Source organism: Urocitellus parryii, chromosome 10 (genome assembly GCF_045843805.1).
Source record: "Urocitellus parryii isolate mUroPar1 chromosome 10, mUroPar1.hap1, whole genome shotgun sequence".
NCBI lineage: Eukaryota > Metazoa > Chordata > Mammalia > Rodentia > Sciuridae > Urocitellus > Urocitellus parryii.
Genome location: NC_135540.1, coordinates 90,972,090 through 91,044,178, shown reverse-complemented (window position 1 = coordinate 91,044,178; position 72,089 = coordinate 90,972,090). Strand labels below are relative to the sequence as shown.

Sequence of the window (72,089 nt, the reverse complement as noted above, 5' to 3'; positions counted from 1 at the left end):
TAGAATTCAGTCCTCCGAAGGAGTGTATAGTCTTATTAGTGTCTAGTCCAAAAACAAATGTTTTCCATTGTTTACTAAGTAGTGCCTCATGCTTTAACCAGCGTTTAAGATCTCTACTTTTTCTGCTTTAAACTTTCTTCCCAACTTTGTCTTTCCCTAATCTTATAACACTTCAATCAAAATGTCCATGGATATTTTCAAGGATTTCTCCTTTACCTGAAGTGTGTTCTTCCCCATTAAATTCCCCATAGGCAAGTTCCATCTATATGTCATCTGCACAAAGACTTTGCTGCTTCTCTCAACTGAAACATTCTGTCAGGAGAAACTGTCTTTGTGGCATTTTATGTGTCAGCTCTCATCCCTAAAGAGAATGTTATTTTTTAGCAACATTGATATGAGTTTCACCTTGATAATCTCAATATTCGGCATAGGACTTCATTCTTATTAGGTTCTCAGAATATACTAAATGAACAGATGACTGAACTTGTAATAATGCTTTTATTAATATTATCAAAATTAAATTCAAAATTTTTTCCTCTAAGTTTAGAGTTTCTAATACTCTTGATAAAATAGAATTTCCACTTTGGCTAAATCTACCTACAAAATCAGGCTCTTTTTTCCTTGAAGCAAAGCAAAGCAAGCATTATATCAAATCATTTCTAAATTGTTAGTAATAGATTCTTTTAATATTTTATTTTTTAGGTGCAACAATGAAAGCTTTTCTTCTGATTGTGAATGTTGTGGCACTAACCCTGCCTCTCTTGGTGAGTTAATTTCATTTAACCAAGAATATTTTATTTAAGGGTTAAATTCTAAATACACTTATGCCCCATAGAATAAAATACCTCCATGCTAGATATTTTAATATTTATTTCTATTATAAAAGTAATGTTCTAGATACCCATTTAGTTACCATAGTTTAAAAATCCCACTTAATCATGTATAAAAAAGGCTTTCAAATTTTTATGCTATAAAAATATATATTCTGGGGAAAATAATACTGAAAATATTTTAAAATTATAAAATGCTCTAAAGACAATTTATAAAGAACAAATACAGAAATAGAGTCATAAATCTTCAATTGTTCTAATTAAATTCCTACTTCTCCCAGACTCCATTCTCCTTAGGTGCTAAATCCTTAAATACCAGAGGTTTGGCTAAGGTCTCTTTACTGAGACCTTGACACTCTGTCTCTAGCATTCAAATCATTATCTTATCTTGAGTTATACTCCACTCATGATGTCAAATAGCAGGCTCCTTCCCAAGGACCCAGGACCATAAACAGTTCTAAGGTTGGCCAATACCATTTTGAACTGCATGATATGTTTAACAGTAGGCAAAAAAAATGGTTCTGCTTCTCTTTTGATATTTTAAAATTGTTTTTATTGTTGCTTTGGCTATTGCTCTGTTTTATTTTCATGTTCATTCAGGAATTTCAAACACTATATTTGCCACCAGCAAGAACAAGGAAGGAAGCATAGCTAATAATATAGCTGCTCAGTTAAGATTGTAAAAATTTTGGAGTTCTTCCTTCATTTATTACTAAATTTAGGCTTGCTTTAAGTTAAGCTCTTTTAAATAAATTTGTTATGCAAATTCTTTTTTTTTAATACTAAAGAATGAACCCAGAGGCACTTAAATACTGAGCAGATTCTCAGCTCTTTTTATGTTTTTATTGTTTATTTTATTTTTTGGCACCAGGGATTGAACTCAGGGGCCCACAGCCTCTGAGTCACATCCTCATCCCTATTTTGTGTGTTTTTTGTTTTGTTTTGTTTTTTATTTTTGTTTTTTCCTAAGAGACAGGGTCTCACTGAGTTGCTTAGCCCATTGCTATTGCTGAGGCTGGCTTGCAACCCTCCTGTCTCAGCCTCCCAAACCTCTGGGATTACAGGCATGCACCACTGCACCTGGCTTTATTTTTTCATTTCTAGACAGGGCCTTACTAAGTTGCTTAAGGCCTGGCTTAGTTGCTGAGTTTGGCCTTGACCTTACAATCCTCCAGTCTCAGCTTCCCAAATTGCAGGTGTGCACCACCATGACTAGCTGTTATATAAACTCTTTTAGTTGTGTGTGGGGAGTGTTCCAGGGATTGAACTCATGGGCACTTGATCACTGAGTCACATCCCCAACCCTCTTTTATATTTTATTTAGAGATAGGATTTCACTGAGTTAGCACCTCACTTTTGCTGAGGCTGGCTCTGAACTCTCAATCCTCCTGCCTCAGCCTCCAGCGCCACTGAGATTACAGGCATGTGCCATGGCTTGGCTCTGTTATGCAAATTCTTGGAGTCAAAACTACTCTTAAAATTTTTGAATTAATGTGACTTTCACATTTTTTATTATTCCTTTAAATTATGTTTTATAGCTACTTGCATATTAAGAATTTAGGTAATAGGAGTATTCCCTAAATTTCTCCTTTGAAAAATAGGAGTTAAAGTTCCAATCATAAAATGAGCCACAATTAACTGCTCTTTGCAGCTTCTCAAGCTATTAGAGCCTACTTTGTGCAAACTGCCCTTTGCATTTCAGAAAGGCTTCAAGCCCTTGGCGCATGCATAAATAATTCAAAAGGAAAATTAAACTTTGTAGATTTTTCCATTAAATACATTTGTTAATTTATTTAAGTTGAGTTATACTCCACTTAATTTAGCACATTTATGTGCTAAATTAACCCTTCCTCAAAAATAAAAATACTGACATCATACACATTGTGTCTTCAATAAAAAATATTTTTAAACTAAAACAGAGAATAAGAACAAATAATAATTTTAAAAACTGCCGTGCTTTTTTATTCAATTTCTCATTATTTATTTTTCTGTAACTCCTCAGGCTGCAGACGTACAAGACCAGGAAAAACCAGCAGTAAGTTTATCTTAATTATTTCTGTTAGACACATGAACTCCAAAATATATTATTCTTCAAAGTTCGATATTAAAATGCTGTCTAAAAACTAAATAAGCATTTGATCTCCACAAATAATCTAATGATTTTAAAAAAAAAAAAAAAAACGCTATCACTGCACTTCAGTAAAAGATAATATAAATCCACCTCAGACTTGTTCATCTGAAACTCTTGCTCTTGGTTCCATTACATAGCCCAAGTCATGTATTTTTGTCTTTCTTGCGTATGCAGCCACAAGAGAAAACACTCTCAACATTTCACATTGAGAGGACATAGAAACAAAGTAAAACTTAATATCTCTCCTGTCTACATTTTAAGACTTGGGGAAAGATCCCTCTGTTACCTGCCCTTGAATACTTATATACTTGTATTTGTTTTCCTTTTGTTTCCCAAATATATTTGAATTAATATATTCTAATTTGTTTCCTTTTATGAGAAATGTTTGCTTTGCTGTATTGTTTTTCTATTCATATAGAAATACAAATTTTTATGTATGCATATAATTTAATGTTCAATTAAAAATTGAAAATTCCCTAGCTCATCTTTTGTGGAGAAAATTAAACTTAAAGAAAAAAAGAATCCAAAGTTTAAATCCAGAAATCCTCCCACATTTTACTATTTTGCTATAATTAGTTTAGAGAAAATAAAGCTTACCATCTCTCAGGCTAAGCTCTAGATAAATAAAATTTGAGCAATTACAAATATGTGGTACAAATATGTACATTAGTGTATATGTGTGTTATCTGTGTTTGTGCATGATATGTCAAAGTTCCCTGTGAGAATTTTCAAGGTGTTGTACTCATAATATCCAGTATTTACTGAGTAATTTCCATATGTATCAAGTCTGGGGCAATGTGGTTTGTATTGAGAATTATCTCATCTACTTTGTTTGAAACAAGTATTACTTTTAAATTATTGAAAATAAGATTTTAAAATATATAAAATATTGAATTAAAAGGAAGGTGTATATATCCATATCATGTAAAATAATATGATGTTGAGTTCCATACTTCAAATGTTGTATCAGTATCAAATGATATTATTTCAAAAAATGCTGATTTAAGATAGCTCTACATTCTTCTATAATCATACTTTTCTACATATTTTATTCTTTTTTCAGTGCAACAAAAAAATTGAAACGTTGTTTGATGAGAAGATAGTCTCATATGTCCCAATTCATTATGTGTTGAATAGGAATCCTCATTTTGAACCTAATTACTATCAACGTACACCAGTTGCATCAATTAATAATCCATATATGATTCATCCATACTCTACAAAAGCATTTGTACATATGTCACATGCCCAGATTCCCCAATGGCATCTCATGTCAACTATCCCCCATCCTACCATGGTACAACCTCACCCATATCTACACCCATCATTTATGGCAATTCCCCCAAAGAAAATTCAGGATAAAACCACTATCACTGCCAATGATGTTAAAAATACCGTTGAGCCTACACCAGTTCCTACTGATGAACCAGCAGTGAGCACCACAGTCATTCCTGAAGCTTTCTCAGAGTTTGTCAACACCCCTGAAACTACCACAGTGCCAGTGACTTCACCAGTTGTATAAAATAAACAAAACAGAAGATAATATAGGTAAGTGAACAAAATATAAAATGAACAATCCAAACAAGAAGCATGGAACTATCAATACAATTGTAAAATCTAAAATCGTGGGAATGGATAAATTAAGTATGTTATGGGAGCAGGCAAAATAGGATAATTGTAATTTTATTTGGAGGACCTATATCACTATAGCACATCAATTAATAGATTCTGTTCCAACAAATATAATCACACTTTATAAAATTAAGAATTTGGGAATTTTATTCGCAAATGCTTTTTCTGCCAACTGGAATACTCTTAGAATGTATTAGTTTTATTTCATCACTATTCACAGACAGCTATGACAGTGAGTAAAATACTATATATACTCTGATTTTTTATCTCAAAACTGAATTTCTCAGATCAGGTTATTTAGAATATAAGTTTTAATTTTTTTAATTCCATAACAATGCTCTTGTACACTAATTTTGAGTATGAATAGAGTGAAAGGAAATTATATATTTCCCATGCACTCCTTTATTTCAGATATCATTCCAGGAAGGTTCCATGAAATTAGGAATCACAAATTTCTTCTAAGATAAAATAGGGAATAATTACAATTCTTAGCTTCAAAAACACATAACTACTAAAAGAATACTTTCATGATATCAAATGTAATATAAAAAGTTACTGCTTATTATTTGGATTGATGAATAAAAATAGAGTCTAAAATAGTTGACAACTTTTAGGAAGTTATATTAATGAAATAGAAAATTTTATACAAAGAATGAAATAATTTGGAAATGAAGGTACAAAATTTTAGAGATTTGCAACAAAGTTTTTCAGTCCATTAAACTCTCTACATGTTTTATACCACACAATGGTCTGTGGTCTGTTGGGACTAGCATAAGCCAGAAAAGGCTACTTCTTCAAAAACAACATGAAAATAACTTAATATTTAGTTAATATTTTATTCATCGAACATTATTATTACATAATTAATGTTTTTAATGGAATAATCTTTATTCAATAGTACGTTTCTTCAAAACTCGGGAATCTAGATTCCTGAATTAAAACCACTGTCTACCACTTATAAAGAATCATGTAAAGGACAGTTGTCTATGTAGATAAAGTAAGTAAAGTCCTATTGCCAATTTTAAATATTTAAATTGAAACACTTAATTTGATAAACACTGATACAGTCACAAAAGAAAAATAATGGAAGTTAAATAAAAGTTTACATATGAGAACTGTTAACATACTGTGAACTAATTTTAAATCATCCTTTTTGTAGGTCTTGCTGAAACCAAATGAATACTTCAAACTCTTCTTTAGCCATTTGTCTTCCTTCATTCAAGATAAAATGTGATTTAGATCCTTTTTCTTCTCCCCTTACTTTTTACATTCATGCCATGTTTAATTTTTTTCAATTCTTGCACAATAAAGTCAATTGAATGCAATTGCATGTTTTTACTTTAGAGGAGTTGTGGAGATGCTTCCGGGATCTTTGAAACCTTGACATTCCAAGGCAAATTCAGTATGCATTTGAGTACAGTTTACCCATGGACAGAGATCACAGTTTCATCAAGTTCTTAACGTGGTCCATGATCTAATACTGATTTAGAACTGTTCCTCTAGAATGGCACTGAACATTTAAACTAACTGGTACCAGAAAAGAACTAAGCCATGGTATTCCAATCTAGAGAGGACCACAAAGTGACTTTTAGGAACCTTACATTTAAGTGCCCAAATATAAGTCTAGAGCATTCATTCTAAGAGCAAATTTTGCACAAAGGCAAATTACAGATGAACACAACTATGAATACATCACAAAATTCCAGGAGTTGATGAAGATTGTAAACATTCAGGATTAGTTTCCTCTAGACTGGAGGTCACAGTTTCACATGTGTCCAAACACAGTTCTTGTCCAAATACACACACACTACCACTACCACCATACAAGGAAGCTTCTCTATTAGAGGTTCTTCTGTCTGGAGGGAAAAAAAGATGAGTATTCAAAGTCTAAAGATATGACAGGATTTTTCCCTTAAACAAATGCTGCAAGGAAAATTAGCAGGTCTATATTTAACACATCATTCCAGAAAAAATATATATCACTCAGCTCTTACAAAGTGCTTATACGTCACCCATCTAATCTGTTACTATAACCTTGAACAGATGTGCTATGATTAGAAGTAATTTATGGTCTTTTTGATTTTATTTTTTAATTTGTTTGATATATATATATATATAACACTAGAATGTATTTTGGCATATTGTACACATATGGAGTTCAGCTTATTCTAATTCTTGTGGTTGTGCACAATACCCTGATAATGTATTCAAATAGAAGGATAGGAAAGTTATGTCTGATTAATTCTACTGTCCTTGCTATTCCCCTCCCTGCTCCCTTCCCTTCATTTCCCTTTGTCTTCTACCTGCTCTCTCACTCAAATGCTAAAATTTGAGAGAGATGCATGGTCAGGAATATGGCATGACTCAGGCTCATTTGCTATGACCCCTAAAAATATTATCAATTTCTTAAAAAGCAAAGTAACATAAGAAAGTGGTAAAATATCTTATTAATTTTAAAAGTGTCACCTACTATATATCAGGTATTACAAAAATTATCTATCATAGAGAAATGAACAACAAAAATACTTAATAATAAGGAATGAATCAATCAGTGGTTATACATATTATATGCTAGTCAATCTTCTATTTGTTTATATGCATTTATTCATTTAAAATGTACTCATGGATTACATGTTGTTGTTATGAAGGAAAGAGAAATGGAGTAATTTTCACCAAGTACTATTGAAATCTGAACTTATATAATCCTGCTTTGAAGCCTGTGTTTCTTAAAAACAAACAGTCCAGTGGAACAGAATAAAAAAACCCAGAAATAAGCCCAGGCATATACAGTCAACTAATTTTCAACAAGAACACCAAAGGAAAAGCAGTGAAAAAAACCAGCTTCTTCAGAAATGGTGCTGGGAAAACTGGATATCCATATGCGAAAGAATGAAATTTAACCTGTATCTTATACTGTACACAAAAATCAATCCAGAATGAATAAAATACCTAAACATAAGACCTGAAACCACAAAATTCCTAGAATACATCAGGGAAAACTCCTTGACATTGACTTTGGTATCGTCTTTCTGGGTATCACACTAAAAACTCTGGCTGCAAAAGCAAAAATTAATAAATGGAATTTCTGCCACAGCAAAGAAAATAATCAACATAATAAAGAGGAAGTCAGCAGATTGGGAGAAAATATTTGACACATATCTGACAAGTGGTTAATATCCAAAATATATAAAGAACAAAACTCAATAGCAGAAAAACAACCTGATTTTTAAAAAATAGGCAAAGGGCATAAAAGATATTTCTCCACTGAAGACATAAAAGTAGTGGACAAGTATTTGAAAAGATGATTAATATCACTAACCATCAGGGCATTGAAAATCAAAACCATAATTGGATATCACCTTGCACACATTAGAACAGCTATTGTCAAAAAGACAAGTGATAAAAAGTACTAGCAAGGATATGGCAAAATGAAAACCCTGCACACTCTTGGTTGATGCAATCAAGGTGGAAAAAAAAGTATGGAGATTCCTAAAACATATAAAATATAGCTGGGTACAGTTGGCACACACCTGTAATCCCAGAATCTCAAGGAGGCTGAAACTGCAAGATCATAAGTAGAGGCCAGCCTCAACAATTTAGGGAGACCTTCAGCAACTTAGGAGACCCTCTCAAAATAGAAAGGTAGAAAGGGCTAGGGATGTAGTTCAGTAGTAAAGCAGTCCTAGATTCAATCCTTGGCACCAGAAAAGAGAGGAGAAGAAGAAGGAAGAAGAAGAAGAAGGAAGAAGAAGAAGAAGAAGAAGAAGGAAGAAGGAAGAAGGAAGAAGAAGAAGAAGGAAGAAGGAGGAGGAGGAGGAGGAGGAGGAGGAAGGAAGGAGGAGGAGGAGAAGGAAGAAGGAAGGAGGAGGAGGAGGAGAAGGAGGAGGAGGAGGAGGAGGAGAGGAGGAGGAGGAGGAGGAGGAGGAGGAGGAGGAGGAGGAGGAGGAGGAGGAGGAGAGGAGAAAAGAAAAGACAAGGGAGAGAGTGGGAGGGAAGAAAGAAGTAAAAATAGAACTCTCATACTCCCCGAAAAGCCCTCTGGTGGGCATATGCCCAAAGGAATGAAAGGAACACTGTAAAGATAGCTGTAGCAGTATTATTCACAATAGTCACAACATGCAAACAACCTAAGTGTCCATCAAGGGATGAACAAATAAAGAGACTATGGGGGCGGGGGGAGAAAGCTGCTATTTTTACATATAAACAAAATACACTGATGAGTTGCTTATTTTGGACATGAGTAAATTACTTGAAACACAAGTGTCCAAACAAGTGGAGGTAATTTGTGATGCATGAGAAATTAAATCTCTAGGATAAAAAATAAATCTGATAGAAGATTCATATGTAGTCATTCACTCATCAGTTACTTGCCCAGGGTTCACTATGTGAAGTCAGCATGTTTGCTCCCCACTTTCAGGACCTCAAAGTCCAGGAAATTTTTAACAACCACTTGATTACTCAGTCCTGAAAATACACATATTGGAATATCCTAAGTTACTACAGAATTCAGCATTAAGTTATATAGCAAGTATTTATGTAAAACTTTAAGATGTATAAAATGCTTTCACTTGTCAACTTCTTCATCTTCATCAATTACCTCTTAAAGTAATTTACTATTGATCTTCATCTTGTATATGTGGAAACAAGAATGGTAAATATATATATATATATATATATATATATATATATATATATGGCATTCCAAGTATCTACAGTCTGCTTCTACCCCATCTTTGAGGTTATATTTACTGATACTTCTTCCCCTTACTCTATACTCCAGTAGTAACTGAGTTTGCCAAGTACAGTGGGCAGAGAAAATTTTTGGAGTCATAAAATCTGTGTGATTTTTGAACCTAGGCTATTTATTATTATCTATCAACAATGTGACTTTTGGCAAAATTAGCTAACATCATCCCTTAACCTCTCTGATCCCATCTGTAACAGTAAGATAACAATGTGTACCAACGTTTGTGGAGAAGACTCAATGAAATAATGTATGCATAAGCCATATTTTGGTGCATTTCACTGTTATCCTATTTTGCCTAATATAATATATTGACATTCATATTTTCTCCTTGTTTTAAATGCTACAGCACAGTTCTGTCTTATCTATAAGTCTCACATAGCACTAATCAATCTCTTACATATGAAAATTGCTTAAAAGTGTGTTGAATTTTAACTAAAATGGCAGCTTAACAATTCATTATCTGAATTTTGTTAACAACGTACTGAAGAACAACAGGTAAGGTAACCAATGAAATGTCCATGTGTAATTTATTTATTTTTATTTGTTTATTTGTTCTTTTTAGTTATACATGAGAGTAGAATGTATTTTGCCATACCATACATATATGGAGTATAACTTCTCACTCTGTGGTTGTACATGAAGTATAGTTACACTGGTTGTGTATTCATATATGAACATAGGAAAGTTACATCTGATTCATTCTACTATCCTTCCCCCTCACGTGTATATTTAAATGCCTTTTTTGTGTGCTCATTGATCAAAATACAGCATAATAGATGGCTTCTAAACTCTCCTTTATACCATGTAACCATAATTCTGGCCATGGTTTTCTCGGATCTAGTGGCTATATATTGCAAGTGGATCCACTAGCTAACAAGAATGGATACTTCCATTTTCTCTTCCAGTGAAACTGCTTAATTGCTCTCTGCAGCTGTGCTCCCTTTAATGTAACAAACTTATTTATTCATAGTCAGCAAAAAATAATAAAACAAGCATCTATGTTGAGTAAAACTTTCTATAACACAAATGCTTCTCTCTGCCCAAGATAGTTTCTGGTTATAAGGTGGGTGTCACCTTCAATGCCTGTCTCCAGAAAGAATTGGCTATATTATTCCTTTAATACCCTAAAAGTATGGATTGCTATTTTAACTAAAAGTTCCTTTTTTAAAAATCACTTTTTTATTTATTCTTATAATTAAAAAACTCTAAGTTATTAACCCTAATAATCACTCTGAATTATGCTCATATTATAAGGCACTTATAAAGGGTGCAGAAAACTCTTATCAGTAAATAATTCCATAATAGTGTTGCTGAATGAGAAGTCTCAATGTATACTAACATAATTATGAATAACATATTCATCCATCACTACATTACTAGTACTGATTCCCATACATATATATGTATATAATAATGTATTTTTGCTAGGGTCCATGAATCAAAATGAAGGTCCCCATCTTAACTATGGTCACCTCACTACCTTATTATTGATAAGTTTTTAGTGCATTTAAACCTGGAATTGTCTTTGCATTTAGAAAAAAGTAAAGGCATCAATCACATCAACTATATGGCAGAAAACCATGTTATAGTAAAACATCTCTGTTTTTGCCCCAGGATAATGCATGCTTTGTTGCTTTAAAAAAATTATTATGCAACAGGCAGACACCTGCTGGAGCTCAGGTTCCAGCACAGGACTGCCTCTTCTGACAAGCAGACCACCCTAGGGGCTCAGGCCCGGCCCAGATCCACCCACACAAACATACCCAGGACCCAGGCCCAGGTACATCCGAGTTCACCCCACCAACACCTGGGTGACTTTAATATGCCTCTTTCACCACTGGATAAATCTTCCAAACAAAAGTTTAGCAAATAAACTCTAGAACTCAATAATATAATCAATATCTTAGACTTAACTGACATATACAGAAATATTTCATCCTTAAACAAGCAAATATATTTTCTTCTAAGCAGCACATGGATCCTTCTCTAAGATAGACCATATATTATGCCACAAAGCAACTCTTAGCAAATATAAAAAAGTAGAGATACTACCCTGCATTCTTTCAGATCATAATGGAATGAAATTAGAAATCAATGATAAAAGAAGAAATAAAAGCTACTCGAACACCTGGAGACTAAATACTACGTTAGTGAATAAACAATTGGTTGCAGAAGACATCAAGGAGGAGAATAGAAAATTTTTAGAGGTGAATGAGAACACAGATACAACATATCGAAATCTCTGGGACACTATGAAGGCAGTTCTAAGAGGAAAGTTCATTGCATAGAGTTCATTCCTTAAAAGAAGAAAAAAGGTCAACAAATAAATGACTTAACATTACATCTCAAAGCCCTAGAAAAAGAAGAATAAATCCACACTAAAAGCAGTAGAAGACAGGAAATAATTAAAATCAGAGCTGAAATCAATGAAATTAAAACAAAAGAAACAACTGAAAAAATTGACAAAAAAAAGTTGGCTCTTTGAAAAAACAAATAAAATTGACAGACCCTTAGCCACACTAAAAAAGAGAAGGAGGGAGAAAACTCAAATTACTAACATACTTGATGAAAAAGAAAATATCACAACAGACACCACAGGAATACAGAAGATCATTAGAAATTATTTTGAAAACTTGTACTCCAATAAAATAGAAAATATCGAAGGCATCAACAAATTTCTAGAGTCATATGATTTGCCCAAATTGAATCAGGATGATATACAAAATTTAAACAGACCAATTTCAAGCAACGAAATAGAAGATGCCATCAGAAGCCTTCCAACCAAGAAAAGCCCAGGACTGGATGGATACACAGCCAAGTTCTACAAGATCTTTAAAGAAGAACTAATACCAATACTCTTCAATTTATTTCAGGAAATAGAAAAAGAAGCAGCACTTCCAAACTCATTCTATGAGACCAATATCACTCTGATTCCAAAACCAGGCAAAAACACATCAAAAAAAGAAAACTTCAGACCAATATCTCTAATGAACATAGATGCAAAAATTCTCAATAAAATTATAGCAAATCGAATACAAAAACATATCAAAAAGATCATGCACCATGATCAAGTGGGATTCATTCCAGGGATGTCAGGGCGGCTCAACATATGGAAATCAATAAATTTAATCCATAACATCAATAGACTTAAAGATAAAAGTCATAAGATCATCTCAATAGATGCAGAAAAGCATTTGACAAAATACAGCACCCCTTTATGTTCAAAACACTAGAAAAACTTGGGATAACAGGAACATATCTCAACATCATAAAGGCTATCTATGCTAAGCCCCAGGCCAACATCATTCTAAATGGAGAAAAATTGAAAGTACTCCCTCTAAAAACTGGAACAAGACAGGGATGCCCTCTTTCACCAATTTGGTTTAACATACTTCTTGAAACACCGGCCAGAGCAATTAGACAGACTAAAGAAATTAAAGGGATATGGATAAAGTAAACAAGAAGTCAAATTAGCACTATTTGTCGATGATATGATTCTATACCTAGAAGACCCAAAACATTCCACCAGAAAACTTCTAGAACTAGTAAATGAATTCAGCAAAGTAGCAGGATACAAAATCAACACCCATAAATCTGTATATCAGTGACAAATCATCTGAAAGGGAAATGAGGAAAACTACCCCATTTACAATAGCATCAAAAAATAAAATAAAATACTTGGGAATCAACTTAATGAAAGAGATGAAAATTCTGTACAATGAAACTACAGAATGCTAAAGAAAGAAATTAAAGAAGACCTTAGAAGATGGAAAGAGCTACTTTGCTCTTGGATAGGCAGAATTAATATTGTCAAAATGACCATACTACCAAAAAGCACTATACAGACTTAATGCAAATCCAATCAAAATCTCAATGATATTCCTCATAGAAATAGAAAAAGTAGTCATGAAATGCAACTGGAAAAATAAGAGATCCATAATAGCTAAAGTGATCCTTAGCAAGAAGAGTGAAGCAGGTGGCATCACTATACCAGACCTTAAACTATACTATAGAGCAATAGTAACAAAAATAGCATGGTATTGACACCAAAATAGACTTGTAGACCAATGGTATAGAATAGAGGACACAAAGACAAACCTACATAATTACAATTATCCTATATTAGAGAAAGGCGCCAAAAACATACAATGGAGAAAAGATACCTCCTTCAACAAATGATGCTGGGAAAACTGGAAATTCATATAGAACAAAATGAAATTAAACCCCTATCTCTCACCATGCACAAAACTCAATTCTGAGTGGATCAAGGACCTAGGAATTAAACCAAAGACACTGTGTCTATTAGAAGAAAAACTAGCCCAAATCTCCATTATATCAGATTGGGCCCCAACTTCCTTAATAAGACACACCTATTGTGCAAGAATTAATATCAAGAATCAATAAATGGGATGGATTCAAATTAAAAAGTTTCTTCTCAGAAAAAGAAACAATCAATGAGATACAGAGCCTACTAATTGGGAACAAATTCTTATCACAGACATGTCAGATCTAACACTAATCTCTAGAATATGAAGAACTCAAAAACCTTAACACCCCAATCAATAAATGGGTGAAGAAACTGAACAGACAATTCTCAGAAGAAGATAGGCAGTCAATCAACAAATATGTAAAAAAAAATGTTTTTAATATAGTGTAATTTTTTAAGTACTTTAATTTTTTATTTGTTGTTTCAAGTTACATGACAGTAGAATGTATCTTCACATATCAAACATACATGAAGTATAACTACCCATTCTTGTGGTTGTGTATCATATGGAGTTACACTAGTTGTGTATTTATGAACATCAGAAAGTTATTTTCAAATCTTTCTACTGTTTTAAGTACTTTTATATAATCCCAAAGTAATGACAAAATAGACATAGAAGATAAAAAAGGAAATAGGCAGGAGTCAAAATATCTCCATATAAATCTATGAAACACATATTAAAGCAGTTTCCTTAATAGTAGACAAAACTATAAGACATCAACGAAATATAGTATAATTTAATTATGGTTGGATATAAAAGCAATAAGGAAAGAAAATACTAACCTGACCATACACAGAGGCCTCAAAATATAAGAACCTCTTTTATGTTGAGAGATTCCATCAGATGTTTGACCTAAAAAATAATAATCAACAGAAGATCATATGTTTGAGGCCAGACTGGGCTACTTAGTGAGACCTGTCTCAAATAAGGGTTGAGGATATAGCTCAGTGGTAAAGAATTTCCCTAGCAAAACACCAGGCCCTGGGTTCAAATCCCAGTTCCATGCTTGTTTGAAAAAAAAAAAAAAGATTTTTCAAACACTCTGGTATTAAGTGCAGAGATAAAGTGTTTACGATCTTGGAAGTCGAAGGAATAAGCTGTGGTTTTCAGATTCATTGAGAATACTTAGCTGGCTCTTCATTTGATGAGGAAACCAAGAACATGTTTTAGTCCTCCTACTTTTATTTTCTTAGGAGAGAGAACAAATGGACAACTATGTGATCATTTAGTATTTAAATTTAAATATTCCCTACAGGAGAAATACAGTGACATTTGATATGCATTTGTTCTTTATATTATTTCTCTTAATAACACACACACTTTTACAGAATACAATCAGAAGTGGCAATTGTGACAACTATATAAGCATGTTATATACCCAGACAGACACAAATATGCAAGTAAACCTTTTTGGACACATTTGAAATGTAAAAACAAACTGAAGTATTGCATTAGGAAAAGTCAATAGTTTACAGGAGACTTACACTACTAACTGACATCTCCATTTCCTGAGATGTTCTATTCTATGGCAAAGGCATTTATGTCTCTTTAGCTCTGTTTTTGGCCTCTAACACTTTTTGTTACATTTATATTTGCTGTGTTTATCATTTAGTGTTTTGGATTTCTTTCAAGAAATATGTGGTATAAATTATTTTGCATATAAAAATAGTTAAGAATTGTTCTAGGGATTATCACAAATAATTTACAAGGAAAATGTCTGCTAATTCAATTTACGCATTCAAGATACAGATGTACTCAAATATTATCAGTAGCTCCATAAAGTAACCTCATTCAGTTGTGTGTACACCTTTATTTCAAAATGGAATAAAATGGGGATTTGGATAGAGCTCAGTGGTACAGTATTCACCTAGCATGTGCAAGGCCTGGGGTCTGATCCCCAGCTCTGGGTGGGGGAAAAAGAAAAGAAAGAAAAAAAAAATAGAAAAACCTTGAAAAAAACCTGAAACCAATGTTTATGCCAGAACTTCTATGAGGAGATGGGATCCATGAAGAAAGCATTAAACCTAAGATATATTTTTATTCCATCCTCTAAATTTCTCTATTTGCTTTAAGTTAGTGTACACACTACAGTTGTCCCTCACAGCACTGCTTTCAGGACCACCTGCAGATACCAAAATCAGCAGATGCTTAAGTCCCTTATATAAAATGGTGTAATATTTGTATATAACCTACAAACATTCTCCTATATACATTAAATTATCTCTAGATTACTTATAATACCTAATATAATGGCAATGCTATATAAGTAGTTGTTATACTCTATAGCAGAAAATGACAAGAAAAGACAGTCTGAACATATTTAGCACAGCTGCAATTTTTTTCTAATATTTTCTACTCATGAGAGGTGAAAAATTCATGGATATGGAGGAAAAACTGTATACTTTAAATGACATATGTGCATAATTTATAAATAAATGGAGTTTATTTTTAACCAGGAATGGTGAATAGCTTGTTTAGAGCAAGATTTTACCCTATTTAGCTATACTCACCTTAGAATTCAAATAGGTAGATTCACTATTTGTTCACTATGATAGGTTAAAAAAATGCTAGATTTCAAATCCTTATTTTAAATACTAAATTACGTATTTTGCGTCCTTCCCACCAGAGTCATGAGAAAATCATTAGAGGGCTCCCTCTTTAGAGGATTTTAAACATAAACAACATAGCTGACTGATTCTAAAGCTCTCTCTAGTCATCCTCAAAGATTTCAGATTTGGGGTGTTTGAAATCCATCTTATGCTTAGGAACAGTTTAGCTACTTCAGCACAAATTACCCCACAAAGAAGCAAAAGAAATAGAAAAATCACAGTAACATTATAAACTAATATATTTTAATCATAGATAAGAATAAAGATAGCAATGAAAAATGTGGAATAAAAGTATACAGAAAATATACTACTAAAGGAAGGAAGAAAATAAGGAATAATATATTCATTTCAAATTATTTACAATGAGAAATTAAAAATAATCTACTAATTGAACAATGAAAAAGAACCTGTCCTGTGACAGGTACAATCCTGGTACCATTATGAATTATTAAAATGTTTATAAAGAGTTAATATCTAATAGAATTGAATGTATATGTAACATTTGGGATGTGAAAAATTGGACAATATTGCATAATCAAAGCAATTAAAATTTAAATATAATTAGTTGGCCTACTAAGTCTAAGGAAATTATCAAAGTTATGTGATAAGTGAATTTTTTATAATTTCAATTTTTTGTTTTGTAATTTGCTAGCATGACCATGAGTTACTTTGAGAAATAGAAGAACCAACATGTAAAATATGTAATATTTGGTAAAATATGTTAAAAATAACTAGAAGAGGTCTGTCAAGTCAGTAAACAAGAGATCCTTTCCTCTACTGAAGTTGAAGACAATGCGTAATGAAAAATAAGCTAGAGAATATTTCTTATATTCAGAGAATAAACCTCATGATATTTTCAGTGACTGGAAGAGCCACTCTGAGTTACTGACTTTCCAATAACCACAAATATCTTTGAGTTAAAAAAAAAAAGTAAACTTGGGAGTATGAATAATGCCAACATATGATTTTCTAAAACACTACATGACTTCACATAAATATATTGCTTTCTCTAAAGATTCTAAAATCATCATTCTGGTACTTGAATAAACTGTGGTACTTTGTGTAAATTAAATGCCACCTGAAATCCTTATGCACTGAATTAGAAAATTATTCCATTGAGATGATGCTTTCAGCATGATAATGCTACCCTTGAATATTATCTAATTTTTGTTACTCTGGATCTTGAACACATTCTTCAAGCCATTATAATAAAATTGCATTTCTAATAATCATCATAAAAGCACTTAACGAGTATTCACTACTTAGCTATGTTCCAGGCAATGTGCTAAGCACTTCAGATTGATTTTATCCTTTAATACTTAAAACAAGCCTATGAAAATGAAGAAAGTGAAATCAAGGAAGAGAAACCACAGAGAGAAATGAAATCCCAACACTCTTACTTCCAAGCCTGAGCAATGAATGACACCACTTTATTTCTAAATGTGTCTTTCTACATTAAAATTGCGCCAGGGAATGTGGCTCTCCTTAGTCAGCGGGTGGCCTTGTGGAAAACAGGTGGCAGGTTTCCAGGCTGCAGGGGCTTGGCCGCTGGGTCCTGGGTGGAAGTCCTTCCCGCAGCTACTGTGCCGCCCAGTTCCCCCGAGGGGCTCAGACTGTGCCGCTGCAGTCTCTTTTCTGCCTGGAACATTGTTAATAGAAATGGTCGTCAGTCCTTGATATCTACACATCACACTTCACTTGTGTAGTACTGAGAAAACACGTGAAGAAATTTGCAATCGCGATCACGAATTCTTTGAAACCAAAATGGCAGTCTCAATTTCAATATCATGTCTGCAGTTAATGTTGCAATAATGGTTTGAAAAAAGGCCTTGCAGAGAACGTCAGGGACCGACCATGAAAGGGAAACAAATTATAGCACCGCTGCAATTAACCAAGAAATAATTTGCCATTGAAATTCTCCATTGATCAGTGTCACACCAAATAATTTATTGTAATTTTCTATTGGTGTATACAGAAATACTTTTGGATTTTTTGTTTGTTTTTGGTACCAGGAAATGAACCTAGGGGCTCTTAACCACTGAGCCACATTCCCCAGCCCTTTTTATTTATTTATTTATTTATTTATTTATTTATTTATTTATTTATTTATTTATTTATTTTAATTTTGAGACAGTGCCTTGCTAAGTTGCTTAGGTGGACTCATTTTTAAAAGATACTTTATAGATGAATCACTTGAAGAAATGCCATAAAGGACTTCAAGTATATGTCAATTTACACTACATAACAAAATCTACCTTAATCTTCGACTTCATTTGTCAATATACTTTTATATTTATTTGTGGGAAGGTACATTATTTCAAGGTTCCCCTGTTCTCCGAACCTTAATAATAGAACATATGAATAGAAACTGATGTTACTTCTGAAACTATTACTTTCATCAACAATAGTAATAACTCTGTAGTACTTACTGTACCTCCACTGAGGTAACTACTTCACATATATTAAGTCCTTACAGCATTCCTGTGCAATATGAATCATTGGTATTCCCAATTCACAGAGAAAATCAAGCCTGGAAAAGGTAAATGGTTTGTTTGAGATCACACCACTGATAGGCTGGGGGAGGGGTGGGGGGGCGCTTGGGGAGGACAGGGACTAAATGACTAAATGCAGGTATGTATGGCTATGTAGTCTGTGGGTCTGACCCCTAACCAGCACTAATGTTCAACCTCAGCATCCAACTAAAAACACATTCTAATATCAATTTAGGTTTTAAATAGCCTTTTCATTTTATAAAAATAAAATCAGTAAATAAGAATTGTTTTTAATATAGTGACACTGCATCAGAGACTATCTTCCTGGGGGAAAAGGCAAATAACTAGTTCAAGTTTCCATGATTCTTTTATATAGCTCACAGAATGCTTTCAGAATAAAAATAGTAATTAATATTGAATAAATAATGAAAGATTTAACACATTCTGCATTTGAAAAATCTGTTATCATTCGAAAGTCACAAGTTCTTCAATAAATGAGAAATTATTGAAAGTATTAAAACATTTTATTTAGGTGGGTAGGAAGAAGGTAGTGAGGATTAAAAATGCATATAAAACACATTATAAGTTGGTTTTCTTTTTCAGGAATGGAAATAAATGAATTTTATTTTATTTTTTGTTTTATAATTATAAATTGTATTGGTATTTCCTAATTTATAAACTTATAAAATAGTATCATATGCACTTAAATATTATAATTTTACCTAAACATCTTACAATTCTAAAAGGAGACAAATGAATTATAAATACTGAACTCTCTAAAGGAAATTAGATAAGTACTATAAAATCATAAGGAAATATTTTATAAATTAATTAGGAATTATTTTTATCTTTCTTTCAGGTCTTGTTCAAACTCAATCAAGCATTTTGTTATTTGATAAATATTTCTCAGTAGCCCCTTATCATCAATTTGAATATGATATATTTTTAGAACCATGAAACTTTTACCCACATTTTGTCAATGTATTTTTCAAGTTTCTGAAAAGTAATTATCAACCTTCAGTATAACTTTCTGAAAGCAAATTAATCTTTGAAAGAAGTAAATTTAAATAACTGGGTTAAACTAAAATTATCTTTTTTGTGTCATTTATATTTTATTTTTTAAATATTCTTAGAAAAGTGATTCAAGTTTATTTTGAAATTTTAAAAAATAAAACAAAAAGAGAAAAGCAAAAACAAAATTGTTCTTCTACCCAGAGTGGGGGAAATACTGTTATAGATCATTCTTTCTATTTAGAGCAACAATTTCCATGTCATTAGACAGCATTGTGCAGGAAGGCTTCATGTTATTATTGCAGTCAAATATAATATATATATATATATATATGTGTGTGTGTGTGTGTGTGTACATATATATATGTAATATATATATATATATATATATATATATATATATATAATTATATATATATATAATTATATATATATATATATATATATATATATATATATATAATTTTTTATAGGGGGCAGGCAGATTTCCCACCCACTCACCCTTTTTTTTTTCTTTATTATAAACAGTTCTATGATACACATTGCCAAGACACACAATTCTTTCCATGGGATAAATCCCTAGATGTGAAATAAATGGAGGCAGTACACATTCCATGCACAGATATTTGTCTATAGAGATCTTACAGTGCATTTTATATCCCAACTGTTAATTTGAGAAAGCCATAAAGGGCCAATAGCAAATGTTAATCTTGGGATGATTGGGCCTGAAACCATCAAACACTTGCTATGAGGCCTTAGTCTGGCAAAGATCAGTTAAAAGGCCATTAAAATTAAGCTAGGAGAGAGAGATGATGGCTTGGAAGAGGGAGTTGAAAAAGGTAGAATCCTGTATATTTTTTAAAGGATATCAGGAAGGACTAGATATGAAGGGTAAGAGAAAAAGAAGATCACAATAATTACAGCTTTGGGACTGAAAAAAACTCAGAGAATGGAGAAGCCTATAGTATTGATTATAGAGTAAGGAAAAATAGGAGTTCCATTTTGAACTATGGAATTTGTGATGTTTATTTGGTGATTTAAATGGCAATAGCAAGCAAAGAGATATGATAGTCTAGACTATAAGGGACAGTTCAAGAACAGTGAGGTTATACATTAAAGAGTTCATTGCATGGAAATGACATTTAAAACTATGAAATCCAGATGCAATCACAACATAATGATTGTTGATAGAGAACAGGTCAAACACCAAGTCCTAGGACATCCTGACATTAAGAAGCTTCAAAATAAAATCTTAAGTTATCATTTAATTATATTTATTTGGGAAATTAAGTTTGTTCTCTTTAAGAGAGAATCTCTTTGTGTTAACACTGGGAAAAATATTTTTAAAATAAGTAAACATAATTTTAACAGAAGATAATTTCTTTCACAAACATTGATATTAAGAGGGGGAAGCATTCTAAATTCAGAGACTAGATAACTCAAATAAAAAACTTTTTCTCAGAAAGTTGTTCAATAACAATAAAAAAGAAAAGAAAGTTGTTAAAAAAAAAAACTCACTGTTTCTAATGTGTAATGACAAGAATTATTTCACCATAAACTGCCCTTGGGTATGTCCCCATATCTAACTATCAAAACGATAATTTTAAACTTCATGAAGGGAATATAGTGATTATTGTTCTGAAGCAAACGGAAAACTTATTTTGGAAAGAAAGCAAATCACATTATGAATTAAATCAGTGTAGCGGTCTTGAGTGTATGAGGCCTTTATGATTTAAAAATGATGACCTCAAATCTCATGAAAAGCTAGCATTATGTATTGTTCTGCAACTGCCACATTGACTATATGACATTGATTATCCAACAGGCATCAAATTCATAATCCACTTTGAAAAAAAGGTGGAGTAGAAGAATATTGAAAGAAGAAATTTCTCAGTTGAAATATGTTGGACTTACTAAAAGGGGTCTACCAGAAAAAAAGGATCATTCTTTTTCATCTGAATTCTTATTAATAAAGTTATTATTATTAATCAATGTATCTTCAGTATTGAGTATAGAACCTGAAAACCAATAATTTTTAAATATTCTTTAATAAATAAAAGGACTTTACTACAATAAATGGTATAAATAAGAAATTTAACATTATAATCAATATTTTTCATTGATTATTTCATTGTTATAATCAATATTTTTCATTTAAATCAGTATTTTTCACTTAAGGTAAGCAGTTATTATTTCAATATAGGTTCTAATTTGTTGATCAGATTTGAAAACTACAATGTAGTTTATGTACAAACATTCTAATTTAAAACTAACAATATCCTATATTTCTGGACTGAAAAAAATGTTTTCCTTTTTTCACAGATGAGATTAAATGATCTCTCTAAAGTCAAATAGCTACTAAGTGGCAGATAGGATTTAAACACAGATGTATTCTAAGGATAACTCTGTTTACCATATAAGAACTGCTTTACCATAATTACTATCATGAATTTTCAAATACAGTAATAAATGTTTACACCTACATTTCCTTAGTCACAGTGTCTACTATCTGTCTTGGCTTGTAACAGTATACATCTATATGTCAAAATGATAATTGACTTAAATAAAAAATAATAATAACCAGGCAAAATAAGCTTCATATAATTGTAAATATTCTCAGAAGGCTCTGAAGTAATGGTAAATAAAGTAATTCTCATATTCAACTTCAAACAAAGGACAATAAAATGTTCCTGTATTTTTGGTTAAATAAAACTATTTTTAAGGGCTGGGGATGTGGCTCAAGCAATAGGGTGATCGCCTGGCATGCGTGCAGCCCGGGTTTGATCCTCAGCACCACATACAAACAAAGATGTTGTGTCCGCCGAAAAACTAAAAAATAAATATTTTTTTAAAAATTCTCTCTCTCTCTTTAAAAAAAAAAAACTATTTTTAAGAATGTTTCAATGTATTTTAAGCAAATGAAAGAATTTTTATCTGAAGTTTTTCCTTGAATATTTTCATACATTGATTTGTTCAATACTACAAAAAGATCAAGGGAGTAAATTATGCAAGTACCAAAACACTGCTGTAAAATTTCTGTTTCGAAACTTACAGGAGTTACCAGGACAAGATGAAATTTTGAACATCTATTGAGTGGATCCTGATTGTTGTCACTTGTTTTGGGTAAAGATTCCAAACACTGGAAACTTAGAATCCCCCAATATTAAGGAATATATGATATAATAGATTTTGAAGTGAAAAAAAAAATGGTACTGGGATTTAACAAACTGGACTGAGGTAGAAACTTCTTATTAAAGTAATAATTACTTCTTTCTGCATCATAAGAACATGAATATCTTCTGTTTCTGTGAGTAGAAGATCAAAAGGATTGAACATAAGAATCAAGGTTAAATATTTAGAAATTTCAAAGGAATAGCAGGACAGAAACCCGAAGAAGACTTGAAATATTCTCTCACCAGGTTTGGAGGTCTAAGATTAAATTTGTGAAAGCAGTTAACACAGCTGTGCTTCCTTCCCCTCATTCAAGCATCAAACACCTGTGTGGGTAATGTCTTCCCAGGACTGTTAAGAAGGTTTACATCTCAAACTTGTTTACTTGTATTTCATTTGGTTCTGTCTTTAAAACAGAGAGAAATAATCAATTTTTCCACTCAAACATAAAGTACACAGTAGTTTCACAAGCAGGAATAGCCAAACTCACATTATATAACCAGATTATTATTTGCTTTTCTGAGATTGAGACCATTAAGCTTAAGTATTTTGTTTTGTTTTTTAATATCTCCTGAAAGACTTATCAAATAATTTTATTATGATTCTTCATAATAAATTAGCATCATATAATTAGCATTATATAATTTTTGTAAGATGGCATAGTTTTCACAATTTCTATATGCTCTATTATTCTTCAACAATATGTGCAAATTCACATAGACACTCTCCGTTCTTCAAGTTTGGGCACTTCTTCTTTCTTTTATAGACAATTGTTTCCACAACATTGTAGCCTCATACAAGGTTTTGACTCAATTGAAAAGCAGTAATTATATGTTTTGTTATAATTAAGAGTCTTGAATTGACTTCTAAACAAATTACTTCTTAATATATTATCATTTGACCATAATATTAACTTTGAGGTTCATATACTTACATGGCCTTATGATAATAATCTCTTTTCCACTCTATTTGGTCTGTCATATGCATATGATGTAAATATCTTATAATCAATTTGCAACGTAGAGACTAAAAATAAACTGCAAACTTCCTTGGTCACAGTAGTAAAATTTCACCAATTCAAATTGGCTTTGCTAAGCAATTCAAATTGATTTCTCTAAAATAGATTTCAAAACATACTGAATTGCTTAAGAAGGTTTACATCTCAAATTCTATAAGGTTGTTAATAGATTGGCCCAGATTCCTTTCATAATCCATCAGCCTGATCACTACTTATTTACAAAAGACAACATTATTTTTTAACACAACATTTTCACTTTAATTCTGATCCTTAAAACTTCATTACTCTCAATATTAACCATAATAATAAAAGTAATGCTATTTTACATAAATACCAATGAAAATATCACATGACGATAACAGCTTTTGCAGCAAACCCATCAACTCCTACTTGGCGAATTTCTGCCTCATAAACAATCAGGACCTACAAATCACATTCTCATAAGTCAAAAATCTCTGACAAGGCCAACAGGCCTTGAGAACATTACAACTGATACCCAATCAGTACAATCACTACTATCCCTGGAGTTACTACTAAATTTAGTCACTATCAATAGTTTTATATCCAAAAGCGAACTCTCTGTCATTTACCACAACTAGTTCAACAGCTACTGTAACTCGGGGATCTTGTGCAACAACCAAGGCAAAAGAAAACTATACTTCTCAATGACTGCCACCATAGCATTCATAACATCAGCCACTAACTCTACATCAGCTATTATATGCACAAAATCTGCCTCCACTTCAAGTGCCCCAGCATCTGTGACAGCTTTGCAATCATCTTCAGAACAGCTGCTTCCATCACTGCAACTTCCATAAACACAGGGGATAACTCTATAGCCCTCTAACCTCTGCCTCCACCACTGCATCTGATTTTCCAGAGAGGACTTTGAGGCTGAGGCAAACACAGCAGATGACAGGTTCTTATTGAGCTGCTTAGCAGCTTGATTTTTGCTGAGGCTAGCTTTGAACTCACAACCTCCTGCTTCAGCCTTTCAAACCACTGGGATTACGGGCATGCACCACCATGCCTGGCAAATTCCCATCTATTTTTGAATTGCTACTAGCTATTTGGAAATAATTTAAGATTACAGTTTCAATTTATATACCCATTTTTATTCTCCCTTCAAAATATGTATATTTATTTTTCTTTAAAATTTTCTATAACCTAATAATGTTATACTGCCTTGCTTTTTGAAACACTTTATTTTGGGACAAATGGGCAAGCTGATCTCTAACTGTTTAATATGAAATAAAGATTTAAAATAGCTGAAGTAGTACTTCCAAGGTCATGTCAAAATACTCAAGAATTTGACAGGAATATTTACAAGTATATAATATCTTATATAATCTTGTTGGTATAGGCAAATTATTAATAATCCCTTTCCTTCATTTGTCACAGGATAATGACTACATAATTCATAAAAAAGCTTGGTCTATGTTCCTAAAACTTTCTAAATTATCATTGAATTCACATTGGAGAAGACATAAATAATTTTAATATTTACATTAAACTTATAAGTTTATATGATTAAAAAGTCCACATTAAGAAATTTCCTTACAAACTTGTTCATTATAAACTCAAATTTCAAGATTATGCAGATAAAAATCCTTAACCACAACAACCTTTCTAATATATCAATCAAAATGAAAACTATAATTAAAACTCCTAAAATAACATTGAATTTATAAAGGAAAAGATACTATTGGTGTGAAAAGAGAAAGGAGGAAATTCTTGAGTCAAATCAGTGTAACAGTCATAAATATATATAATTTTGTTAACTTTAAAGTGATTACCTCAGATCTCAGAAAGAATAACATTGCATTTTGTTGTTGCACAGTCCTTATTTTGATACTGATTATCAAGCACACACCAGTGATTCAAGCACAGCCAAACCCTGTCTTCTCATCTTCACAAAGTTCTTAAAAGCAAAGGTTGATGGAAAAGGTTGTCCAAGAAAAATACTTGAGTGGAAACCTACTTCTATAGCAACCAGGGATTATGAATCAAAGTCGTTTGTTTCTTTTTGTGTTATTCCTCTCCAGTACATCCTTAGCTCCTCAAGGCAGGAACTGCGCTTGTTATTATCTCTTACTGAATTCACAATGACTACCACAGAGTTATTATTCAATAAATACCTACTGAATAGATAAACAAATATATATCATTTGAAGTTCAATACTGATGAAATTTAAGGTTATATTAAATATACCCATGAAAATGAGTTACTAGAAAAATCTAATGAACAATAGGCTAAATTTTAAGCGTTTTTGCATAGAGCTTTAGAGTTTACAAAGCGTTTCCATGAATATTTTAATTCTGACATCAACTCTTGTTGTTTTATGTGAGTTAATTTAATTATGCTTATATTTTCCTTGACAGAAGAATTGTATAACATTGGTTCATATGTTTTTCCAATTCACACACTTTTCTCATCCTGCCCTCTATACTTAATTATTCATCCAACAGTAACATAATACCTTATGCTTATAGAGCACACAATATGATCCTGGTAAATAGTCCCAGAATGAGTCTCATTTTACAAGTGAGAAAACAGCAGGTACTAAGTTCACATAATAATAAAACAACAGACCTAAGCTTTCTGTTCCTAGTTCAGTGCATTTTTTACTAGTCTAAAATTGTCTTAACAAAAATTTTGCATTTTGTTTTGAAGTCATTGGTGATATCTCATGGCTGTACTTGTTCAGACCAGTGCATTTGCCCTTTGTTCTGGTGTAGTTTAACATAGAAAAATATGTGAAAATGGTATATAAGTAAGTAAAAAATTAATTAAAAATATTATGTTGAATGAAAATTATCTACATTTTTCATATGTATAGTGACAGCAATTGAAAAAGGATTCAGAATATAGTAAGTATATAAATTAATATATGCTCTTCAAAATTTGGGGGATTCTAAGTCCAAAGAGTTGCAAGGGGATGGTGAAAGTTCAGTAGAATAAGTATATTTCACACATTTCCATACATTCAAATTTGAATTTAAAAGCTTAAATATCTTTGACCCAATGGAGGAAATTATTTACATCCTCCAATTATTTCAATGTTGATCTATTTGATTATTAAACTTTAGAATATTGAGGCAAACTATAAAAATGTAGTTGACCAAATCCTAAAATATTTGAAGTACTTGAAAATATATAAATTTTTCTATAATTACCAATAAGAAACCAAGTTTCTATAACTATTAATAAGAAAACCTAATTTTCTCAAAATCTGTGATAAACCTAACCAAAACCCATAGTATTAATTTATAAATTTTTTAACAATGAAATTTAATCCTTATCCCTTCCAAGTAAAAGACTTTGCAATGTTTCTAGAAGAGAAAAATCTCAAAGGGTAAATTCTTCAGGATTAAACTTAATCCATATACACAATTGTTTTTTTTTCCCCTACCATAACCAATAGGAGAAGAGTAGGAGGGGACAAGAAGGCATAATTGCTTTATTAGATGCAAGAATCTTTCAATTACTTCTCCTTACATTTGTGGGAATCAAGTCTTAGAATTACTGATGGGTCATTAAGAATTACTGATGGGTCACTAAGAAGCAAATCCTGACCAAGATCCAAAGGAGACTCTCAACTCAAGGTAATTGTATGAATAGTGCCAATTTCTCTAGGGCACATTTACTATTTTTTTGTCTTCTTTTCTCTATTAATGTTTGCTTTCTTAGTCAAGAAGAGGTTAGAGGATATTATGAATTCAATTTGGGACAGGTCAGTTAAAAGTGCAATGGCACAACCAAAGATGCCCACAAAAGAGCTGATATACAAATCTTGGTCAAAAAATTCAGATGCCATTTCCAACTGACTGCAGGAATAGTACCATAGAGTGAAGGAAAGAGAACTAATATTAAAACATTAAAGAAAAAGAGAAAAGAAGGAAATTAAGAAAGAATTTTAAAGAAGTACAAAGCCAGGATAAGAAGAGGGAACAGCTCCTTATTAAACACTAGAGAGAATTTCATCCTGTAAGATAAGCATTATCTCTAACAATAAACATGTCATCAGCTAATTTGATTGGAGTTGTTACAATATGTAGGTGGGATAAAAAGCCTTAATTCAGTTGTTGCTGTAGAACGTTAAAGTTAAAAAGACTGAGGAAGAAAAGAGTATTACAAACACAAACACACACACACACACATACTCCATGATGTAAGATAGAAAGATGTGACTAAAAAACAAAACAAAACAAAAAAACAGTGAGTGAAGGGCTACAAAGGGCCTTATAAGCCACTTGATGATATTCTATTTATTTATTTATTTATTTAGGTTTAAAATAACAATCAATGGAAAACCAATGAAAGGTTTTAACCAGGAGTCTAGAATAATAGATTCATATTTTATAAGAGCCATAATGACTGTAGTGTTGATTGAAAGCAAGCTTATGAGTCAGTTAAGAAACCATTTTGGTATTCATGAGAACAAAAACTACAATAATTGATCAGCGACACTGTATTCTTCGTCCTATAATCTCTGTCTCCCCAAACAGTACCCAGCACATAACTGTTAACTGTTAACTGAGGAGTTAAGAAATGGCCCAGAGGAGATATGATCCTAACTTGGATTGGAGGATGCTAGTGGAGACAATAGAAGTGAACTCATTCACAAGGTCTAGGAGGTAAAGTACCCAGAGAGTTCAGTGATTGGCGAAGATCTGGGGAGTCATCACCACTGACTCAATTCTGAATTACACCACCAGTCCACTATCATGCCATCCACTGAAATCGGGACGCTAGAAAATTTTCTGTTTCATGTGAAAAGCTCATGTAAATTGATTTAGTTCAGACTCAGATTGAAATATTGTGTTTCAGAGATTTTCTAATGATGATTCTAAATGTTGATCTTTTGCACCAAGGCCAGAGAAACTTAGGGTCCTGCAATCATTCTCACATGCTGCTATAGACTTTCTGAAACTCATTATGCTAAGCTTCCCTAGGGTCATTCCTAAGATAGATACAGACTTCTTTTATTTTCCATTTCCTTTCTCAAAATTCTAGGACCAGAAAACCTTTGTTGTACATACCCATCTCAATAATTTGGCACCATAGAAACACTGCCTACTTTCCACCCATAGAACTGTCTAGTATTAGAGGGAGCAACACTGTATTGTTCAAAATTGTAGTAGCACAGATCAGAAAGACTTAATTATTTAATAACTTTAATCGTGATGTGTCCATCATCTAACAATGAGTTATCAATAAGCAAAATATACAATGATCTCTTATAAAATAATTATAGAAGAACATGCATAGAATCCTATGACTAAAATATGTGAACTAGAAGGAAGAAGAGAGTCAAATAACATCACAGAATTTCAAGATTTCATAGAAGCTGTTCTTATAACATAATAATACATGGGATATCATTTCCCACATCAGACTTCCAGAAGCTGAGTTCCATTAAGTTGACCTCTGAAGTCAAATAGCACACCATACACCTTTTTAGAACTCTCTTTATGCTACAACTGATGCAGTTTTCCTTAATGAATGCAGTTTGGGGAGAGGAGGACAAGAAGGATGTGTGTATATGTCTGAGTATTTATGTGTGCAGTAAGTGGATGATGGATAATTATGAAGCTTCCTTGGTATAATTCCTAATCAAAGATAAAATTCTTAGGTGAGAATTTAAACAAAAATACTAATCTCAGAAAAATAAATGGAAAAAACTTATTTTTTAAAAGTTTTTTAAAAATGGTAACTTTAAAATTAGTGTATATTTTAATTTCACATCCACATTTTGAGTTTAACCTAAGAAACATGTTTTTAATTATGCTCTTAAAATTGCCACCAAATTTTTATTTTGTATCCCTTGGACATTTCTTAAAATAATTCTCTCATTGTCAAGCATTTGGTAAATCATATCTCTTGTTTTTCATAGGTTCTAAAAGGACAGGATGAAGGCTTCAATGCTAAGTGAACTCCTTCTGACTTTTGCCATTTGTTTTCAGGTAAAATTTTAGAAATATTTGAAAACCAAAGAACAACATAAAATTAAAGGCTTACCTAACACTGAGATGGGGCTTAAAATGAGATCAAGGCATTGCGTATTTAAAAACAGGTCATACTTGCATAAATAAAAAGAAACAGGAACAATTATCATTTTCTTCCAACACACATAGAAACATATCTATTTAAAAATCACCTGGAATTTGAAGAAAAGAAGCAAGGGAAAGGGAGAGATAGACAGAAAATAAAGAAAGAGAGAGAGGTAAAAAATCCAAAGAGGGCATCACTATTAGTTAAGAAAGCTAAGGTCTGAGAAAATCTTCAAATAAATTTGGGGGAATAGAACTAAATTTACATTGAAATATTAGAACTTCTTAATGCCCAAGTCCACCCATCACCTCTATTTGAAGGAAGTTTCACTCTGAATGTGCAAGGCAGAGATGAGTTTACTCATTTCTTAAATTTGTTTTTCACTCAACCTCTAGGTTTAATATTCATATTCTTATGATCAAAAGTTGTAATATATTCTTCCACTGAAGACAAGAAAACAATGACAGGGAAGATGGTCTTTTCTATTAATACCTAAACAATCACATTTTTTGACCCATTTGACACATGATTTGTGCAACTAGATTTGATTTACTATTCTGAGTAAACCCTGTGTCTCCAGAATATTATAGCTTTTACATCTCTTGCAGTTAAAAAAAGAAAAACTTCCTTTTCTTTTTATTAAATACTGACTTCCCTAGCTCCTTATATTTCTTTTTGATCAGTGGACATACTAAACAATGTGTTTAGAACTATAATTACTCTTGGGCTGGAGATGTGGCTCAAGCGGTAGCATGCTCGCCTGGCATGCGTGCGGCCTGGATTCGATCCTCAGCACCACATACAAACAAAGATGTTGTATCCACCGAAAACTAAAAAATAAATAATAAAATTCTCTCTCTCTCTTAAAAAAAAAAAAAGGAATTATAATTACTCTTGAAATGTCTGTCAGTGTCATTTAATCTACCACTCTTTATTCCAAAATACGTTCTGCCTTATGTCATCACTATAATTTCCTGGTAGATGTTTGCCCATGGCAATTGATACCCTAGAGAAAAATTTATAGGCAATAAAACTGAAAGCTGGGGCTGGGGATGTGGCTCAAGTGGTAGTGAGCTCGCCTGGCATGCATGTGGCCTGGGTTCGATCCTCAGCACCACATACCAACAAAGATGTTGTGTCCGCCGAGAACTAAAAAATAAATATTAAAAATTCTCTCTCTCTCTCTCTCTCTCTCTCTCTCTCTCTCTCTCTCTCTCTCTCTCTCTCCTCTCTACTCTCTCCTCTCTCTCTCTTTAAAAAAAGAAACTGAAAGCTTTTATAAGCAATAAAAACCATCCATCGAAATTGATTTTTTTTTAATTTTCTGAATTCAGCATCAAATCTCCCTCTTTTGTATAGTTTCTAAATCAGAGTTTAGCTATAATACTTTCATTGAAATTTGAGTGATGTTTTACTGTGTGGTTCTTGTTAATTTATAAAGAACATGATAGTAATTTTTTACTCTACAGTCTAAGTATAAAATAGGTTTTCATATATTTAATGGAAATATTATACCAAACCAATTAATTTGATTTCCCCAAATTTCATTTTTGTACTTAAATAAAAGTTTTTTTTTAGTAAATATTCAAGTAATTACAAGGTTCTTTGTCTAAACATATTTTGCCCCATTATTTTAATTTTTAAAACTTCATCATATATTGACAATAACATGTATCTTTATGGGGTAAAAAGTGATGTTATTATTTATTAATACAACTTGAAATAATAAGTCAAGCTAATTAACATATCACCTCAAATATAATTTTTTTGTAGTGCAAGCATTTGAAATTTTTACTCTTAGCAATTTTGAAATGCTAATGTTCTATTATTAACTATATTCATCATGCTGTTCAATAGATCTTAATAAAAAAAATAGTTCTTAATAAAACCCCACTTATAATTTTATCTGAGATTTTGTATGTTGGCCATTGTCTCTTGATTTCACTCAGCCCCTCACTCCTTATAACCATCAGTGTACTTTCTGATTCTATTAGTTTGATTAATTTGATTCCACAAAAAAGTGAGAATATACAGTATTTGTCTTTCTGTGCCTGGATTGTTTTACTTAGAACAATAGTCTTCAATTCCATCAACATTGTCACAGAGGACAGAACCTTCTTCTTTTTTAAAGCTCAAAACTATTCCACTGGGTACATACACCACATTGCCTTCATCCATTCATCTGTCAATGGGCTCTTAGGTTGATTCCTTAACTTGGCTATTAAAAATAGAAATCAGACATTTCTTCTATTCACCAATTTCAAGTCTTTGGGGTAAATGTCCAGAAATGGTACTTCTGGGTCATGTGATAATTCTATTTTTATTCTTATTTTTTGAGGAACCTCAAATAGTTTTCCATAATGACTGTTCTATTTACATTCCCACCACAGTGCACAAGATCTCCTCTGCATCCTCACCAACACTATCTTTCATCTTTTTGATAATGACCATTCTGATAAATTCGAAGTTTATTACAATATGATTTTAATTTGAATTTCCTTAAAGATTAGCAATGTTAAACATTTTATTGCCCACCTGTATATCTTCTCAAGAAATGTCTATCCAGGTCACTTGTCCATTTTTTAATTGGGCTGTTTTCTTGTTATTGAGTTGTTTTAGACCCTTATGTATTTGAAGATTACCCCCTTCTTGGATGTATGGCTTAGAAATATCTTATCTCCATCTACTGATCATCTTTTCAATCTGCTAATTGTTTCACGGACTACACAGAAACTTTTTAGTGTGATATAATACCATTTATTTAATCTTTATTTTTATTGTCTGCACTTTGAGGTCAAGTTTAAAATCATTGCCCAGACCAATGTGACATATCTGATCACCTACATTTTCTTACGGTAGTTTTACAGTTTCAGGGCTTACATTTCATTCTTCAATCCATTTTGAATTACATTTTGTATATGAAATAAGAGTGTCATTCCATTCCTCTGTGTGTGGACATACAGTGTCCTCCACATCATTTATTAATGAGACTCCTTTTGCCATTGTGTATTCTTGGAAACTTTAGCAAACATTAATTGAGCATATGCATGGGTTTATTTCTGGGATTTATATCCTGTTGCTTGGTCTCTGGCTCTACTTTTATGCCAGTATCATGATGCTGTCATTGTATTACTTTGTAGTATAATTTCAAATAAAGTTATCTGATGCCACCAAGTTTACTCTTTTTTGTTTATGATTACTTTGTCTATTTGAGCTTTTTTTGTGGATCCACATGAATTTTAAGATTGGTTATCTATTTCTATGAAAAATAACATTGGTATTTTTATAAGGATTTCATTAAGTTTGTAGATTGCTTCAGGCAGTACAGAAATTTTAACAATATGAATTCTTCCGTTGGACAAACATGGAATATTGTTTCATTTTTCTCTGTCTTCTTCAGTTTCTTTTACCAGTGTTTACGGTTTTCAGGCCTGTCACCTCCTTGATTAAATTTATACCTAAGTATTTTTGTAGCTATATATAAATGAGACCACTCTCTTGATTTCTTTTCAAATAGCCAATTGTTAGCATATTGAAATGCTTCTGATTTTTTTATTTTTTATTTTTATCCTGTAACTTTTATGTATTCATTATCAGTTTCTAAGATATTTTTGAGGATCCTTAAGGATTTTCTAAATATAAGGTCATGTCATCAGCAAACAGCAACACTTACTTTTTCTTTCTTTTCTGGCAAGGACTTCCTACCCTATGGTTAATAAAAGTGGTGAGTGTGCATCTTTGTCTTGTTGCAAGTATGAGAAGAAAGGCTTTTAATTTTTCCCCATTAAATACAATCATAAATACAGATTTTATCATGTTAAGATACATTTCTTCTATATCAAATTTATTAGTTTGCATATGTTGAATCATCTTTGCATACCAAGGATAAATTCCACATGATCTTGGTGAATTCTTTTTTAATATTTTGTGTAGTTCAGATTGATAGTTGGGGATTTTTTATTTATGTTCATTAGAAATACTGGACCATAATTTTATTGTCTTGTAATATTCTTGTCTGACTTTGATATCAAGTATATCCTAGCCTCCTAAACAATGTTTGGAAGTATTTCCTCTTTGATTTTTTTGGAAGAGCTTGAGAAGTTTGAATACTTGTCCTATAAAGATTTGGTAGAATCCAGAAGTGAAGTCATCAGATTCTGTGATTATCTATTATTTTTTTTCTAGAAAATAAAAATATAATAATTTTACAATTTATTTAATGGCAACTGGTAGTCACAAAATTTCCCTACTTTGGTTGTAGGGAAATTTATATTTTGTATATGAAATAAGAGTGTCATTCATTCCTGTGTCTGTGGACATACAGTGTCCTCCACATCATTTATTAATGAGACTCCTTTTGCCATTGTGTATTCTTGGAAAATTTAGCAAAAATTAGTTGAGCATATGCATGGGTTTATTATGCATTCCTTAGACAAGTCTGCAAATTAGCACTGATAACTTACAAGTTATTGTACCAGCTGTAATGTTATTTTTCTTAAAGTTGATCAAATATAAGCTGACTTGGTTTATTGCCAGCATTTATAAAACCACACATAGGAAAAGAACTAGGTCTTGGGACAAATGCATGGTCTCAATATGGTGTACATTTAGCCTGTTCTGATTATCACAAAATCAGAACAGGAAAAATATTCATAGCCCATGCTTTTCTTTGATAGGAGATGTTTTGTTACTAATTCAAATTTTCCTGACTCATTACTGGTCTGTTCAGATTTTCAATTTCTTCATGATGTAGTGTTGGTGATTGTGTGTATCTAGGAATTTATCCATTTCTTCTAGGTTATAAAATCTGTTGTTCATACTGGTCTATGATCTTACAGCTGTATTCCTGTGGTTTCAGTTGCAATATTTCTTATTTCTCATTTTATTTAGTTGAGTGTCTGTTCTTTTCTTCTTAGACAAGTTAAAGTTTTAGCTATTTTGTTTGTCATTCCAAATAACCAACTCTTTGTTGATTTTTATATTGTTTTCTAGTCTCTATTTATTTCTGTTCAGAAAGAAAATTTTTTATTTTCTTCCTCCTGCTAACTTTGGGCTTAATTTATTGTTTTTCTAAGTCCTTGAGGATTAAATTTTTGTTTAAGATCTTCCTTTTTATGTAGGCATTTATTACTATAAACTTTTCTCTTATAACTGATTTTGCTGCATCCCACAAGTTTTGATCATTTAATCCACTGTGTATTCATTTTTTGTCTCAAGATATTATTTTAATTTTCTTTTTAACTCTTTAATTGACCCATTGGTTGTTCAGGGGCATGTTATTTAATTTGCATGTATTTGTGAATTTTCCAAATTGTTCTGATTATGGATTTCTAGTTTTATATCATTGTGGTCAGAAAAGATATTTGATATGATTTTGATTTTCTTAAATTTGCTAAGACTTATTTTGTGGTCTGACATATAATTTTATCTGGGAAAATGTTTCTTGTGTGCTTGAAAAAATTGTTGTTATTGGATGGAATGTTCTATAATTGTCTATTACATCCATTTGGTCTAAAGTTGTTGTTAAAGTGCAACGATTCCTGATCAGTTTTACATCTTAATGATCTGTCCATTCCTAAAGGTGAGGTATTAAAGTTCCCTACTATTATGGCATTGCAATCTATTGCTCCATCCAGATCTATTAACGTATGCTTTATATATTTGTATGTTACTATGAGCGCACATATATGTTTATAATCATTATATATTCTTGGTAAATTTACTCCTTTATCATTATATAACCTCCTTTTTGTGTCTATATTACAGTTTTTAGTGTAAAATCTGTTTTAAATAATAAAATTGTAGATATCCATGTTCTTTTGGTTTTCATTTGTGCTTAATATCTTTTACTCATTCCTTCACTTACAGTCTAAAGTGAGGTGAGTTTCTTTTGTAGGCATCACAGAGTTGAATTTTGTATTTTATTTCTGTTTCTTATTCATTCTGTCATTCTATTCCTTTTTATTGGATAATTTAATCCATTTACATTCAAAGTAACTTTTTGATAGGCAAGGATTTAGCATGACCATTTTGGTAATTATTTTCTGGTTGTTCTGTAGATATTATGTTCCTTCCTCTCTTGCTGTCTTGCTTTGTGATTAGATGATTTTCTGTAGTGAAATGCTTTGAATTCTTTCTGTTTTTGTTATGTGCTTCTATTAAATATTTCTAGTCCATGGTTACCCTGAAGCTTACACAAAATATCTTATTCTTATAATAGTCTTCTTCAAGTTGACAACTACAACTTTTATTTCATAACTATAACTCTACACTTTTACTTCCCTTCTCACAATTTATGCTTTTAGTGTCAAAATTTACATCATTTTGTAATGAATATCTCTTGATAATTTGTTTTAGCTATAGTTGTTATTAACAGTTTTGTCTTTTCACTCTCATATCAGGGGGGGAAACACTGCTTTACTATCACCATTAAAGTCTGGGTATTTTGAACATGGCTCTACATTATCCCATTAATTTATGTGCTTTTATGTGTTTTACATTCATTTAATTAGCAGCCATTTGTTTCAGCTTAAAGAACTCCCTTTAATAATTCCTGTAAGGCAGACTAAGTGGTCATGATATTCCAAAGATTTTATTTTGTCTAGGAGAGTTTTAATTTCTCAGTTCTGAAAGACAGTTTTTTCTGGGTTGATATTCTTAGTCGTCTATTTCTTCCTTCAGCATTTTGAATGTATACTACTAGTCTCTCCTAGCCTGCAGTTTCTACTGAAAAACCCTCTGCTAGTCATATTGGGCTCCCTTTGTATGTGATATGTTTCTTATCTCTTGTTGCTGCTCTTAGAAGTTTTTGTCTCTGATATTGATAGTTCAATTACTATGTGTCTTGCTTAGTAAACTACTCTTTATATTGAATTTGACTAGTAACTTCAGTACTTTCTCTACCTAGATGTTGACAGCTTTCTGTCAACATTAGGGGTATTTTCAGCTATTATTTCTTTAAATATGCTGCCTACTTATTTCTCTTTCTTCTTCTGCAACTCCTCCGTAAATATTTGATCTCTTCATGGTAACTTACAAAGACACCAGGCTTCCTTCATTCTTTTTCATTCTATTTTATTTTTGTTTTGACTAATTTTAAATGTTATATATTCAAGCTCATTGATTCTTTCCTCTTTCTGATCAAGTCAGAGTTTGCAGTTTTATGTTGAATTTTTCAGTTTGGTTATATTCATCTGTAAGATTTGTTTGGCTTTTTTTACTCTTTCTACTTCTTTATCAAGATTCGCACTTTGTACATGAATTACTTGCCATATTTTATTTAATTTCTCTATCCACATATTCTTATAGTTCATTGAACTTCTTTAGGAGAATTATTCTGAGTTGTCTTTCATTTCATAGTTCTCTATTTCTTTAGGTTCTACTATTGGTGTTTTATTAGTTTCTTTTGGAGGTATACTAACCTCCCAGTTCTTCATGATTCTTATTTCCCTGCATTATTGTTTGCCCATTTGAGAAGAAAGCTATCTCTTGTGACATTTACATACATCTTTAGCAGAGAGAGATCTTCATTATTTAACTTATGGTTCAGAAGGAGCTTGTTGTGGGTTCCCTTGCTGGTTGGGCTACTGTCTTTTTTCTGATGTCAGATGGAGTTGCTAGCACTGGCTAGAAAATCTGCTATGAGGCAGAGTCACTGGCTGGGTACTGTAATAGCCTTCAGTCAGGCTAGTTACAGAATATATTCCATGGCTGGGGGATTCTGCTATTTGGGATCTGCAGTTGTACAGAGCTAAAGGTTGGGGTCTGAAGTTAGTCAGAATCACTGCTTGGGATGGGCAGAGACTATGCTCTGGAGAAATACATGACACTATTTTTGTCTCTCTCTAGAGACATATATATGGGGTCATCAGGTAGGTTTTGGCTGAATGAAGTCTATTTGGCTTTCTAGAAGAATCATGTTTACCCTACAACTCTCCAAAGTACATAGAAGTGAGCAAATCTCTGATTGGATAAGGCCTTGGGGAAGGCTTTTGGGCTGAGCTTAGCTGCTCTTTCTATCCCTTACACTTCTTTGAAATAAGTGGAGACAGACATCTCCCTACCTGGGCAGAGCTTTGAAGTAGCCTTTTGGCCAATTTGAGCCACTCTTTGACCTCCTGGCTTGAGTATAGACCCATTTTTTTCTAAAATGCATGAAAGCAAGGATCTGGGTGTGGCGGGGGGCGGGGGTGATGCTTGCAGTGGATTCTGAAGCTGAATGTGGAAACTAACTCTCTAGGGACCCAAAGCAGGTTGAAATCCCCATCATGTTTTGAAAGCAACCAGCTCAATTTTACAAGTGTGCTACACAGTTGGATGGTGTCTGATGAGATGTCATAGCTAGCAGAAAAACAGAGGCAGCACCTAAGAGCCATGTGCTGGCCACTATAAGTTCAAACTCCTTGTTTATGCGGGACCCAAAGTGATCTAGCTATGCCCTTAGTACCTGGGCTCCCTATGAAGTGAGGCCAGAAAAGCCTACCAGAAAAGTCAGTGAAAGCCAGGAAAGTGTGAGACCATTTTTTATCCCCTTTTGAAACTATATGGGCCCCAGGGAATTTCTCTCTGTTTGACACTGTCAACCTGGGGAAAGGAAAGGGTAGCATGTTCACAGTAAGACCATTATTCTAACACTTTTAATTCAGTTTAGATTAATTTTTGTGGATAATGTGAGTGGCTTGAGGCTTGTTTCCAAGATTTTCCAGTTCATAAATGGTTGGTTGCTAGTTGAACTTTCAGTGGAGGTAAGGCCTGAGATTTTCTATTCCATCACCTCATTCTATTATGAATTTATATGTCAATTTATTCTAAATTTAAATACACTTAAAACATTTTTCAATTCAAACAGCAGACAAGTACCCTAACTAAAATAAAAATGAAAACCAATAATTGATTTAGTGTCTCACTTGGTGATATCATCTGTTCTTCCACTGCAGTTCAGTGAAAGCCAACAATCAAGGCACCATGCAGAAAAGACAAGCAACCGTCAACCCATCCAAAGCTCACCCATCAGGCCATCACAAAGCAGATCTCCATCTACCCAGTTCATTAGGAAACCTCAAGCCTATTCTCATGCTTCTGACCCAGCTGTCCATAGATCACCCCTGAGGGCTTCATCATCAGTTTTCAATACTCAAAAATCACAGCCTCTACCTGCCAGGGCTGCATCCCTTTCTGTACTGCCTAACAAAGCAGGTGGCCAGTTACCCTCAGATTCTAGAACACCAGGTGAGAAGAAAAAATCTGGCCAATCAACACTTGCTAAGTCAATACCTGCTAAGTTTCAGTTACCACTATCTACAATTAGAGAAGCTCCCCAAATATCTCTACCTAAGAAAAAACCACTAGAAACTTCAAAAAAAACCTTATCTACATCAACCAAAAACCAATCATCTAAGTCCGAAAAGAAACAACCAATTAAATCTAACAGAATTCTTCCTTTAATTGACAAGAAAAACTTAAATCAGGCATCAACAGTTAAATCAATCCCTGAAAAAGCTTTAACCAGAAAGAAAACTCTCAATAAGCAAAATAATGAGATAGCTCCAGTCAAAAAAGGATCTACTGAGACAACATCAATAAGGACAGCTTTCAAAGCCAAAGACAAAAGTCTAACTAAATTCAAAAAGATAACACCTATACCTGCAAAGGAAAACCTCGTTCAGCCAGGAACAGATACAACAAAAAAGAAAACATCTCCAGCTGAAACCAGAATGTTAAAGAAAGCCCAAAAACCCTTTTCTGCACCTGCCAAGAAGCAAGTGAATCAGTCTAAAGCACTTAAATCAACACTAAACACACAACCAGCCTCTCTGAAAAGACCCAATAAATCTGAAAGGCCCTTGTCTGAAACATCCAGGAAGCAGTCAAACCAAGCAGAAGAAGGCAAACTTCCAGCTCCCCAAAATATTCTGGCCAAAAATATAAAGAAACCTAATAAGCTTTCATCTAAATCTAACAATAAACAACTAAGTCAGTTACCTACAAAGCCAAAAATATCTGAAACAAGCAGAAAAACTCTAAAAAACCCGACAAAAAATCAATTAACACTTGCCAAACAACCATTCAGTGAAACTAAATCAGGCCCAGAAAGATCTCTAGCCAAGAAGAAAATCCAAAAGATATCTGTACCTGCCAAAAATCAACAGAAATTGCCTGTAGCAGGTATAAAGTCTGCAAAAACACATCTTGCAAATACTAAATCTATAAAACCATCCCCACCTCTAACAGCAAATAACAGACTAAGCAAGTCTAAAAATAAACTATCTAAATCTTCTAAGAAGGATAAAAATCAGCTTAAATCCCTTCAAGGGGTAAAGAGACCACCTCCCTTAGCAGACAAATTTGTAAAGCAATCTAAAGAAAGTAAATCTGCCCTTGCCAAAAAGAAATTAGAGTTATCTAAATCAAAAGGATCTAAATCTATTCAGGCTGTAGAGAAAAAGTATACACAAAGGAAAGAGAAACCTTTCCAGAAAGTCACAAAACCATTTCCATCACATTCTCATCCTTCAGTTCCATCTAAATCTCCTTCATGCGGACTTGCTAAATTTCCATTTGATAAAACTAAACATTCTTGTTCATGGCCAAATAAACCTCATAAGTACCCAAGGCCAAATGGCCCACAACATCTCCCTGAACATCCTCACCACCAACCTCACACATCTCATAAACCACCCTGCCATAAGCCAATACCTCAGACAAGTCCAACAGGCGTTACAACTAAGCCAACTGACTTAAATGATACCTTGAGTACTGCTGCACCTAAAGTTACTACTAATTTGGTCACTATCACTAGTACTATATCCAATAGCAAAACATCTATATCAGTTGCCTCAACTAATGCAAGTACCTCTACCACTAAGAGATCAGATGCAATAACCAGCTCACCTGAAACTCTATCCCAAGTGACTGCCACCACAACCTTGATATCAGCCACTAACTCAACAATAGGAGCTGCATCCACAGAGCCTGCCTCCATCACAACTGCAGCAGCTTCTGCAGCTACTTCAGCAGGACCTTCGGCAGAACCCACAGTCCAAGTAACTACTGAATTCAGCACCACAGTCTCCATAAATCCAGGGGACATCTCCACAACCCTCCTAGCCTCTGCCTCTGTCACTGCATCTGATTTTACCACAAACGACTTAGAAACTGAGGCAAGCACAACAGTCACCCTCCCAGCCACAGATGATTCCATCACTCAAACTGCTGCTACAATTTCAGCACACACAGGTACCACATCTCCTGTCATCACTGCCACCACTGCTACAGCCACAACCCCCACACCTGTTGGAGCCACAACCCCTTCTACAACCCTAGTGATTGATAACACCTCAAGTGGTACTACCTTATCATCAGCCAGTGCAGCTACACCCCTTGCTTCTACTACCACAGAAATACCTAAAACTTCTACCTCCGCTTCTTCTAGTTCTGTTATAACTGCATCAGTTACCACAACAGCTGCACCAAGTTCTACAACTACTAGTGCAACTGGCACTGCCACCACAGCTGCATCAAGTGCTACAGTCACACCTGTGGATGCCACTACTACTCAAACAGTAGATAACACAACCACTGAGTCAGCCGCTTCCACTACAATACCACTTGATGGGTTCACAAGTGGTACAAGTGACTCCACAATCTCAGAAACAGACTTCACATCCACTGCCAACTCTACCACAACTTATGGATCCTCAACCACAGCATTTAAGGGAACGATTACCCCAACCTCAGGAATAGATACAACCTCTAGAGATATAGCTGTGAACTCAACCTCCAGTGACACAACTGCTGCTGCCAACACAACTGTAGTAGTTACTGCCACAGCTGAACAACGTACTACCACTTCAACCTTTGTAACTTCTGCCTCTACTGCACAAACTGGTGTCTTGACAAGTCCAGGGGAAAACATCACCCAGGTTTCTACAGCTACAACTCCAGTAGAGGAGGCTTCCACTCAACAAGCAGGTAACACAACCACCACAGAAGCTGCTGCCACTCCACCTAAAGATGCCACAACTTCACCCACTGATGCCACAACCCCTTCAGCCAATTCCACAACCTTAAAAGCAGGAACCACATCTATGGTTGTTTCTGCTACAACTGTTTCAGTTACAACTACCACTCCTTGACAGCTACCACTGCAATAGTTGTAACCTTCACAATCAATGAGTCCACACCAACAGTCTCAGGTGGCACGACTATTGCCAGTACCAGAGTACCAGGTACTGCCACAACAATCCCAGCTACTCCTAACTTCACTGCTGAACCTGATTCTTCAACTACTGAAACTACAACTCTAGTGAGAGAACCATGACTGCCATCACCACAAATACAGTCTCAAATACAGCTAAAGCCACTTCCACTGTTACCAGCAGCACACTACCACCTCCTGCCACTACAACTCTAGCCAATAATCTGACAACTTACATTCGCACTACTTCCTCATAGTTAAAACAATGCAAAGGTGCATCTCAATTAATAGATAAATACATTGAAAGAATTAGATAGAGAAATTCAAGCTGGGTGCAGTGGCACATGCATATAATCTCAGAGGTTCAGAAGGCTGAGGCAAGAGGACCATGAGTTCAAAGCCAGCCTCAGCAACTTAGTAAAGCCCTAAGCAACACAGCGAGACCTGTCTCTAAATAAAATATAAAAAATGGCTGGGGATGTGACATAGTGGTTAAGCACCTCTAGCTTCACTCCCTAGTACCAAAAAAAAAAAAAAAAAAAAATCAATAGGGCCGAAATACTTTGAACAATGAATAGCTAATTACTTGTAATCTGACTAAATTTTGATTTTGTAATTCTATGAAAGAAGTTATTAATTAATTTCACACATAAGGATACTGAAGGTAAAGACTATGCTCATATTCAGAATATAGGATAGCAAAACCAAAACTAATCCAAATGCCTTTATGCTTAAGCCAACTCTGAGAAAACGTAGGATTCTAGGTGAGTGTCTCAGAAGATAGTTGAATAGATGGTTAAATCACATTCACTTGGCTTTTTTTTTTTTAAATAATGATCACTGAGCTCTACCATTCTAGAATCTGGAACAAGATTCCCAAGTGGTGTGGAGGTATGTGTTGTCTGAAGAAGTAACAAGTGTGAAAACACTGACCCAGAAGTACTTCATTTAGGGAAATTGTCATGTATATAAGCTCAAACATAAGAATGAGTAAGTCACAATCAAGAAATTGTTAAGTAGTTTTTCTTGACTACTCAATTAAGTCCAGATGAAAATGAGGATATATTTTATTAGTTGTATATAAGAAATAGAATTTAGAAAATTTCATAGACTTGAGATACAATATAATGAAAACTAATGTAGATTATACAACCACAATCTAAAACTCTAGAGCAGAAGGATAGCTCAGTGATAGAGCACTTGCCCGAGGCTCTGGGTTCAATTCTCAGTACCTCAAAAGAGCAAAACAACAACAGTAACAATAAAAACAAACAAAAAATCCTCTAAGATAAAAGGAGCAAATCTAAAACTATTTCAGAGACAGGATTGCTGAAATATGTTTTCAAATTGTATTTTAGATTTTTTGTTGTTGTTAAAAGTGAATCACATCAATCCAAGGTAACCCTAATGATGGACAAGGCCTTCAATCTACCTAAATAGATATGCTTTAATGAAAAAACATGTAATTAGGCATGATTTGCTCTAAAATAGAATTATCTGCTATAAAGAAAGTACAAGAGGGATTCCAACGGGTTATATAAAATGGAGTATATTAGAAATAGAAAATAGCAAATTTAAAACAACTAGACAACATTTATCACACTATGAATTAATTCTCAAGATTTCTTCTAGATTTTATTATTTCTCAACATTAAATTTCTTGCATAATTTTTGTCAGTATTGCCTCAAGCATTTACTGTTAACCTCTCCAGAAATGAAACCATTATGGAAATTCTGCATCTTTTACTTCTTACTTTTTAAAAATTTGTTCACTTTTACTTTTTCAGCTTTTGTTCAATAAATCATTTTAAAACTTATTTTTTCCTTGTATACATTTTATCAGTCCCCTACATATTTGGAAATGAATTAAAAATATATATACTAGTATATGTAACTTTCATGTTTTCATGTGTCAATTTAAAAAATAAATTCATATGATTGGTTTCATTAAAAAAAAAAGCTCCCAATGATAAACAATACTTAAACATAAGATTGAACAACAAATTCATATTTCTGGCAACTGTAGACTGATTTCTTCCTGATTCTAAGCCCTTGACTCCCTTTTCTTATAGTATTCCTTTTAAGAACCTAGAATAGTAAATTCTTTCTCCACACCTTTGAGATGTATATCTTTTTAAAAAGCTTGTTGTCAGCTTTACAATCCGGGAATGTTTTCCTAAAAAACCTGGGAGCCCAATAACCCTGATCTCCCAGTCTCTTTGAGAGAATAAAAGGAACAACTTCATTAAGCATCAACCAGCAACCACAGATGGCCGAATCACCCAGAATAACATTTGCAGACACAATAAGGCAACATGCTTGACTCATGTCATTGATCAACATTCCCACTAACATTATCTCCATTACTATTCCACTAACTCACACAAATGTTGAAAACCCTCCCATCTTTTGTTTCAGGGAAGTTGTCCACAGCAATAGTCTAGAATGAAGACTTTCTTAGCTGTTTTACTTTGCTGTACCATTTTTGCTTTGATGAAGTAAACATGAGGAAGTCAAAAATTATAAGAAAATGAAATTTGGGTTAAAGCTTCCATCAGCTAAGCTTCATATGATGTCAAAGGAATGAAAAGGATCATAACCCCGAAAATGACCTGAAATGTCTTTCTCGGTTTGTTTACTTTTAAGACTATGGAAATAATATATAAAAATTGTTAAGACTAAGAAATTCTAAATGGAATAAAATAAATATTATAGATTCTTCACAGAACCAAAAAAAAAAAAGAAAGAAAGAAAGAAAAAGAAAAAATGAATCCAGGGAAAAAACAGGGAGTCTGAGGCTGCACTAAAGAACATAATTGATCTTGGAAATATAGGAACTTATATTTTAAAACTCACATTGAAGCCAAAATTAAAGACAAGCAGTTAGTGTAGATAGGTAATCTGGTGGGATCTTGAAAATGGAGGCTGTTTGGGTCTGGGAAGTTGGAGACCGACCCTGGGAAGCTAAGATGTTAATGCCTCCAGAGTGCTTTGATTACCAAGATTACCAGACTGTACTGCCCCTCCCAAAGGTTGTTAACTAAGCACCCCCAGAGCCGACAGGGAGCTGCTAATTAATGCCCTCTGGGCTGCCTCTCCCTCCCTGCCCCAGATCATCCCAGTTTAGCCCTTCCAGCCCACCTGCTTTTCACCTTTTGGCCATCCCACTGGCATCTCTGGGCTTAGTCACTTACATTGGATAAAGAGATAAGGGGAAAGAGGGCAGGGCAGGACTGTCTCACTTCTTGGGATACCAGGATACCAGCTATGGCCCCCTTTTCCCTCCCAGGAGAAGTCTGTGTTACTATTTTTTTTTTTTTTTAACAAAACCTGCTTTATATGCTTGCCTCAGCACTTCTCTAATGTTCAAACGTCAACTTTTGAGGAGGCAGAACTCCTCATCAATAATCGGCAGTATTAACGTGAGTGCAAAATATAGGTCACTGGGTCAACTCCAGAAACAATCAAAACTAAGACTCAGCACATAAATCTGGGATCCTAGGAAGCTACATCCTTTAAACAAATTCAAAATCTTTGTAAATAGAAACAACAAGCAATGTGCTGTACTCACTTTAGCTCTGAAAGATTAAAGAGTAGAGACATAGGGCATTGGTAATGCCTAATTTTCTTCCAATAAAATAATAGATAAACTAAAAAAAATAATAGATACATGGGAACAGAGCAACATTCACAGATACAAGGGGTGATAAACTGAAGTGACTCCATTTTTGAGAAACCAGCTTCTACCTCAAGGCCTGTCCAAGGAAGAGGGCATGACCCTGGTCCTTGAAAAAACCCACAGAGCACTCCTAAGCACATATCCACCCTGCTGAGTTGTTTGTCTGCAAATAACAGGAGAGATCTGCACTGCCAGGTGTCCCTGACTCAGTTAGGCTAGGTGAGGACCCATAGCAACCCCCCTAGCAACCTCCAATCAGCATGAGACAGGGAAAATACCTGGGATGCCAGATGACCTCCCAGTAGTTTATGGTGGTTGATAACATGTTGGGAAACCATGTAGTTTAGCATGTACACCCCTCGTGGCCTAAACAAATCATTTCAAATGAATCCCCTTCTTATACTAACCAATCACCCCTACCCAGCTTGTTCCCACCAGTGAATGTGCTAATCACTGTGAAGAGTCGTTGTTTGATTTTTCCCGCGGTATGGAATGATTTGCTGTGTGATGTTGTGACGCATAGAGTATCCCCCCAAAACCTATAATATCTCACTGAACAAAGGACCGGGACTCACTCCCTGGGACCGCTGCATCGGGAACGGTTGTTGAGTCCAGGCTCAAGCTTGCAATAAAGACTCTTGTGTGCTTGCATAGGATTCAGCTCCTGGAGGTCTATTGGGGTCCCAGGAATCTGGCATTACAGGGGTACACTTCATTCACTTTTCTATTATAGAAACAAACACATAAGCTTTAAAGACCTGAATGAATCTTCCCCTCAAACAAGATTTAAGTTATAACTGTTTCAGTAGGGAACTGAAACTCCAAACCTCAGTTCTTGTGTTCCCATGAAAGAAAATGTAGTCAGACACCAAAAGAACTTTATGATAAGTGAAAATAAAGTAAAAACAAAGTGAGAGAGAGAGAGAGAGAGAGAGAGAGAGAGAGAGAGAGAGAGAGAGAGAGAGAGAGAGACTGTCTCTGGACAGAGAATGACAAAGGAGACAATGCTGTCTCCAAATTTATCACTATTGGTTGTTTACCAGGAGAACAGGGGACCACCTTCTGTACTCTTTGCCATTCTGGTGTTTAACTCCTCCTTCATGTTGGGCAGTGGAGTTTTTGACCTGAGTTGGTCCTCTCTGAACTGTCACGGAGGCCATCCTATTTAGGGGGCCTTCATCTACAAGTTAATCCCATGTTAATGTGGGCAGTGGGGTCAGCAGCCAGTCAGAAGTTACCTTAGTGTGCCTGGCTACTAAAGGAATCTTTCTTTCCAGACAAAGACCCTTATAGCCATAATTCCTAGCTTTGATTCCTAGTCATTGATCTCCATCAGCATCAACAGACCCTATCAAGAGTTAATCCCATCAATCCTTTTCTTTTGACTGTATTTTCTCATTAGCAACTTTGCTTCTTTTTATTTCCTCAAATTAACTATCACACATTGCTTTCTATTTTGAAAGTAGTTTAAAGTAGACTCTAAAGGAATTTAAAGAACACTTGTGACCTTGACATGCATTTCACTGCTCATTGCTCGATACTACATAACATAACTACACAAGAGGTTCTATTGGACCAAGTGTGACTCAGGGGTCCTCTCTTCACAATTAAATCAACATCAAAGGAATAATGTGATCACCCTGGAGGCTGAAGTATCATTCAGCTTGTCTCTGCATTTAAGGTACTCTCATGGTTACTATTTATAGTTCAGAACAGTAATAGCTGACAATTTATAAGTGCTTATATGTGCTAAGCACTATATATGTTGATGAAATCTCATTTGATCATAGTAACAACCCTGCAAGGTTTGTTATGCTGTTAAGTCCTTTTTATAGACAAGAAAATTGAAGCCTGGAGGAATTGAATGTTTTGCTCAAGGTCAAAGAACTAAGAAGTGATGGCTCTAGCATTTATAATTAATTAGAATTAATGTGAAGAGTTAAATACAACTAGTTTATTTGCAGGTAACATCATAGTCCTGGAAAAGTTGTCTCAGAGCTTGTGAAAAAGTTGGAATCCCACCCCACCTCCCCCCCATCAAAAGAAAGGAGAATATAAACTAAGGCATTTTTAACACATAAGCCATAGCAAGCTGGCTCAGAGGATTATACTGGATATGGGATATTTTTCACTTTACCAAAGGTCTAAAATAGGCAACTGAATGTAAAATAAAGTGCTTCAGAAAAAGAATAGCATCAGGAAATTGTTACAGAAAAAAATCCACCACTGGAGTCCAAGTGACAATAGGATTTGAATCCACGGGTTTTTTCAATCTTGCCTGAAGAATTTCAAGTGAGTTGCACATAATATGGTCAGAGGTTATTAGAAGAGAAAGGAAAAAAAAATGGACACTTTCAAGGAAGAAAAAGAGAGGGTGGGTCCTGTCAGGGAGGAGGGGGACAGTGCATCTTGCCTCCCCACCAGTTTTACTGGGGGGTCCCAGGAAAGTTTCTGGAGAATCCTTCCTGGATCTACCTTTCAACTTTTGACTCACAGTGGGATTGCACCAAACATTCAAGTCCCCATGGACTTACTCCACAGAGGGGAAATTTTACTGTTTATAATGACATGTTAAAAAGACTGCTGAATATCCAAAGGCAAACTCTGGGTCATCTTGGCCTGTGCTGACTGGTTGGAGTCTTTGGACCTACATTTCTATTGTGGATAAAAGTTTTTTTGCTGAGGAATATAGCAGATCCTGTTGACTTAAGCCAGGACAAGACCAGATGTCCTCAGGAAAATGCTTTTTAAAAGAATGCTTTGAGCTAGGTGTGGTAACTCATGCCTTTAATCTCAGCAGCTTTGGAGGCTGAGGCAGAAGGATCACAGGTTCAAAGCCAGTCTCAGCAAAAGTAAGGTACTAGGCAACTCAGTGAGACCCTGTCTCTAAATAAAATACTAAATAGGGTTGGGGATGTGGCTCAGTGGTCAATTGCCCCTGAGTTCAATCCCGAGTACCCCCCATAAAAAAATGGGAGAGAGGGGTCAGCACTTAGGCCCAGTCTATAGAATAAACCCTTTAAATCCATGTTCTCACTTCTCATGTCTGTTTGCTACCTATAAGAAATTTTTACTTAGATTTTAGTTTCCTGAAAGTCTGAAAAACCATATGACTTGTCTTTGAATGTGAGAATGTCAAAATCCAAAAGGCTCAGGGGCAAATCATCTGACCCCAGGACCAACTCAAAATAACAAAAGGCAAAAGGTAATCCTTTTCTAGAATGCAAACACACAGGAATTTTTAAATTAAATTCCCAGTGTCCACACATGTGAAAAGAGGTATAATAAAAACAACTATTTCTAAATTGTATAAATTCACTTCTATCCCTTGTTGGCAGGGACATTAAAAGGGATGGAGAACAATCATAAGTGCACAATCTGATTTATTTTTCTAAGTAATTAGCTGGCCTCAGAGGAAGAACTAGAACATGGTAAGCGTGCCAGAAGTACCCCTCATGCTCTCTTGCAGTCACGACCTTGGATAAAAGATAAATACCATTCTGATTTCATCACTTCATTCTTGATCTCCAGATCTCCATTTCCATTGATTTGTGAACTACACATACCATGGAAATATCTCAAATGCTGCATGTTTAAAGGGAACATGTTACCTTTATCTCCCTCAGTTTTGTGCCCTTATAATCTCCATCTCTATCATCATTCACCATCTACTCAATTGCCCAAACTGCAAACTTTTGTTATTTTGGGGGTTTTTTAAAATGTAATTTCTTTTCATCCAACCTCTTTTTAAAAGCTTTATTATCTCTGATCTAAATTAGGTGGGTAATATTCTACAAACTAATCTCTCTACTTCTAATTAATCTCATTCTCCTCCTTCTTTTTTTTATGGCCAAGAATGTACCACAAGAAGGTAACATGGATGGAGCAGAGGTAGACAGAAGGAAAGAATAAATGAGCTCTGGGAGCTCCTAGATGACAATATTTTGTAGGGTCTTCAAGACTTCAGCTGTACAGTAGAAGGGGTAGAGAGAGAAAAGGGGAGGGGAGGGGAGGGGAGGGGAGGGGGGATAGTAGAGAATAGGACAGACAGCAGAATACATCAGACACTAGAAAGGCAATATGTCAATCAATGGAAGGGAAACTGATGTGATACAGCAATTTGTATACGGGGTAAAAGGGGGAGTTCATAATCCACGTGAATCAACCGTGTAATATGATGTATTAAGAACTATGTAATGTTATGAACGACCAATAAAAAAAAAAAAAAGACTTCAGCTTTATTTTTAGTGAACCCAATGGTCACTGGATGTTTGGGGCAGGAGAGTGACATAATCTAATATTAAAAGAAATAATGTATCTTCAGAAACAAGAGGCTAGTTAAAATACTACAGCTGTAATCAAGGTGAAAATTGATGGAAGCTTGAATGAGGATGGCAGTAGTGGTAGAGTTAGTGAGAAGTAGTTAGGATTCATTATATTATAAAGGCAGAGCCATCAATATTTGCTCAATGATTGAACATTGAATTTATAGCAGAGTATGCAACAATGAACTCCATTTTTTTTATCTGAGTAGTTGGATTGACTTTATGCATAAGCTATCATAGATGGGGTATCTTAAACAACAGAAACTTATTTTCTCAGTCTTGAAGGCAAGAAGTTTGAGATCAAGGTGCTAATTGGTTCCATTTCTAGTAAGGACTCTCTCTCTAGTTTATAAACAGCCATGTTCTCACTGTGTCCTTATACAAGTTTTTTTTTTAAGCATTGCATTAAAAGGATGATCAGAGTGATATCTCTCTCTCTAGTTTATAAACAGCCATGTTCTCACTGTGTCCTTATACAAGTTTTTTTTAAGCATTGCATTAAAAGGATGATCAGAGTGATATCTCTCTCTCTAGTTTATAAACAGCCATGTTCTCACTGTGTCCTTATACAAGTTTTTTTTAAGCATTGCATTAAAAGGATGATCAGAGTGATATCTCTCTCTCCCTCCCTCCCTTTCCTCTCCTCCTCTCTTCATCTTATAAGACCATAAAATCTTATATGATCTTATACAATCATAGCCCTATGATTTCATTTAACCTTAATCACCTCCTAAAGGTCATATCTACAAATAAAGTTATGTTATGCTGGGAATTATGGCTTTGGCATAAGAATTTTGGAGGACCATTACTCAGTCCATAGCAGTTTGCCAAAAAATGAAATGGGAAAATCTATGGGAGCATTTTTGTTGGTATTAGGAGCATATCAGAAGTTTTGTTCAGATATGTCATAAACATGTCTATTGAGATCCAACTGCCTCTGATAAATAAAAAGCTTAATGAAGTAGTCTGGAATTTAAGATAAATGTCTGAGCTTTTGGTGGTATTTATATTTAGACATACGTAACTAAATGAAATTACAAAGGGAATGAGTATCAATAGAAAAAAGAAGAAATTCAAAGATAAAATCATGTGTAAAAAATGTCCAACGTCGTTAACAATTAGGGATGCAAATCAAAACTACACTGAGATTCCATCTCATTCCAGTCAGAATGGCAGCCATTAAGAATATAAACAATAATAAATGCTGAAAAGGATGTATAGAAAAAGGAACACATTTACACTGTTGGTGCAATTGTAAATTAGTACAATCATTAGGAAATTTAGTATGGAATTTCCTCAAAGGCTAGGCATGGAACCACCATGTAACCCAGCTTTAACCTCCCAAGTATTTATCCTACAAAATTAAAGTCATCATACAAGAGCAATAAATGCATACCCATGTAAAACAACACAATTCACAATAGCCAAACTGGACTAGGCATCCATCAGCAGATGATAGATAAAGAAATGGTTGTATATTTGCAAAATAGAATTTTATTCAACTATAAAAATATGAATGTGAAAATATGTTGTTTTCAGGAAAATAGATTGAACTGGAGAAAACACTATGATAAGCAAAATAAGAAACTCAGTAGGGTCAAGAGTCATATATTTTCTCTCACATGTGGAAGCTAAAGCAGAAAGAAGAAAGAAAGTTAGTGGGGATGGGGAGAATCCCATGAAAATCAAAGAAAGATAAGCAGAATAGAGGGAGGAAGGAGGGATGGAAAGGGAAAATATTGAGGAATGATATTCGCCAAATATTACTATTATATTATTTACATGTATGAAAATGTAGCAACAAATCCCAACATTATGTACACCTATATTATACCAATAAAAAAGTATGGAAAAAAATAGATAAAACCATGGAGTGCTCCAAGTGCATAGAGGAAATGAAGAAGAAGCAATAATAAGTGTGATAAGAATCTAGTGAAACAGGAGGGTGAACAAGAGCACGTGGTAACCTCTGCTAGAAATCAAGAGGCAAAAAAATGCTTCATGAAGGAAGCTATGATCAACTTTATCAAATGAACTGATAAGTAAAATGAGGTCTTTTGGACAGCTTGATTCAACAACATGAAGGCTTGAGCAATCCAAAGGAATTGTTAGTGAACAACTAGGGCAGTTTAGGTCAAGTGCTAGAAGCAAATTCTTATGAAAAGAATGAGAAGGAGGAAGTGAACACAAATTTTTTGAATGATTTAATGATAAGAGCAGGAAAATGGGGCCATATCCGAAAGTCAAAAGAAGAGACAAGACTTAAAATAGTTACAGATAAATCCATGTTGCAAGAAATAGGTTTTAGGCATTGTTAAATTCATGGGGACATAGATCAAAATCTTCAGAAATTGGTGGGAGTTGACACATTAGGACAGAACAAAAGATTTGCAGAGCATTTTGGGAAACAGATTATGAAAAATAAGCAGTGACCAAGAGTCTGGTCCTTCTTAAAGAGACTAAAATAAATAAGAATAAGGGGCATAATAAGATTAGTCTTGATGGTCTCAAGGCAGATTATTGTATTGAGTTTAGGGATAGCAAAAGGTTGAAGTCTTAGAGCCTTGAATTCACTTCCATACAGTGAGATTTGGCCCCCTACTGGGGACAGTCTTACCCTAGCCTAGTGCCTTAGATTCTACCTTGACCCCAATATGCAGAGTGACATTAGAAATGGGAGATTAATTTGAATGAAAGTTCCCAGGGCTTCCTCTAAATCTCTTCTGATCCAACACTTGACCCTAGGTCATAGATGCTAAGATAATTGGTAAAATCAGACATTCCCTCTTCCTAACTTCATTCAGCCCTGAAAATACCCATTTCTGTGCCATTGTTTATGCCTTTAACTTCCCTAACCTAAATCCATCTCTCAAAATTTACCCAAACTTCAAAGCCAAGAACATTTCCAAAAAGTGTTTTTTTCCTTTTGCTGAAGCTGAACATTTATATTCTTTGATTACATAACCCACAGGTCATATTTTTTTCTATCTTGTTCTCAATCCTATTACTCAAGATCCTGGCGCTATACTTAAAATTAGAAGGCATTCAATTAATACTTGAATGAATGAATAAATGAATGAATATGATAATCATGTACATTCCCTTGCTCTTAGAATAAATTACAATTTGAGGATAAATGATGTATAGTCTACTTTTCTATTTCCAGAAGTACCTTTGACACTCATTAAATAAATGTTGAGTTGATAGGCATTCTTACCCATTAAACAAACAATGCTGACAAACTTAAGAGATTCCATAAAATAAAACAATCATCTGTAAAACTCAGATTAGAACTATGACAATGGACTTCTCAGAATTACGTATAAAAAGGAACACTATAACCTGGTTCCTAATTTATAGTTCTTCATTCAACATGATTATTTTAGTACATGAAAATGTGCTAATGAACCTACATGAACATAGAAGAGGACAATTTCTGGAAATAGTAAGTAGATCATACCCTTTCCATAACAAAGCCTATGGAAAAATAAATGAATTGTTTATCTCAGTGAGAGAGGCACAGTGGATCAGGGCTTTGGGGAGTTAAAAAAAAAAAAAGAATTTCAAGATGAAATTTCTGAACATACAAAGCCTTGATTTCACTGTGCCAGATTCATGAGGCGGAAATCTTAGCTATCTTAGAGCTTATAAAGATGAATTCATGCCAGCTAGGGATTCTGCATCTGACGCTGGCGGCTTACTTGAAACAAAAAGACCTGTAAATATCATCCATAATTGAATGAGTATTCCATTCCTAAGTACATTTTGTTGCACTGATTTTCCAAACAATTACTTCAATTCCCTTGAATAGCAAGATTTAACGTCATGGGACGGGTATTTCTAAACTACAAAGAGATAACATTATAATTGTTCAAATCATGTCTCATTGCTTTTGATATAAAGGTAATTATTATGAACATAAATGCATCAATACTCGGCCTGATTGAAAGAACAATCCAGTGACGTTCTTGGACATAACTACAGAGATTTGGAATTTATTCCAACATGTAATAAAAGAATGTCAGCTTCAGAAAAGTATTAAGGTGAGCCAAATGATAGAAAAAATCAAGGAAGCCTAAAAAAACAAAATGAATGACAAAAATATTTTCCTTTTTATGGGTCTTTCTATGTAGTAAGATTCATATATCAGAACCTTTATTGAATTTCATGGTTACCTAATGTGAAAGAAATATGGAGGTGTAAAAAAAGTAAGTAAATTTTAGGTGTCTTGGAATGAAAGGCATAGCAACTTAATTAAGTTCAGACTGAGAATAAGTATTGTCTGATAGAAAGTACTGTTGCACCATGATTTGAATAAAATTATATGAAAGTCAGTAGCAATTTCAGATTTTTATGGAGATTTTAAAGTATGTACCAATGAATAACTCCAGCAAGAGACACAATAGGGATAATATATTTTGGTTGATTCCATGTAAATAATTAGCTTCATAAATGGATTATAACATCTATATTTGACCAGTGTCAACTTTACTGAAGGAAATGGATGCCTGATACATCAGTATGGTATTTATATAAATTATATAGAAAAAAATATGTACATAGTAGTTATAGACCACTTTTAAAAATTGTTTTAATCTCCCTTTTACAAACATTTTACGACACTGAAACAAACACAATTCTGTCTTTAAGAAAACCATAGCCTATTAGGGTGAATCCCCATGTAAACTAATAAATGGCAACATGTATAAAATGTTTTTATAGTGAATTAAAATTTGCTGTGGAAGCAGAGAAAGGAACATAAAGAGGAAAATGGCACTAGAACCTAAAGAGTTAATCTTTAGAAGATTTCATAATATTTAAAACAAGAGTGTTGCTCCTTCTGATTTGAAAATAAGCTGATAGGTCCACTCCGTGCCTGAGAAATGTATGCACAAAAGTCAAAAGACACGCCCTTTACTTTCTTTTGTTTTGGGATTAACTCAGAAAAGCAATCACTTTCATGTGAGGCTTTTTCTGTCTCCCACTATAATAAAGACGGACAATCAAGGAACCTGGGTTTCTTCCTTAGAATGAAACTTTCTCAGCCTGGATTTTGTCTTCATGGGTTGCTGCACAAGGCTGATTTGATGAAGAGTTAAAGCTAAAAGACCAGAGAAAGAAAAGACCCCTTGCAAGGTAAATACTGGGTAAATCAAGATGTTTGGAAACAAACACCTACTATTTCTTATAATCCTGTTATTTAGGGAGGTTATTTGGATAGACTTTAAACTCCAACTGAATATTATTTCATTAAGGTGACTTTTGTCTAAATGTCTCTAAGAATATGTAACAAATGGACAATAGTTTTTAACTTAAAAAATAAGGGTGAATTTATATGGCAAAGTCCTCACTGAAGCATTTGTCCAAAATGTATTTATAAGGAATATTGTTTATTCCTTGATGCTCTATAAACCACAGAAAATAGCCAAAATTATTTCTATTCTCACTGATTGATTAAAATGATATTGGCCTTTACAAATAGAATTCATCCACATATTATCATTTATAATAATGTACCACAAATACCTAGATATCGTCTATCTTATTTATTAAGCTGGCATCTTAGATAATGTCAATGATAGTAAAATGTAATATAAATTATTTCTAGTTTTTATATCATCATTCATAGTTACTCAATAGGTAAATATAACAGAGAACAATCTTGTACTTTAGTTCCAGGGAATTAATAGCAAAACAAGATGAAGATCTTAATCCTGACTGTGACCATCTTCAACTTTGTGATTTCCTTCCCAGTAAGTTTCAGTATTTTTTTTATAAAAATACTCATATAGAAGTAAAAATTAGGGACTGGGTATATAGCTCAGTGGAATAGCACTTTCCATTTGCCTAGTATGCATAATACCAAGCACTGTAAATTAAGATAAAGAAACTATATGAAGGTAAAAATGGATTTAGATCATCAGCATACATTTAATGCAAGAAAAAACATTTTTTGCTAAACAAAATGTCATTGTATTGTTTTTATAATCTATTTTCTCTATATAAATTTTCTTCTTTAAAAATGAACCATTTACATAATGAACTAAAGGTAACAAATAGTATAAACGCTCAGTAGTATAGGATTTGATTGTGCTTCTCTGTACTATATTATACTGTAAGACTCCTTCCTTACTGAAAGTTTGTCATGGGACATCTGATTTTGTATTCACAGAGGCTTCTTAACCTGAACATATCAGCTATTCTTTTTTATGGTGATACTGTGTATTTCTAACTTATTTAACTTAACAATCAATAGATAAAGAAGAAAGTAGAGACCTTCAGAATGTTGTTTTACTTGATCAATTCAATGCTGTATATTGATTTTAGGTTTTTAGTATAATATCTGCAAGGGGAACCTCACAAAAAAAAATGTTGTACTTCTTTCCCTGTAGTATAATGGGAGTCAGGAGATACAAAGTCAAACAAATCAGACTTTCTCTGCCAATCCACCTTTATTCAACCATACAGCAAGTCAACTGTCATCCATCCTAAATTCACCTACAGAAGATTCGAATAGCTACTCTGAGTCTACAGATGGAATAACAAGGATCTCTGGTTCTCTTTTAGAAAGAAACCATACAGATATCCATCAAGCTAACTTATATAAATTTGGGGATGATGCACTAAGTAACTCATTAACTAATCTGACTTCATCTAGCTTTGCGTATGTTGAGAAAACAGTAGCCAATTCTCAGGCAGATCCTCCAGAGAACATTGCTTCACCTTCCACACAGGATACTTCTGCTGTTGGTACCACAGTTTCCAGCTCTGCACCTGACTCTCAAAAAACACAGAAAAGGATGGCTTTTCCCAAGAAAACCAGATTCTCAGCACCTGTATCCATGACTAACTACCATTACAAGTCTGATTTCACTGATATTCCTCACTTTCAGACAAACTCCAAAACAACCCAGAGACTTGAATCCTTCTTCCCATCCACCAGCAAATCTAAACCATTCTTTGCCTCTCATCCTGTTATATACACCCAAAATGCTGAAGAGGAATTAACTGCCTCAGCAGATGAGGGTACTATTTCTAAATCAAATGCCAACAGCCTCTTTGGAACTGGTCCCACAACTAATGAGGATGAAGCAGGACCAGACAGTATATTCTTTTTTGATAACACAGAGCTTATGGCAGAAGGCAATACAGCAAAAATTGATGCCACAGCCAATCCAGAAGAAGAGTATAAAACGCTCTTTGATCTGCCTAGTCTGGAAGACAACATAATTATCATTGATACAGCTTACCAGGAAAGATATGGCAAAACTGTGAGCTATGAGCCCAACCTTCCAAAGAAAGACAATTCTTTTGTAGTTGATGCCATTAACCTAAAAAATGGTGGTGGATCTGCAGTTGATGCTCAAATACCAGGCATTTTCTCTGCAAAAACTAGCAATGACTTTGAATCTACACCTATTCTGAATACTTATGACAAGGATGATACCAAATCTATCGTGCTTGCCATTGATAATGATGAATCTATTTTCAGTGTCAATTCCATTAATACTACAAACTATTTTCTTAATGATATAAATCATAATGATAGAAATAGTGTTGTTAGCAATTCCACTGAGAGCAAAACCATGATAGATGGAGCTAAGAGTGAAATGCATGTAGGGAACTTAATTATTTCTAAAACAAATGGCATCACTTCTACAAAGCATTATGATAATCCAAACAACATGAAGCCAATTACTAACTTTAAAATAACTTGGCCTTCAAAGAAAAATACAATAACCAAAAGCAAACACACTGTTCAGAAGGAAGATATCATAATGTCCAACAATAACAATATTGCTAAAGCAATTGGATCTAAAATAGAAAATTTAATAATTAACTATCCTTCTAAAACCCATGCCAATGTACATCTCCAAAATGACTGGGACAATTTTAAGTCTGTTAGCACTGATGAAATTGAGAATGTTATTCCTGTAGTTGAAGAAGTTGCAGATATGGACCAAGATGATGAAAATGTAGAAGTCCTCTTCATTCGGCCAGACACTTCCATTGCAGAAGTTAGCAGAAAATTTTACTCTCTTAACCCCGATTCAGATTATACCCAAGTTGTAGGAAATAAAATCACCCTTTCTTGGGACAACCCTATGTTCAATTTCCTATTCAAATATAAAATGAAGCCCTTTACCATGGATAGCAAAAGCACCACTAACAACAGAGTTGACCATAGAAACTCCCCCATAATTACTTCAAATGATGCCAAAACCAAAATGGACTTTGAAAGAACTAAAACTAATGTGTTTAAAACAGACAATTTGCAGAATAATATCACCTCTATGGTTTCTATCACTCACCCTGCAGCTGCTAGGTCTGTTTATTTTAGTGAAGACAGTATACCTGACATGACTTCAGCTTCAAAGGTCAGTATTCCTTCTTCAGATCAATATACTTACTCTAGGGATGAAGCCATTAGTCTCTCTACTAATGACAACAATGCTGATGGTGTTGCAGGTCCTAATCCTGAAACAGAGTTTCCTATGAATTACATATACTTTCTTCCATCGTCAACCGAATTGTCTGAAACAATGTCCAATGCCCTAAATAACAAAGCTCAAATTTCTTTGCTGAGTAAAGATGACTCTTTGACTGATTCTTGGAGAAAAATATCAAATCCCAGAGCGGAAAATCCTCATCTCACTAATGATGCCATTATACACAATAAAGCATTAGATCCTCTGAACATTCCACAGAAGGCTGCTTTTCCTACAGCTGATTTCATCTCTCCCAGCAATGACCATAATGCTATTGCCAGTGGAGGTAAGGGGAACACAAATACAACTGACATCTCTAAACTAATGATTAATAAGGCAACCACAGCAGAAGGAAGACCCATTGTAGCCAGTACATCCCTGCCTTCAAAGATAGTTGGAATTCTTATTCCAAGCAAACAATTTAGAAGTTTAACAGCCAAAGAAATGGCTAATGAAGAAAAATCAATTCCCTATACAGAAGTAGAGTCTGTAGTGGAGGAAGATGCTGTTGTGCAGATGAAAGAAAACATTCAGTCTACACATAATTTCAATTACTTTGATGCAGAAGTAATTGAAGAAATTGCAATTGAAAGGAATGGGGTTGTTGACACTGTAAATTCCCTTTCCCAGTTTAATACTATACCTACTACTGAAGTAATAAATGAAAGAGACCTTATAACTCCTGGGGAAGAAAATTTTAATATTGTATATGATGTCGCTAATCCTACAAATGACAAAATATACTTCAAGCCAATGGCTACCCAAACAATAGTTAATAGTCTGGGTGAAAGTGTAGGTATGACCCAGAATGTAGAAACTGCTGATGATACTGCATTCCCTCCACCCAGCAAGTCTATCCCCCAAAATGGAAGAACTGATTACTCTACTCTTCCCAACATATATTACAATGTCATCACTAACAATCCATTTATTGTCGCTAAAGAGAATCCAAGTGTTGCCTGGAACACTATCAAAAACAAACTGCCAATTTCCACAGTGGACAATGTTAACCTTGTTGGTCACAGAGATGACTATCAAACCCCTACTGCTATCAGATCAAGAAATGCTAATAGGCTGGCCAATAAAGGGAAAATAGCTGGGACTGAAATAACAAATTTTCCTCTTGGCATTATGAATGCAGTAGGTAATATTTTCTATGAGGATGAAAATACTGAAGTGGTAACAGACTTGGCTTCAATAACTGCTGCCTCACCAATAAAGACAGGCATTCTTACTATGAATGAGGTTAACACTCTTTACAATAAACCTAATAAACTAGGACATGGCCTTACCATGTCCAGAGAAGATCCTAGTGTGTTTAGAGATGACACTACTGTATCAATTGCTGATTCCAATGCCTTTATGAAATCTGAGTCTCCTTTCAATCATCCTCAAGTAATATACCCAGTTAAAAAGACCTCCCTGGCAGATATTATAATACCTCAAACTTATTTTCATAAGACTACCCCAACAGCTTTGAAAGTAGCTGTCACCACAGACTCTCAAGGAGATGTTGAAACCATGTTTTATATCCCAAGATATGAACTGGAAAACTCTTTCCAGGAAGATGTAATCTTGAACAATGAAGCAGATATCCAGAAAGAGGAAAGCATTATGGCAGAGGAAGAAGATATAGTTGAAGAAAATGTTATGGATTATATTAATGTTATACCTATTACAAGTGATGATATTCCTAAAGGCAATAATGTGGCAGCTAAACATTATTCTACTTATTCTGATGCATATGACTCTATCAGATTCAGAGGAAAAACCAAAGCCAGAACTGACCAACCTGAATTTGAGAATATTGCATCATCCTATGAAGCTGAAGCCTCAAAACCTCTACTTGGAAAATTTATTCCTAAGGTTCAAAGAAAAATGATTATAAAAAATAGTAATAGTGGTTCTGATCATGCTGAATTCTTTGGTGGTGATATTTTTAATCCAATAATGAAAGAAAATATACCGAAAGGATATATCTTTACTCCTGAAAGAGAGTCTACCTTTTCAACACCAGACTTTAGTATACCAATGAAAGATAATATAGATCCTGGTAAAGTTACCAAGGATATAATCAAAACAAATTTAATGACTTCCCTTAATCTGGTTAATGCTACCAACATACCACCAAATGCTACCATCATTTCACCTAATGTTTCTGCCTTTAAGGAAAGCAATGAAAATAGTAATACTACCATGCCTAACATAGATGGTGTCCTTCCCATAAAATTGAAGTCCCTATTAATTCCCAATAAAAAAATACCTAGAACTGAAGTTCCTCTCAATAAAGATGATGATTTTTTACCTGATACAGCAGCGACAACATTGGAGGCATCAGATCCACTGAGTGAACACTATACCATCATTGATCAAAACTGGGAAATTATTAATGAGCAAAGTGACAATCAGCCCTTCTCCAATGTTCCTTTTTTTCCTCTGGCAGATCCTACTACTTTTTCAGAAAAACCCATCAGTGTAGCCACTGACACATACACCACTGGAAATGGAGGCATCAATGATAAAAATGACATCATGGCCTTATCTCCTAACATAGTCCTCCAAACTTTAATCCACAAAAAAAGAGGGATAAGTAAAACTTCTGACTATGATGTAAGTCAAGCAGCTGTCAATCCATCTGCAAAGGAAACTGCTACTTCAGGAACTGAGGCTAGCATATTCCTGGGTAAAGAAAAGGCAACTCCAGATGAGGAATCCTCTATTTCTCAAGCTAGTACTCCAGTGAATTTAAGAGGGCTAAATACAATGAAAGTTAACCCTTCCATTTTTAGGCCTGAAGCTATTTTCACTGAACAGAAAACACCTGGAAACTCAAAAGAAACATTTTATCCTGATTCCACAATGAGCACAACAAAGCTGACAGAGATCAGGGATAAGGATTCATTTTCTTCTGAAAATGATAACTTACAGCATTCTGTCATAAACTCTCACAACAAATTATATCATATGCCCCTGAAATCAACTCTTTTTACTACTGATTTTATTAAAAACAGTAATTCTGAACTTGATCCAGCACTGGTTAGAAGAGAGAACAACATTAGAATGACTGGTGACTCTATTATACCAAATGACATAATTGTTCTATCTGACAATGAAATCATTTCACCTGACAATATTATTTTTATTGAAGACATAAGGAACATTATAAGTGATAAAGCATATGTAGATTCTGTATCAAAAGATAGTGTAACTCAACATAAATTAATTCCTTTTTCAAATGACTTTTTAGCAGATTCAGATATAATTTTATTGGCAAGAGAAAACAATCCAAATAATATAGATCTAACAACCATTGGTCTTGATGACAGTACTACTGAGTATGTATCAAAGGAAGACACTTTTTATGCTAGAGAAGAAGGAACGAGCCCTACGAGAAAAAATACTGCCTCTGCTCAAGGTGAAATCTATGGAGGATTTGGAGCTCCTGTTCCCTTCTCCACTGTGCATGTTACTGAGAATATATTGAAAGAAAATCCTGGTCAACTGAAATCTAAACAAAAATACCAAGTGCTAATCTCAAGAGAAAGAAATCTTGATTCTGACTATAATGGTTCTTTTCTCCAAGATGATATCACCAAGGACTATAGTAAGTCACCTGACACCATGGCTACTCACTCTTTAACCAATGAAAATGGGAAATTTTTCCCCACATTTTCAGATGACTTAACTCTGGAAATGGGAAGCACAAATACAAAAGACATCATCATTCCCTCTAAAAGCAAATGGATCGAGCTTATCCATGATCCGGACCCAGAATCAATGATACCCATGGGAAAAAGCAGGATGTTGTCGAGGGACATCCCTGATCTCACCATGAGCTCAACTCCAATAAAAAACAAAGAACGGATTGACGGGAAAGGCATCTCAATCACCACTTACAATGTCCTGAGGGAAGCCAAAGACACCATGTCACCCAAGTCAGAACATAATAAAGACAAAACTTTCAAGTCAGAGGGTTACAATTCACAGGATATCATTCTTCCTTCAGCTGCATATGTCAGTCTTGATAGTGAATTTCCCCCTGTTAATGACAATTCTGAGACTAATAACTTTGGGGATCCAATGTCTTTGCCTGTGAAGTCAACCTACACTTCGGCCGATATCATTGCTCTTTCCCCTGAGAACAGTTATGAAGGGAGTGATTCTATGCCACCTCATGAAAATAATGATAGGTCCAGGGAATTATCACTTGTACTAACAACTGAAAGTATCATCCTCATTCCTAAAGCCTTAAACAAGAATTCTGTCCTAATGAGAGAAAACCCTTTGACTGGTTCCTCAAGGTCAATACCAGTACTAGCAGAGGCAGGAACTAAAAACCTTGATCTCATTAATGAAACTGATATTTCAGAAAATCAAGGCATCAAAATGCAAAAAGACTTTCATTCCCACTCTTTGGACTCAATTATTAATTCCAGAAATTCAGCAACTTTTATCAGAAATTCCACAATTGATGATGATGATTCATCATCCACTGTGGAGAAAGAAACTGTTGACATTTCTAAAGTAAAGGTAGATGCTCAACCTCAAGGTACAATCACAAAAATTCTTCCACCAAAACAAATGAACTCTTTCCTTGCTGGAACAAGGGAAATGACTAAACTATCTGTTGCAGAAGACACAATTGCTGATTTCAATATAAGTCACATTACAAATGCAGCCACTCTCATTCCAACATTGGAGACAACACTTCTCTCAACCTCTGAGCCTGGTATTCTCTCCAAGAGGAATATCAGTGAAGGGGAAAACTCTACTTCTGAAGCAGACAATTTTGTTTTAAGAGATTCACATACTTTGAAACACAATTCTTCCACTGGTAAATTTAATATTTCTGCTGGATCTCAAATTCCTCTCAATTTGCAAAGAATCCTTTCATCAGACTCTACCATGTCTCTGGAAAAGACTTTAAAGCCTAATGATAACAACAATTTTGCTTCTCCAAATGAAGACACAGGCACAGAAGGGTTGTTTCATAATGCTCCATCTGAATCATATGACCTAACATGGGAATCAATTCTTTCTCCTTCAGATGTCATATTCCTTAGTTCATCTAAATATCCTGAACTTGATCCACTTGCCAAAGTGAAGAAAGATACCAATACAAAGACTAATAATCCTTTTGAGGAAAGAAAGAAATCAACACAGAAAGCCATTTCACCTGGTACCAAAAGAATGTTAAATACTATTTTTAACAGAAGATTTGTAGGGAAAGATTTAATCACTGAATATGAGGTAGTTCCTATTATAAAAAATATTTTAGACTTTACCACAGAAGGTAAAAATACTCCAAATAATGAGAATATAATAAGTATTGTGCTTGATGACAGAGATCTTGAGTATGTCACAAATGAACATGTCCTTGAACCATGGGAAGAAAAATATAATCCTGATATTAAAAAAACTGTTCTCACTTATGATCCCAAAATAGTTGGAGCTCATCCATCTTACTCAAGTGCTGATGCCTCTGAAAATCTATCTCAAGGAGCCCCAATTGGGATCAAAACTAAGGAAATACTGCAAAATATGATATCTAGAGAAGAACCCACCAGTTCTGGCCTTGGTGCTATGATTTCTAAAAGTTCTACTACCAATTTCAGTTCTAAGGCTCTCAGATCTATGACTCACCCACTAATTTACAAAACAGAGAATGTTCACAAGTTTATAGATAAAACAACTCTGGAAAGCAATATACTAGGAGAAGATGATACCATCATTATTCTCCCTAAAGACAAAGGAATAGAGGATACCCTTGTCCCAAATCCAGAAACAATGGTAAGCAAAGTAGAGAGGAGGATGTTCTCAGATGAAACCATTGATCCTATTGTGATCAATCCTCCAATAAAAAATAAGAATCACTTCTACAGGAAATTCATTTCATCTCCTATTTATAACACTGATATCCAAGATAAAGCAGGAAATACCTTATCATTCAGAATAAACAATGTTAAAAACACTAATATGGTAGAGATGCCACATTCACAGGACAGCATTATTCCTTTGGCTGAGTTCAGTGTCACCCCTGATGATGAACTTTCCTTCATCAATGAAGATACTGAAGTTGTAAACAACAGGGCTTCAATCTCTTTTTCACCTATGAATTCAATACACACTATGGAAGATAACATCATTCTCTCCCCTGAGGGTAATTATGAAGGAAGTGATTCTATGCTGCCTGGAGAAGACAATACTAGGGATAAAGGATCCCTAGATATACAGATTCATGAAAAGCCAATGCCCATTTCTAATGCCTCAAGGTCTGTGATTTATTCTCTAACTGATCCAAATTGGAATTTTTCACCGGAGTTCTTTGAAGCAGTTCTGGAAAATGATCCTCTAATTGGTGACAATACCATCATCTTTCTCCCTAAAGGCAAAAGAAGGGAGTCCTCACTTGTTCCAGACCCAGAACTAGTGTCAACAATGGAAGAAAGCAGGATGTTCACAGCTTATGCCATTGATCCTGCTTCAATCACCATCCCTATAGAACACATAGACCAACTCAATAGGAAAGGCATCTCCTCTGCTGTTTATAACAATGTTGCCCCAGATATGGCAAAAGCCACCATATCGAACAGATTTGGTTCAAATAAACATAAAACAAACTTGGCAAATACATTCTATTCACAGAACATTGTTCCTTTGGCTGTGTTTAGTGTCATTCCTGATGGTGATCTTCCATTCATCAGCAAAGATACCAACAAGGCAAACAACAGAGTTTCAATATTTTCCTCATCTATGAATAAGGCAATCAGCACTATGGAAGATTCCAGTGTTCTTTCCAATGAAGGCAGTTATGTAGGAGCTAAGTCTATGTTACCAGAAGAAGACAATGTTGAATCAAAAGGATTTGAATCTCTATTAACATCTGTATTATTCATTCCTAATTCCTTAACTGAAAATCCTGAAACCTCTGGCCTAGTGAAAGATAACTCCTTTTCCAACCCTTCAATAACCATGTCAGAAGCATTAGGAAGAGTAACTGAATATGCCAATGCCAATAATGGAGATAATGTTCCAGAGGAGCAAGTCACAATTCAAACTGACATTCATTCCTATCCCTTGGCCTGGAATGTTTCTCCAATGGGATCCACTTTTTTAGATACTTCCACAGATGGTGAAGTTGATTCATTTTTCCCTTTAAATGACCCCAATGATTATAAAACCAAGACAGACAAAACATATTTTAAATCTCAAAAAGAAATGACAAAAGCCTACTATCCTACAGAAGAGTTTCAAAATAGTGTCTACAAGACAAGGAAAACAGTTGATCTTTCTGCTCAAGAAGATCCAGCTGCTAGATTTAAACTAAGTCACATTAAAAATACAAAAGTTCTCATTCCAGCTATGGAGAAAACCTTTCTTCCATCAAGTAAGTCCATTCCACTCTCTAACAGTGACAACATGGATGAGGAATTTCATGTTTCTGAAATAGGAAGTTTATTTTCAGAAGAAACAAGTACATTGAATGATGATTCTTTTATTGATGCTACTTCTTCCAAATCTCAAGCACCTCCCAACTTAAAAGGAACCTTTTCAGCTGATTCTATATTAACTCTTCCAGAAGAAGCCAGGCCTAATGATCAAAGATTCCTCTCTCATAATAAAGTCACTAGCACTGGAGAGTCCATTGCAAAAACTCCAATTGGATCATATGCCCTACAACAAAGGTCAGCAATTCCACCTTCTGATTACACAACATCTATGGGTACTCCCAAATATTCTGAATTTGTTCCTATTTTTACTATAGGAAAAGATCCCTCCAAAAATATTGATTATAACATTCCATCTAAAGAAGAAGCTATTTCATCTGACCAAGTTATCATTTTGCCTGTTACCATTAGCTCCAAAAAAGACACAGCAATCACTTTTAAAGGGAATATATTTGAGTACAAAGATTTTATAGAAAGAGAGATAGCTACTGAGGATGAAATAATTGATCTTACAGAAGACATTTCAGAAAAAGTGGATGACATTTCTTCTGTGGGAAAAATTACTCCAGCATATGTAGACCATATAACATCTGAGGACAGTGATTCTGAATATGTCTCAGACAACTATGTTTTTGAGTTAGAGGATAAAGTGAAGAATTTCTTTGTAAAAACGAGTACACCCAGCTATGTCCCCAATTCAAGAAGGTCTAATACACTATATACCACAATTGATGTTTCAGACAGTCTATTTAAAACAACACCCTCAGAGTTCAAAGCCAAAGGAAATTCCCAAGCTATAATTCCCATGAAAGAAAACAAAAAGGTTGACATTACTTTTGCAAAGTTCAATGCCGAAGTCAATAACAAAGTTCATAGATTCACAAAGCACTCCCAAACTGATGCAAGTAAAAATTTTCTTTCTATATTTTCTGATAAAACATCTGTGGGGAAAGGCACAACAAATGGTGATGACGACACCATTATTCTCTCTGAAAGCTCTGACTTAGGAAACAGAAGAATAACCAAGAATTCCATTTTTCAAGGCCTAACCCCCACAGATAAAAAGAGGACATTCACAACTGATACTCCTAATCATACTATCAAAAATAGTTATAACTTGCTCAAGAAAGACATGTTGCCTACCATTTATGAGATATTTACACCCAGAGAAATAGACACTACCACCTCCAGTATATCTAATCTTGCTGAAGATGAAACAAGTTTAGTTGTAGCATCTGATTCAAGATTTAGTAATTTTCCTTTAGCTCAGATTTCCAGGGATGACATTTTCAACATAGAGGAAAATACAGAAGATGCAATCAACACAGGTCTCACCTCTTTTTCTCCTTTGAGAAAGGTGTCTGCTATTATGCCAGGTGTTCCTGCTAGCTCCATTAAGGACAAAATTAACGATGGCCATTCAAGTTTTCCATCATCAAAGGGTGCCAGGTCTCTAAGATTTATACCTTTGGGACTACCTGAAACTCCCATTCTAACTGCTAATGCTCCTTCTAAAGAAAGCACAGCCCTTAGACTGGAAAAAAGTGGAAACCCATATTACCCTACAACGTTAATAACAGCAGCACCAGAATCTGTGTTTTCAGATTCTGTTTACTTCAATGATGGTGTGGTCTCCACAAGGCAAAATACTAGAAGTCAAATGATCCCAAAGGCTCTCTACTTGATCTATACTCCTCAAGATGATTTCACTGGCTCTTCAGACAACATCAGAGATATTGAACCAAACACATCTGTTGCTACTGACATTAAGGATAAATTTTTTTCTGCTGATGCCTCTGATGATCAAAATTCAAAACTCAAAAAAACAATTACCAAGTTTTATACTTTTTTTCCGAATGAACATATTGAACCAAATTTCTATTATACAAAAGAAATAAGTAAAGCCTCTACAATGAAAGACACAACTACTGAATTTGAAGCAAATCACCTCACAGATATATTAAGAAATGATAAAGTTATCAAGATGGAAACAAACCCTCTACAAGACACTGACCTAAATCCTTATCTTGTAAGTAAAAATCTCATTGCTGATGATAAATTGGTCAATAAAGATTATAACAGTGTCTCCAAAGCCATGGATTCAAGCTTTTCCATACCCAAGGATTCTCTCCTCCCAGCTACATCTGTTCCTCACAAAACCAACACCTTGGCTAGGGATTTAAATTTGTTCACAGAAGTAATTATTATTCCTGCTAGTGAGATATCTTCATCTTATCCAGAGATCATTTCCCTGATGGGAGAAAATTCTCATTTGGAGTTTAATATGGCTAATCTCGGAATACCAAATTCAGAATTTCAAGCTTTGGAAAGTAGGAACATTATTCATGAACCTATTGTGATAGAAAAAATATTACCTAGGTTTCAGGAAATTTCTACTGTACAACAAACAAACAAGAAGGTTGAAGAAAACACTTTTTTCAGTGCTCATATTCCTCAGTTACAGGCAAACAAAATAAAGCCAAAGGATATTTCCAAGGAATCTACAAATGACAAAGCAGATATGAGGGTCATTACTAACCCTGCTGTAAATACCATCTTCCTTGGAAACAAAGAAATAGTGACACCACAGGACAGCAGGACATCCTTTGATTATAATTTCCTTAGTTATACACCCAACATTCAAATCACTGGAGGGAAAGAAGTAAAAAATATGAATGTTGACATGAGCAATTCTCAAAATGTGATTGCTCCTTTCACTGTTTCTGAAGATGAGAATTATTTCATGATTGAAGATATTGAACAGGAAACTTCCTCAGTGACTCTACCATGACTAACCTCCTCAATTAAAGTTAAGACTCTATTTCTCCAATAAATTTACAAAATCTGAAGATATATAAATTCTTTCTAAAACAGGAATTCTAGTCCATAGGTGTTACCTCTTGTCTAACAGTTGATTCTTTTAAAATTACACGTGATCTGTCTTCTGATGAATCTCAAGATATTCACCATACAGAGAAAGACTCAATGGTGGGCATCACTCTGCCTTTGGCATTTTCAAAGTCTATTTCTAAAGATGCTTTTCCTAGTCAAGTATCCTTGAAAAACAAAATGTGTCTTTATGTGTAAATATATTAAGAAATGATTTTCAACAGTTATTGAGAAATTGCCCATTTTTGCTAATGGATTCCACTTTTTCACATAAGAGAGAAAAAAAGAGTTTTTACCATGAACCTAAAAAAGTTAGTACTTAGATGAAGTCATAACCACATAGCCAAACACCTCAAAATATACAGCAAGGAAGGTAGCTGAGGACCAAGCAAGCTTTTGCTACAGCAGCCAAAATAAGAAAGAAATATGCACTAAAAGATATGTCAATAGATACTATTTTAATACTTGCCAGAGAAAGGACAAAATATGCCAATTATTGTGATAGATACTCCCAAAACCGACTAAGCCTATCCTCCAACAAAATAAAACTCACCTATGTAATCTTATTCCCTGTCCTTCATTCAGATAATACCTTTAAGGGCAATGATCTATTGGTCAAAAAAAGAGTGTACTATATTCCCTGAAGCTGATGATTCCAGTTTCAACCTAAGAGTGATTGCTAAATTCCTGGAGACCAACCAGTATTTTCATATATACTTCTTTTGTTTTTGTTGTTCTTTTTAGTTATACATGACAGTAGAATGTATTTTGACATATCATAGATACATGGAGTATAGCTTCCCATTCTTGTGGTTGTGCATGATGTGAAGTTACACTGGTATGTGTTCATATCATATATATTTCTTATACTTAGATGACATATATTCAATCTGAAATGTCCTTTTTAAGGTCAATGGTTTAGAAAACACAGATAATGATAAAAACATTCCCCTAGAAGAGAAATAATGTGCTTCAATCAATGTGATTTCAACTTATAGTGATACTAGTAAAAGCAGAGTTAGCATGACTACAAAATTAATCCTTGAAACGAAAGACTACTTGACAAATTAGTACCAGTAAAGATAATATATAATCATTTTATCTGGCATAGCTAACTAGAACTTAAAGCCTCATAAAAGCGAATATTTTGTTCATGATTCCAAGTCTATTCAGTATAACAAATATGGAGTCCTAAAAACGTGACTTGCAGCAGTTAGGCAGCTTATAGTTTCATCTTTTTTTTCCTTTCTGTGCACAAAGAAATGTTTCCAAAAGGGGGGCCATCAGAGCTGTGTACAGCATGTCTTAATCTTGAATTAAGCTTCACAAATATTAGATGGTGGGAAAAAAATTAAAACAGAAGTTAAAAAATTCCCCCACTAAATTATCCAGTTCAGAGAATGATATAACCTTGGAACTTCTTCTACTGCCCCTGGAACTGACAGTATTTCAATTTAAAAACGAAGAACCTGTGCTGATTACTAACTTTAGACTTCCTTCCTTGTCCATGATGCTGACAGCATTTCCTATATCAATAAAGATATTAGAAACCTTAACAGTGATATCCCTTGAAGCAAAAACATTTCCCAAGAAGCTACTCATTGTCTTTAAAATGACAAATGTCCATCTTAAAACCTATTCTGACATTTTTAGAATGAGAATATATCTATGTCAGGCTATCCAGCCAGAGATGAAGATGTAAGTTTTAAGAATGAGTCCATATGTAATAAAGACATGCATTTGACCTTGAGACAGAAACTACTACCCTGGCTGATGCTACTGACTTTCTCGTACATGTCTGAAAATTCCATTTCTTCTAACAGAACTGGGAAGAGTCTCATTTTAAAGTGTTAACATTAGACTTCACTCTCCTTTCATCTAAGTAGCTAAATTTTAAGGTTGATAATACAATGATGATGTCTGACATGATTAACATCATTATAAAAAACACTCCCTGTGAAATTTGAGAATATACATCTTAAATCATATAGCTATTTCAAACCCTAATTCTTGATGCTGAGTAAATTTTGAGACATAATACCAACCCTATCAAAAATGAGGTTGAAATAATACTCCATCCAGGAAAATTAAACCTACAAAACTTGACACTTCCATCGTTACATTAAGTCAAGAAGTCAGAAAAGATCCAAATGGGCCCATACCTTATTTTTCATTATTCCTACTGAAAAAGGTATTGAAATCTCTGCTAACTAATTACCTTCTGCAGCTACACTGTCAAAAGTGCCATTTATTTTATTTTATTTTGCACTTAAATACCAAGAATCTCATGGGAAGATGACTTTACCTCAGAAAGACACTCCTACTTACTTGAAAGAGAGGTGACTTTAAGCTGATGCTGATAATTTATGATTTTGAGAGTTTCCCCTACTGACTCTAAACCCACAAAGCACTTGACTACATCTTTTCAAATGACACTATCAGAAGCCATATCCCTTATAAAAAGAATGATATATCCTCAGTTCCCTGAAATTGAAATATTTGGTATCAATTTTGATTTTTTAATCAGAGAAGGCAACATTCTTTTCATTTAACATCAACACTCTTAAAAGTAGATGTCCAATCACAGCAAAGAAACACCTCCAAGGTGAGGCAGTGCCATTGTCCCTGTGGTTGATGCAACAATCACCATGATGACCAACACTTCAATCACCACTCTCCTGGCCAGGGATGCCACTAAGCCCAGGAGAAAGACCTGTGAGAGTGCACAGTGCCACTTCACCCCATGGCTGAGGATGGTTTGCCTAAAATTTATTCTCATCCTCCAACAGAAAGCAGTAAAACATCACCTGAAGCAACCATTTTCTTTGGGGCTGAGAACACTATTCCTAGGTCAGAAACAACTATTACTTCAGAAGGAGACCACATAACTTCAGTAAATGACTATATGCTAGAAAGTGATTTTTCAACAACTACAGTCAACAAACTTATGTCTACTAAGGAAGGATTCATATCAGAAGATGATATTGAGACCCAGACTAAGTCAACAACTCATCTGGAAAAAGAAGTTACTACTCTGACTGGCACTACACACTCCATAGCTAAGGATTCTATTACTGAAAATTTCATTCCAGTGAAAAT

The 72,089-nt window shown here is 34.1% G+C and overlaps 1 protein-coding gene and 1 non-coding gene across 2 annotated transcripts in view; one reads left to right on the top strand and one right to left on the bottom strand.

Annotated features, from left to right (window-relative positions):
• Nucleotides 1–34,488: 34,488 nt before the first annotated feature.
• Nucleotides 34,489–34,620, bottom strand: LOC113192453 (small nucleolar RNA SNORA72). Its single transcript, XR_003302012.2, has one exon. It is a non-coding gene; the product is annotated as a small nucleolar RNA SNORA72 (small nucleolar RNA).
• A 37,113-nt stretch (nucleotides 34,621–71,733) lies between these two features.
• Nucleotides 71,734–72,089, top strand: part of Cabs1 (calcium binding protein, spermatid associated 1) — a 1,170-nt gene continuing 814 nt past the window's right edge. The window contains exon 1 of the mRNA XM_026402567.2: nucleotides 71,734–72,089. This exon is cut by the window's right edge and continues 814 nt beyond it. Coding sequence (XP_026258352.2) covers nucleotides 71,734–72,089 — 356 coding nt within the window.